This window comes from Microcaecilia unicolor, chromosome 14, assembly GCF_901765095.1.
Source record: "Microcaecilia unicolor chromosome 14, aMicUni1.1, whole genome shotgun sequence".
Classification (NCBI taxonomy): Eukaryota; Metazoa; Chordata; class Amphibia; order Gymnophiona; family Siphonopidae; genus Microcaecilia; species Microcaecilia unicolor.
This window is the reverse complement of record NC_044044.1, coordinates 28745394-28817482: the sequence shown is the minus strand read 5'-3', so window position 1 is coordinate 28817482 and position 72089 is coordinate 28745394. Positions and strand designations below refer to the sequence as shown.

At 43.5% G+C, this 72089-nt stretch overlaps 4 protein-coding genes and 1 gene segment (V, D, J or C); 1 reads left to right on the top strand and 4 right to left on the bottom strand.

Moving 5' to 3' along the window:
• Positions 1-28479: 28479 nt before the first annotated feature.
• On the bottom strand, positions 28480-29418 carry LOC115457307 (olfactory receptor 10G4-like). The gene has a single exon (XM_030186729.1). It carries the CDS (start codon positions 29416-29418, stop codon positions 28480-28482), a length of 939 nt encoding a protein of 312 aa, XP_030042589.1.
• A 9905-nt stretch (positions 29419-39323) lies between these two features.
• LOC115457305 (olfactory receptor 10G4-like) lies at positions 39324-40250 on the top strand. The gene has a single exon (XM_030186728.1). It carries the CDS (start codon positions 39324-39326, stop codon positions 40248-40250), a length of 927 nt encoding a protein of 308 aa, XP_030042588.1.
• Positions 40251-43532: 3282 nt separating this feature from the next.
• LOC115457786 (olfactory receptor 10G4-like) lies at positions 43533-46801 on the bottom strand (the record flags this gene model as incomplete). Its single annotated transcript, XM_030187380.1, has 2 exons — positions 45886-46801; positions 43533-43546 (listed from the first exon to the last, which is right to left on the bottom strand). Coding segments are annotated over exons 1-2 (930 nt in total), but the record flags the coding sequence as incomplete, so codon positions are not given.
• Positions 46802-54012: 7211 nt separating this feature from the next.
• LOC115457304 (olfactory receptor 10G4-like) lies at positions 54013-54948 on the bottom strand. The gene has a single exon (XM_030186727.1). It carries the CDS (start codon positions 54946-54948, stop codon positions 54013-54015), a length of 936 nt encoding a protein of 311 aa, XP_030042587.1.
• An 11804-nt stretch (positions 54949-66752) lies between these two features.
• Positions 66753-67469, bottom strand: LOC115458402. The segment is given in 2 exon segments: positions 66753-67302; positions 67394-67469. Coding segments are annotated over 2 exon segments (462 nt in total).
• Between the last annotated feature and the right edge of the window lie 4620 nt (positions 67470-72089).

The following is a 72089-nucleotide window of genomic DNA, read 5'->3' as shown; positions in this document are numbered from 1 at the left end:
ATTTATTAACAAGACAAGGTATATTTTTCCTACTTACTCACACGCTACTGGTTTCAGACCTTCCACTTTTGTGAAAAGTGATTGTTTTTTTAATGTCTTTATTTATTTTATCATATCCTGATGCAGGACAAAAAGTGAGATTAAAAAGAAATGGTTTATTATTAAAAAGTGCATAATGGAAAATATATTGTTTATGTAGAATCTCTTTAAACAAACTTTTCCCACGTTGATAACTCACACTCTACTGATTTCAGATCTTCCACTTTTGTGAAAAGTGACAAGTGCATAATGGAAAATATTTTTGTACGTAGAATCTCTTTAAACAGACATTATTTGCTGAGGAAAAATCAAGCATCCTCTTGGTTTCTGTATTTTTAATTCTAGCAAATCAGACCCTTAGTGATGGAGACTGCAGAAGCCCTGCGAGAAGGTTTTGGGACTAAAATAAAATGTCTGTTTTACAGTATATGCTCTGAAATGTCAAGGTCTGGGGTTGAAGGCAGATGGAAGATTTTCTGACACCTTTTTGTGCCATCTGGTCTCTCAGTTCAGTCACTGTGTCACTCAAGGCACAGAAATACGAGGCAGCATCCTTAACCTCTGTGCTGTTTTTTCTCAAATGAAAGGATTTGTGGCTTTTCTCGTGATTAGCAGAAAACCCATCTTTTTCTTTCACTCCCAGGTCACTGAGGAAAAGGCGAGGTGCTTCATTTGGATACTGGACGTACCAGAATAGATAGGGGGTCACAGGGGATGTATAAGTGCAATTCACAAATAGAGAATGTCCCTCTGTGACAGGCAGGACGTCTGGAATCTGAGTTATTGTTTGTCCGTGGCATTCCTCTGAAAAATAAAAGTTAAAACTATCAAAACTAGACATGCAGGCTACCCCACCTTTTGACACCCCCAAAAGCCCACTATCCTTGAATATGCATGCACCAAACACAAGAATTAGAAAGGGGAAAACCACACAAACACAGCTATCTGGAAAAGTCGTCTTTTCTTTGGAAACGTAGCCTACCAAAAACTAAAGATTGACATATTGTACAAGAAATGCAACCCACCTAGAAGGAGAACTGAAAAGAATAAGGCAATTATTGCAGAAGTCATCTTCAGGCAGAATCCCACCATCTGTAAGTACAGCTAGAATAAGCCTCTGCCTGGATCTCAAACACGTGAAAGCAGGTGGAACAGAGAACACTGACTCCTTGGTAATGCCTCAAAGTGACTAAAATTTAAGACTAGGTTGAGTAAGACTTAGCAAGTCATCTTCTATGGACTGTCACGCCCCCTCTGATGTCATTATGGACTGCTGATCTGTTCTATTGGGGGTGAGACTTTCCCACCATCCTATTTAAAATGTACTACTCAGGGGCGTATCTGTAATGGGGTCACGGGGGACAGGGCCCCTGTAGATTTGGCCCTGGACCCCCCTCCTGCCGCCCCTCGCAACCCCCCCTCCTGCCGCCTACCTTTGCTGGCGGGGGACCCCAACCCCTGCCAGCCGAAGCCATCGTCCTTCATTCGTTTGTTTTCTTCTTTCTGAGTCTGACTCGTCTCTGACGTCCTGCACGCGTCCTGCACGTTGTGTACGTGGAGGACGTCAGAGACGAGTCAGACTCAGAAAGAAGAAAACAAACGAATGAAGGACGATGGCTTCGGCTGGCAGGGGTTGGGGGTCCCTCGCCATCACAGGTAAGCGACAGCGGGCAGGGGGGGTCTAGAGGGTCCTCGGGCGGGCGGGCGACAGTTGTTGGAGCCTTGGAGGTGGTTCTGGTTCTGGCGGTGCCGGGGGGGGGGGGTGGTTTAAAATGTACCCTCTCACCTCGGCTCTGGACCCCCCTACCGGCGAAGTCCAGATACACCCCTGGTACTACTGTCATTTTCAAAAAACAAAAAGCATTGAACACATTAGACTAGGCTACCACAATCAGATCAAAGCAGAATTCCTCTAAAATAAGAAAGCCGACAATATAAATGATACTAGATAATTGATGTATATTTTACCGGACATGATTTAACTGTGTCTTTACTCTTAATCACTGTATACATATTTTGACATTTGTGAAATAAGAAAAAAAGATGTTGGTTGCTGTAAAATATTGCCCATTCATTGATCTGCAAAGGACTTAACCCCCTCCCCCATCTCTTCTTTTTTAAATTGTTTTCGGATAATGAATTTGTGCCTGATTCTTATCCTAGAAATTATTACATTTATTGTTGCGTTATGACTGTTTTGTCCAACAGCTGAAAGGCATGGTGATATCTAGGTTATTATGAATGAATACATAAATACAAACAGTTCTCATTTCTGAATTATGGACGATGTGATTCCCTTAATCCGACGGTTTTCAGCCCTGGCCTCTGGATACATTCAGCCAGCCAGGTTTCAGGATATGCGTGAGATATGTCTGCGAGTACTGCTTACATTGTATGCAAATCTAGCTCGTGAATATTCATCCAGGATATCCTGAAAACCAAATTATATGGGTGGTTCCTGAGGACTGGATTGCGAGCCCCTTTCTTAGGGTATGTTTCTAGTACACAGCTGCATGGGAACAGAAATTTCACCCATCCCCAATGGAATCTCATCCATACCCACCTGTACCTGCTAAGATCCATTCCATACCCACCCATCCCAGCAATTAATCATCTCCTCCCTACCTAAACCCACCGGAGAAGATGCTATTAATGGCTTGCAGTCCTCCGTTTCCTCCCAACCCCCAACATCCTCCAGTGTTTTGGGGGGCATTATTCACTACTCAACCAATGAGTGTTCCAAGCCTCAGTCTGGTGTTTCTGCTGCCTCTCTGGGTATTCCAAGCCCAATTCTGGTATCAGAGATTTTGATTATACTCCTGCACGGGGACGGGCTGACTATGATCTTGGCCCTGAAGGGTGAAAAGGGTCATGGGTCCCCAACTACCTATCAAAAGTGGGTAAATTAGATGGAAGCAAGGGCACAGTTGGACGTCTTACTGTTGTAGGTCCTCTGGCATTGCCCTCAGGACCGTGCCTAGGGTCTCCGGCGCCCCCCTGCAGTTGGCCCCGCCCCCGAAAACGATCGCTACACTACCCGCCCTCTTCTCCCCAGATCCTTTTTTTTTTGTTTAAATTTATCTCTGTCCGGCGGGCGGCGGCAGCGTAGCGTTAGTGAGAAGGAGGTGGCGCTCCCCCGCCCCGAAGTGTCAGTCTTCCCTTCGCTCAGTGTCCCGCCTTTTTCTGATGTCAGAAGAAGGCGGAACTCAGCGAATGGAAGACTGACACGTCGGGGCGGGGGAGCGTCGCCTCCTTCTCACTAACGCTACGCTGCCGCCGGACAGAGGTAAATTTAAACAAAAAAAAAAAAAAAGGAAAAGGATCTGAGGAGAAGAGGGCGAGGTAAGCATGGTGCAGCGGGGCGCCCCCCAGAGGATGGTGCCCTCCTGCCATGCTTACCTCGCTTTCCGTGTTGACACAGCCCTGATTGCCCTATTGTCCTAATGGTCAGTCCATTGCTGCTCCAGCATGAATCCTGTGACAGCTTCTTTCATCCCTGTGGGACTCTCACGGCAACTTCTTCAATCCCCATGGGAATCTTATGGGTTCCATGGGATTCCCACAATTCCCACTCCCATTGCAACTCTTTGGTTATTTTGTTGAACAATCAACTCTAGACTTTTTCAATTTGTCCTTGGGCATATGGAAGAAGGTAAACTTTGTAAAACAAAGTGAATCCAGGCCAGTTAGAAGGGTCAAACAAATTAACCTCTGCCCCTGCCCCTCCTCCCTCCCCAAATCACTCCATTTTGCTAATACCAAGCGGGAGGAAAAGTTGGTAGGGCCATTGGGCTGCATCTTAATCTCCTGCCTATGAAGGCAAATATTTAGGGCCAAAAGTCCCATTTTGTGGCTACGAAATAGTGCTTAGTATAGATCTTGACCCTAAGCGAAACCCAACCACTGACCACCAATAACAGATCTTTGCAAATATGTTGGAAAATCTGGTACGAAGCAATTTGTTTTAGTACAATTATCACACATTCATTCTTTTCTTGGAAAGAGTTTGCAACACAAGTATAGGATTATTCTTCAAATGTTGCCAGAGAATGTGGTAAAGGTGGCTAGCTTAGCATGATTTTAAAAAAAAGGTTTAGACGGCTTCCTAAAGGAAAAGTCTATAGACCATTATTAAAATGACTTGGGGGAAATCCACTGCTTATTTCTGGGATAAGCAGCATAAAACCTATTGAACTTTTTGGGGATCTAGCCAGGTACCTCTCCACTCTCGTCTCTCCCTACGCCCCCCCCCCCCCCTTGAGTACTCCGTTCTGTTGATAAATCTCTCTTGTCAGTCCCCTTCTCCTCTACTGCTAATTCTAGACTCCGTTCCTTTTGTCTTGCTGCTCCTCACGCCTGGAATAGACTTCCCGAGCCTGTGCGTCCAGCCCCCTCTTTGGCCGTTTTCAAGTCCAAACTTAAAGCCCACCTCTTTACCACTGCTTTTGACTCCTAACCACTGCTCACTTGCCCTGTCCTTTTATCCTCACCTCTTTATTCCCTTACCCTTAATTGTTCTGTCTGTTTACCTGTCTTATCTAGATTGTAAGCTCTTTGAGCAGGGACTGTCTTTTTGTGTATGGTGTACGGCGCTGCGTATGCCTTGTAGCGCTGTAGAAATGATAAATAGTAGTAATAGTATTTGTGACCTGGATTGGCCACTGTAGGAAACAGGACGCTGGGCTTGATGGACCTTCGGTCTGTCCCAGTGTGGCAATACTTATGCTGACTCATGGACAGGTTTCTTACAGTTTACCTCTAGTCACTGGAAGTTTTTACACCACACTTCTCGAAACTGTTGCACTGTGGGACTCAGAGCACAGTAGTACACCCCTGAGTCAGACATCTGAGCACTTGTGATTTCTAGCGGGTACGACTTTTCACCTTTATGGTGCACTGCAGAGAAACGACCTCGGAACTCTTGGTCCAGGGCACTGCTGGTGGAAAAGTCGTGAAGAACCATCCTAGGAGGCTCCTGAAGTTTCTGGACGTACCAGAACATGGCATAGGCTGCTCCCTCATAACTGCAAGAGATATTCAAAGACATTCCTTCCCAGAGAGAGATCTCAGGCGTAGGCTGAGTTACCGGATTCCCAACCGCGACTTCTGCAAATCCAAAGAGGGGACAATGTAGTTGAGGGAATGAGACAGAGAAGAAACCAAGAATATAGCAGAGTAGAAAGAAAGCAAAATAAACGTACTTATAATTGCTAATGACAATACAAAGCTGTGATATGTGGAGCTCATTTTCACCATTAAACGTGTGAGGGGGAATCCACCTGGTTAGGTAGCTTTAAATGCTTTTTCACGCTCCTCCTTCCCCATCTCTACGTATAGAAGGAATGATAGACGCATTGGTGGTTTGTACAAGGTCATTGCTTTTCGTGACGTTCACAGCTGCTGTGAGGTGCAGTTTCTCCAAGGACCTAAAAATAAATGGTCTTTTATTTCTATTTACGGAAAGGAGCAGTAAAGTTCTCCAATATTGCCTTAAAATACAGTGTGGGGATAACTTGCTCATTTAAAAAAAACAACAACTTTTTTTTAACTTAAAAAGGTTTTTTTTTTAAAATTCCTTTTCCATCTGCAATTTGAGGGGGAATTAGAGGGTTTTTATCAGAACAGAGCATCGTTTGGAAACCAGCTTTGCTAAATATAGATTTTGCAACCAGATAGTGGCACTTCTGAAAAGCTAACTTTGGCATATTTTGCTTTATATTCTTGCTAAAATATTAGAGTCTGTAGCTTAAACCTTTATTATCTGAACCCCTTAGTGGAATGACAAACATATTTAGGACCTTTGAAAGAAGAGAATGGCTTGAATCAGTGTCGCCAGCCTGCCTCATTTCTTGGAAAGGGAAAATGAAATTTGACTATGGATTTCTCTGCATTGTGATCACTTTTGGACTTATAGAACTCCAGGACTCCCTTCCCCAAGAAATGAGCTTGGATGTGGGCAATCACAGTTAAGTTTTCATATCGTCTTTCCAAATCCAATTGCATTCTCTGGCCCAATATTGTTCTTTCTCATTTCCGTGGTGGTGGGCATTTAGGGTGGATTTTTTTTTCTTCATGCAATGAATATCTCGGTTCATTGCTAATTTTATTCCAGGCTAAAGTCTTTAGACGATTTGACATTCATTTTCCCATCGTGGGAGCTGTCGCGGATGGCCTCAGACTGCCATCTAGTGGCTGCTTTGCGCAGGTGTCTCAATTAAAAATGATTGCTCAGGTACCAAGTAAAGATCATTTAACAGTGGGATGCAACAATAATTATTTTATTACGTAGCCCACCAGAAGCAGTTAATTGATTTAATGCGACTGCATCTATGACTCATTTTATGCTTCAGTAAAATCTGTATTTTTTTTCTGTGAATGATAAAGTGGATGGGACAACTTCCCTATGAGGAAAGGCTAAAGCAGCTAGGGCTCTTCAGTTTTGAGAACAGCAGTGCCGTAGCAAGGGCGGCTGACACCCGAGTTGGGTCGCCGCTGTGCACCCCCCCAGGTGCAGCACGGCGCACCCCCCCCCCCGGAGTGCATTCTTACCACTGACATAGGAAAGAGGAAGGGTGGGAGGGCCGCTCCGCCCCAAGTGCACATCGCTGGGAGCTGCGTCGGCTCCGCTGGTTCCCTGCTCTCTCTGCCCTGGAACAGGAAGTAACCTGTTCCGGGGCAGAGAGAGCAGGGAACCAGCAGAGCCGACACCCCCCCCCCCCCAGCGGCGTGCACCCGGGGTGGACCACCCCACCGCCCCCCTTCCTACGCCACTGGAGAAGAGATGGCTGAGAGGAGATATGATGGAATGGAATGGATAGACGAGTGAATCACTTGTTTACTCTTTCCAAAAATACTAGGACTAGGGGGCACGCAATGAAGCTACTAAGTAGTAAATTTAAAATAGATCTTAGAAAATATCTCTTCACTCAACATGTAATTAAACTCTGGAATTTTTTGCCAGATAATGTGGTAAAAGCAGTTAGCTTAGCAGGGTTTTACAAAAGTTTACATAATTTCCTAGAAGTCCATAATCAATTATTAAGATGGACTTGGGGAAAATCCACTGCTTATTTATAGTATAACAGCATAAAACCTGTTTTACTCCTTTGGGATCTTGCCAGGTACTTAGCTACAAGTGGTATGCAAGTTTTAATAAATAAAATACTTGTGACCTGGATTGGCCACTGTTGGAAACAGGATGCTGGGCTTGATGGACCTTCGGTCTGTCCCAGAATAGTTAACATAGTAGATGACGGCAGAAAAAGACCTGCACGGTCCATCCAGTCTGCCCAACAAGATAAACTCATATGTGCTACTTTTGTGTATACCCTACCTTGATTTGTATCTGTCATTTTCAGGGCACAAACCGTAGAAGTCTACCCAGCACTAGCCCCGCCTCCCAAGCACCAGCCCCGCCTCCCACCACCGGCTCCACCACCCAATCTCGGCTTAGCTTCTGAGGATCCTTTCCTTCTGAACAGGATTCCTTTATGTTTATCCCACGCATGTTTGAATTCCGTTACTGTTTTCATCTCCACCACCTCCCGCGGGAGGGCATTCCAAGCATCCACCACTCTCTCTGTGAAAAAATATGGCAATACTTACATACTTATGTACTTGGGATTCTGGATGGAACCTTGCTACTCTTTGGAATGTTGCTACACTTTGAAATTCTGCATGGAATCTTGTTATTCTTTAGAATTCTAGAACTCTTTGGGGTTCTACATGGAATGTTGCTACACTTTGAAATTCTGCATGGAATCTTGTTATTCTTTAGAATTCTAGAATCTTGCTACTCTTTGGGTTTCTGCCAGGTACTTGTGACCTGGATTGGCCACTGTTGGAAACAAGATACTGGGCTTGATGGACCTTTGGTCTGTCCCAGTATGGCAATGCTTATTTTCTTATTTAGGGTGATGGCTTGTTTGGAACCTAACAAGATGGGGGGGAGGGGGATGAGCAGGGCCGGCAAAAGGGACGGTGGTGCCTTGAGACAACATTTTACTTTTGTGCCTGCCCACTCTCTCAAGTCCCCCCTCCTGCTGAATCAGGTTACACTGGCTCAGGGCACCGATGATAAATGGTGCCAAAATCCAAGTCCAGTATCTATTTCAGTAGAAGTCTGAAGGTAGACCAGTCTGGGATTTTGGTGCCCTTTGTCACCAGCATCCTGAGCAAAGTGCCTCACCCTAGGTTGAGCAGGTCCTGGGGATGAGCCTAGCTGCATGAGGAAGGGAGGATTGTTAGGGGAGCAGTTCAGACCTCTTTTAAAAAATGGTTCGGAGGTAAGTGCTTTCACTCATGGCTGTGATTCCATGGTTTTGGTGTGCATGGAGAGAAAGGGAATATGAGAAGACAGAGCAGAGATGCTGGACATGGAGGGGAACAGAGATACGTGGAAAGGAAATGAACAGGAGATGCTGGACATTGGGGAGAAATAGGGAAGCGATACTGGACATGGCAATGGGACTTGAGAGACAGGAGGTGCTGGACAGGGGGAGGGCAAGGAAGATGGAAAGCAGTGCTGCCCTAAGTTGGAGCAGAGGGGTGTACCAAAGCAACGGTTGGCTCTGGGTGCCATAATCCCTTGAACTGGCATTCAATGAAGAGAATGAGCTGGACTGGTGTTGACCAGATTGGGAAGGAAGTTCCAGTGACATTCAAGAATGCATCAAGGTCCTGTTTTACTAAGCTTACTTTTCCCCTTAGACAAGGAAGACAAAAACCAGCCAAACTAAATCGGGCCCTGAAGGAGCTCATAAGGATCCTTTCACAATGGCACACACTAAAGCCTGCACTAAACATATCTTCCTATGGGGGTCTCTAGCATTTAGCATGCACTAAAAATGCTACCCCACCTTTGTAAAACACCCCCATAGAACTTAGAATCCCCCCACTCCTTATTTCAATGGAGACAGAGGTGATAGGAGAAGGGGGGGGGTGGTTTGAGAGAGGTCTCAGCTGCTGGCTCCTAAATCCCAAGAAAATTTGTCAACTTCTGGACTAAAGGACAAATGATATTTGTCTGACAAAAAAAAAACTCCATTTCTGAAAACAATGCCCATTTAATAACTGTGCAAAAAATGGACAAGATTCCCAGCTTTCTGAATATTGGGAGAGAACCTTTCCCGTGCCTCTCATGAATTTTTGTGCCAGAAGAGGTTATTATTACTAGCATTTGTATAGCGCTACCAGACGCACGCAGCGCTGAACACCTGACACAGAGAGACAGTCCCTGCTCGATAGAGCTTACAATCTAAAAATACAGACAGACAAGACAATTAAGGGCGAGGGAAGTACTGGGTGAGAAGGAACAAGGGGAGGGCAATTGAGTAGTGGTTAGGAGCCAAAACATTCCATCTAGAATCTCCAATAGTAGCAACATTCCGTGTAGAATCTCCAATAGTAGCAACATTCCGTGTTCCACTGCACTAACCACTAGGCTACTCCTCCACTAGCAACATTCCATGTAGAAGCCTGCCCTTGCAGATCACCAATGCGGCCGCGCAGGCTTCTGTTTCTGTGAGTCTGACGTCCTGCACGTACGTACGTCAGACTCACAGAAACAGAAGCCTGTGCGACCGCGTTGCTGATCTGCAAGGGCAGGCTTCTACATGGAATGTTATTATTATTAACATTTGTATAGCGCTACCAGACGCACGCAGCGCTGAACACCTGACACAGAGAGACAGTCCCTGCTCGATAGAGCTTACAATCTAAAAATACAGACAGACAAGACAATTAAGGGCGAGGGAAGTACTGGGTGAGAAGGAACAAGGGGAGGGCAATTGAGTAGTGGTTAGGAGCCAAAAGCAACAGTGAAAAGGTGGGTTTTCAGCACAGATTTGAAAACAGGTAGAGATGGAGCTAGACGTACAGGCTCAGGAAATTTATTCTAGCTTGTTTTAACTTGATTATACCTACTAGATTGCTCAAAGTGTGATGCAAGAAAAATGATAAAAATGGCTGCTTAGACCCATGTTAAAATGTTCTTTGCTCTTGATTTGACAGCTTATAATACCATTTATTGCATATATGAAACGTTCACAGGTCAGGATAATTGAGGGACAATATCGTATTTGCAGGGGTAATGGCGGATAACAAGATTTTGTATCCTTGCTTTTATTAATAACGCATTTATGCGCCCATACCACAGTACATTGCAACATAAAATGAATTCCAGGGCTCCAAAATTATTCAGTATTTATTATTCAGACAGAACGGTCCATGCATAGAAATGTGTCTGTTCAGAAGCTTAAATTCACAGTGATTCAAAAGGTTAAATCTACCATACAAGAAAAATCAAGAGACAGGTTTGCACTCAGTGAAGGGAATGCAAGCTAATTTGCCATTGGCAGAATATCAAGCCATGTAAATAACTGAATCCATAAATATATCTCATGCATATGCATTGTGGATATCCTGAAAACCTGTCTGGCTGTGGTGCCCCCAGGAGCTAGATAGCAGCTGAGGGATATGAGGCTTTTTGTATGAGCTCCCTCCGCTTTCCTGCCACTGTGGCTAGTCATGACACAGAAATAAGTTGCAGAGTCAGTTAGCCTCGCTTTGGTAATGGTGAGAGAGAAGAACATCTCCTTGTTATCATGCATCCAGACGAGGCGCCCCCTGAATTCCTCTTGCAGGTCTTCACTCTTGGAATTATCCCGGAGAAGAAATTGTGGGGCCCGTGGGGATTTTTGGACGTACCAGAAGAGGTAGTAAGCTGCTTGCCCATAGCTGCAATTCAGAGTGACCTCCCCTCCTTCTAGGACTGTTTGCTCGGACGCAGTTTGATTCACCAAATCTCCAGTGACCTTTTCTGAAAAGAAAATGAAGAAACGCTCTTTAAAACAGACAACCCCGACTGAAGGTGGATAAATGAGTAGCACTCCAGCCGAAGGGGGAATCATTTTAAAAGTAATCGCAACGCAATGGGGTCACCAACATAACACGAAAAAAGAACAAAGAAAAATCCTACCCATGAGCAGAGCTGTTATTAAACCCTTTCTACATTAAAATGCTAACTCTGCTTGCTACACCTGTCACAGATAAAACTTCAGCCTAAGGAAGTGATGATGCGGGGGGGGGGGGGGGGGGGGGGTGTAACTGCCTGCTGCGAAGTAGGAGGCAGGGATGTGTTCACCGTAGGGTAATACACACCCTAGCAGAGATGCCCAGTTACCCAGTTCCAGGCTGGAGGTTTTGGGACAGTCCTGGTTTTCTGACCACCTCATCCTTGCAGCATGATCAGGCATTACAAATCCCACACTGCTTTGGGAGGTGTATGGTGAAAACCAGGACTGTCTCAAAATTTCCAGCCCGGAACTGGGTAGCTTGGCACCTTTGCCCTGGGCACTGTTTCTTAGAGCACCTGCTTTGGGGACCCTTCAGCCAGTCAGGTTTTCAGGATGCCCACAGCTAATATGAACAAGGTCAATTTGCATGCACTGGAGACTCCATATATGCAAATTATCTCATGCATATTCATTGTCGATATCCTGACAATAGTCTGGAGGAATTCCTGTTTAGAGTGTCTTCAAAGAAACTGGGTGAATGCTGTGATTAGCGACTGGAGGACCTGATAAAGGCTGTCCAGTATTTATCTGTCAGATGAGGTGGTTAGCTCCATGTAAAAGTGCCCTTGTTGTGTTGCATTAATCTAGATTTCCTATGGAGATATTTGAAGCACATGTGGTCAACCCTGACTATTGGCCACAGCCTCTGAATACTCAGCAGTATAACATCAGAGCTGGGGGATCCCTCTTTCCTTGTGTTCTTGATATCTCATACATCTTCCCATACCCTTCACTCAGATACCATCACATCCCTAACCCAACCTCTCCCTTTCCCCCCCCCCCCCCCCCATTACCCAATAATACACAAATACGACAGTGTTGAGTGAATGCAGCTTCTTTATTAAAAACAACATAGCTTGGAAAACAAAACAAAACACAAACATCGGTAAACCTTAGCCTGAGCTACGTCAAAGCCACCCAGCTTCAACAGTACCCCCATGGCAAAGTGGTGTAATTGTCTTTGGCCTCACCTCAGCCAAGCAAGGGCCAGTGTAGCAGGCATGCCCCCCCCCCCCATACCTGATTAATCACCCAGGTCACCAAACTTTCGATTATGCTCTGGCTCCGCCCCATGAGCCGGATGCGACAACTACCCTGCCCGACACCCCTCGAACCCTCTACACTGCCTTCACCACTGGGAGGGTGGGCGGGAAAGCTTCCCACAAGACTTTTCCGCTGACCCCATTGACCTTCCCTGCCTACCAATCTGCTTCCTTTCTGACCCCGCTTACTTTTAAACCTAACCTATGGCCCATTGTCTGACCTCTTTAACTCCTCCCACGCTGGAAAGGAGGACCTCCGACCTTTAGTTGCGGGCCACCTCCAGACCAGCTCTCGGGCTTATTAAATATATAGCCATGCAACTGTGCAAAATCAGCATAATGCACACTTTAGATTGTAAAGACAGGGGTCTGCTGAATTATTCTAGATGGAAAATTAAAAATATTGGAGAGAGGGTGATGCACGAACACTATAAGGGAAATATTGTATGGAGAAGGGCTTAGTTTGCACCACTGTGTTTATTCATCACTATGCAGTAATACACCGCACTGTCTTTAACTTGAACCTCCTGGATGCTGAGGCGGGAGAATTTTCTGTCTTCACTGATGTATAAGCGTGCGATGGTGTCACTCACTGGCTTGTTGTATCCATACAGGATTGGCACGGGATATTGGTTAGGAAATTGCCTGTACCAATGGATATTTCCAGTGGTAACTGAGGTGTGGTTACAGGGGAGACTGACTTCTTGACCAATAAAAGTTTCCAGAGTTGAAGGCTGAACTACAGCAGATTTGTAGAGGTTGCCTGTGGGGGGGGGAAATCAGTAGAGAATTTACATATTTTGCTCAGAAAGGAAAAAAATATATATTTGCTGGGTTTCATAAGTACATAAGTAATGCCACACTGGGAAAAGACCAAGGGTCCATCGAGGCCAGCGTCCTGTCCACGACAGCGGCCAATCCAGGCCAAGGGCACCTGGCAAGCTTCCCAACGTACAAACATTCTATACATGTTATTCCTGGAATTTTGGATTTTTCCAAGTCCGTTTAGTAGCGGTTTATGGACTTGTCCTTTAGGAAACCGTCCAACCCCTTTTTAAATCCTGCCAAGCTAACCGCCTTCACCACGTTCTCCGGCAATGAATTCCAGAGTTTAACTATGCGTTGGGTGAAGAAACTTTTTCTCTGATTTGTTTTAAATTTACTACACTGTAGTTTCATCACATGCCCCCTAGTCCTAGTATTTTTGGAAAGCGTGAACAGATGCTTCACATCCACCTGTTCCACTCCACTCATTATTTTATATACCTCTATCATGTCTCCCCTCAGCCGTCTCTTCTCCAAGCTGAATAGCCCTAGCCTCCTTAGTCTTTCTTCAAGTCACAGTGCTCTGAAGAACACAGTCAAACAACTGATCCTTTGTTTTAGGATTCCCCAATGGGAAAGTCATTATTTGGAACATACTTTCCCATGTGATTCTAAGGCCACTAATCAGGGTAATAAGCTTCAGAAATACATTAGTTTAGTAGAGCTGATTATTTAAACAGTATTATTGGCCCAGGGGGGGGAATTCTGACCTGCCACATTCGCCCTTTAGGTTAAATTTTGTTAAATCAAAGCACTTTGGGGGGGGGGGGGGGGTCCTTTTACTAAGGTGCGCTGAAAATGGCCCACAGTAGCGTAGACATTTGTTTTGGCCGTGCGCAGAATCATTTTTCAGTGCACCTGCAAAAAAGAAAAATGCCTTTTTAAAATTTTTGCTGAAAATGGACGTGTGGCAAAATGAAAATTGCCGCACGTCCATTTTGGGTCCGAGACCTATCATAAGTACATAAGCACCGCCATACTGGGAAAAGACCAAGGGTCCATCAAGCCCAGCATCCTGTCTCCGACAGCGGCCAATCCAGTCTTCAAGAACCTGGCAACCCCCCCCCCCAAAAAAAAAAAAATTAATAATGTTCAATGGACTTTTCCCTCAGGAATCTGTCCAAACCCCCTTTAAATTCCGTAAGGCGGGCTTCTGTCACTACATTCTCTGGCAACGAGTTCCAGAGTCCAACTACACGCTGAGTAAAGAAAAACTTTCTCCTATTTGTCATTAGCGCCAGCCATTGACCTAGTGGTAAAGTCTCACGCGGTAATGACCTACGCGCGTCAAATGCCCCCCCAATACGCGCATCTGAAAATTATTTTTCAGACGAACGTATCGGACATGCACCAAAAATGAAATTAGCGCAAGAGCCTTGCAGTAGCCGGGCGGTATCTCTATTTTGGAATGTCTTGGGCACGCCTAGATGGTTACGCGGCTTAGTAAAAAAGTGCCCCTAAAAATGCTTGGTCATATCGGGCTACATTTTGCTTTTAAATCATTTGCTGATTTTTAGGCTATAAAATCCGGTGACACAGTGTATTCTGTCACACCCACAGAAAAGCAGAAGCAAGGGAACTTGGGGATCTGGCATTCTCAATGGGGAAATCATCACACTGCATTCCAGAACCTTCTATTTTATTCACTCTGGATCGATTTTCACAATCTTTATAATAGAGCAGGAATCCACTTTATCCATCCCCATGCTTGTGGCACAGAGCAAGCATTCAAACATGCGTTCATTCCTCAACCCCCACCCCCCTAAATGTCACTTTAATAGAGGTATCTGTTTCCCTGCACTAGCTGCACCAGTGACATTTTGTACAAACACAGCTGCACCTCGTGTCACTGTGTCTGTCAACACGCAGTAAAACACGGCCGCCCGCTCCAGCGTAATGCGTGGAATGTTTAAGACGCTGGACTTCCTGTCCCGACTGATGTACAGATTGGCCTTCTCGTTACTCTCATCCTTGTTGTAACCACTAATAATAAATTTCAGTCCTTCCTGAGCAGACTGGCTGTACCAGTGGATATATTCCGTGGTGACTGAGGAATGGTTACAGCTGATATTAACTTCTCTTCCTTCAGTGCCCACTAGAGCAGCTGACTGGATAATGTTACCGTGGCACAGGGCACCTGAAAAAAGATGCAAAATGTCAGAGGGTGACCTAGAATCTGGGCTCCTTGGGGGGTCCCATCACTAGGTCCCCATTGATGGAATGGGCAGGACAAGGACATTGATTCCTGAGGGTGCTGTATTCAAATCCTGCCCCCTGACTCAGTTTTGTCCCTGTTGATACTGTTATAAGAATTTGTTACTAATAAAACAACCTAAAACAGTTGAGACATATCGGGACAAAGACTTATATAAAACTAAATTATTTTATTGTTTTCTTTTCCAGAATTAGGAGGGGGAAAAACCCACATTAACTGATGTGCTGGATGAAAAGTGATTAAAATTAGATGATCAAATTTCTAATATTCTCTTGCGTGCCACCAGCAAGTTCTGTTAGCTCTGCCTCTGCAAACCCAGTTGTCTTTCTTTCATCTGGCGTGCACAGATAATAAATAGATTATACTCACAAAAAAACAGGAGCAGAACAAGTCCAATTACAGACATGGCAGGCAAGTTGGTTCAGAAATGTGTCGGTGACCTGACTCTGCCCTGAGACAGAGGTATAACAAAATCTGGTACCGATTCAGCAGATAATTCTATAGATGTAGGTTTTCAACCAATGAATTTCCTGCAGCTGATCACAGACAAACCTCCCCCTTCCTAAAGCTAAAAGGTTTGATCAGGGGTCTTGAGATATTTCTTAGGAATCGCGTTAGGGTGATGCAAAAGCGCCCTCTAGCGAAACAGAGTTAAATCACCTTTATTTTATAAAAATCATTCTATTTACCTGAGTTTTCTCAAGCTTTATTTTCTATTAACAATAAACTCGATTTAAGACAGATCTGTTATAAAATCGTACATTTCCTAAGCATCACTGTTGAGAAATTTCAGCCCATGCACCTGGTTCTGATTTTAGGTATATATCATTATATCTTACATAGATAACATATTATTGGAATATTTAATATATTGCAATACGTTTTTATTAATAATTAACACAAATAATGCAGCACTTCTTCAGTTATAGAGAACCCTTAGGTTCCTTCTTCAGATGTGTGGTGTCCAAAGCTCATATATTACATGTTTGTTTTAGTTTTATCCTTGAGAAAAGCGCCAGAACCTCATAAAGGGATTACTTGAAATAAACGTCTTCATCTGAGCTGTGTTTATGGATTTATTTTTATTTTTTATTTTTTAATAAGACCCTGAGTGGGGCTCATTTTCAAAGCACTTAGACTTACTAAGTTCCATCGGTTACTATGCAACTTTGTAAGTCTAACTGCTTTGAAAATATGCCTACAGCTTTCTTGGACGTGCAGTTGTCTTCTGTGATTCCAAGGTTCCCAATTTTTTTTTACAAAATAGGGTAAGTTAACATCTTGAGTCACACGTCAGGAGTCTCAGATTTCTTAGAATATATTCAAGGGTCAGATAGCTTTAAAACCTCTTTGATTTTTTTGGACTCGTGTAAAGAGGTCAGCTGATGAGTCTAAACCCAGTCACACCAGGGGAAGGTGCAATCCTGTTTCACTGCCGTGTGTTAGTGACTCGGTTGTTGTACGGTGACACTCGTTGGTTTTGTCACTGTGTCACTCACAGCACAGTAATACACCGCAGCGTCGGATACCTTCACCCTGCTGATAATGAGGGTCGTAGACAGGCTGGTTTGGTGAAAAGTCATTGCAAACTGGCCCTGGCTTTTAGCAGAATTGTACCCAGAAATGATGTCTCGAGGAGCGGCTCCCGGAAGAGCCTGGTACCAAAACAAAAACTGGAAGGTGCTTATGCTGTGATTACATGGGATTTCCACCTTCCCTCCTTCTGGGACTTCAAGCATGGGTGGCTGGGAAACTTGGCTGTTGCTTTCTGCATCTGTAGGAAGACAATATTTTGAAAAGGCAATGGTTACATTTCAAGAGGCGCATCGCATTGTTTCAGCGTCAAAATTATACGAACTAATCGACGTTCTAAACGGATTTCGTTAATCTAAGCGCGCATTTAGCAAATTTGGAGTTTCAAGCTTGGCAGAAGTTTCTTCTCGGGCTGAGAAATCAGCGGGGGGTGAGCGAGCTTGAAAATTCATGCGTAACCTCCTTTTTCGAAAATATACTTGGGGCTCCCATAAATTTCCTGAAATGTGTCCTTACGTGAACAAACAGAGAAAAAGAAGGGGATCCAGAAAAGTAACAGGTCCATATGCATGTCTGAATCAAGAGATGCTCTAGTCTGATTTTGCAAGACAAGGGAGCACTGATGACACGAGGGGGAACAAAAGATCTTAACCTCCCCTTCAGGAATTGTCGCCCACTAGATCTGGAGAGATATAACAGGAGGAGGCGTGGCCTAAAGCAATGGGTTAAGTAGGAGGGAACCCAGGGTACCAACCTCACTTCCATCACTAGTAGCTTTAAAGTCAGTCACTTTGGTGCCCTTTTACTAAATATAAGTAATGCCACACTGGGAAAAGACCAAGGGTCCATCGAGCCCAGCATCCTGTCCATGACAGCGGCCAATCCAGGCCAAGGGCACCTGGCGAGCTTCCCAAACGTACAAACATTCTATAGATGTTATTCCTGGAATTGTGGATTTTTCCCCATTTAGTAGCGGTTTATGGACTTGTCCTTTAGGAAACCGTCCAACCCCTTTTTAAACTCTGCCAAGCTAACTGCCTTCACCACGCTCTCCGGCAACAAATTCCAGAGTTTAATTATAAGTACATAAGTAATGCCACACTGGGAAAAGACCAAAGGTCCACCGAGCCCAGCATCCTGTCCACGACAGCGGCCAATCCAGGCCAAGGGCACCTGGCGAGCTTCCCAAAGGTACAAACATTCTATGCATTTTATTCCTGGAATTGTGGATTTTTCCCAAGTCAAAGAACCATAATTAAAAATGTAAGAAACAAGAACAAACATTGATACTAGATTCGTACACCACAAGATCTGAGACCTTCTGATTTATTGTATCAGTGGAGGTCACCGATTTCACAGTTATGGGCTCCAGCCAGCAGTGGACAATGGCAATTCTTGCAAGTCCCCACCCCCCACCCCCACAAAACGTGCCAGAAGTGATTTATTATACAGGAAGAGATGTCAGCTGTAGCACCGTGTCCATCAACGCGCAGTAATACACTGCTGAAGCCTCCACCTGGACGTTCTTCGGCTGAATAGCGCTGGATTTTCTGTCTTTCGCCACGAACAGAGTGGCCATCTGGTTTGCGCTCACCGGCTGATTGTAAGCGCTAATTATGAACTGTGGAGCCTGGCTGGAGAACTGTCTGTACCAGTAAATGTATTCATTGGGACTAGAAGGATGTTCACAGCTGATGTTTAATTCTTCATTGAGAGAGTGCAGGGCTGTGGGAGGCTGCTGGATTTTCCCATGGCAAACGCTGTCTGGAAAGAAGCAACACGGATTAATAATTAGCGTTAATGATTTATAGAGAAGTATTTAAGAACAATGCAAGCAAAAATTCCAGCATGCACAGTGTGGGTAACACAAAAACAAGGGGAGGTACTTTAATGGCAAAATATTAAAAGATACATTTTTAAAAAAATCACAGAGCAATGATTTGCAAATCTCCATCACAGCCAAAACAATAGCCTGCTTTTACTCACACAAGAAAAACAGCAAAACACGTGCAAACATTTCTGTCCGGCGCTGAAATTTCCAGCTGAAATGGAAGACAAACTGGTGTCATTCAGACTGAAGAGATGTGACTTCAAAAAAATACAGCACAAATCCCATATGCAAATGTCGGCATCCCAAGTCAGCTATAGAGAACACTGAGCAAACACTGTTTTGATAAAATCTTTTCCACTGCTAGAAACCTGAGGACTGGCATAGTGTTGCAAGTAAGTTTTCTCACCAAGGTTTGTAAAAGTGCAATGCAAAAGGGAAAGTTACTGTTTACTTCTTCCGCGTGTAGGAAACCCTTTGAGCAAGCGATATGCGTCTAGCAGATTTTGAAACACAAGAATATCTACGTTTATGCTTGCCAAGATCCCAGGGCGTTAAAATGTAATGCCCTAGGGAAATTCTTATAAACTCAATCTCAGACCAGTGAGCTTCATGGCAAAACACTTATCAAAGCATCACAGGGCAAGATTAGCAATGCAGAATTTGTCACGTGACTGTAATCCGTATATCCACTGTCACGAGCAACTAGGACATATTTTTACTGACATTTCAGGTGGAGGCAGGTTTGTGATTCGTATATATATACACTTTGAGAGCATTATGCTTATGTACAGAAATACATTTCGGGCAGAAAATAGGTAAAAGAAACGTTTGCCATTATTTGTACAAAAAACCCCCCCATTTTGTTCTGCTTTGGTCCGACAGGAAAGATCTGTATAAACACACAAGGTAAATGTAAACCTTGCTACAGTATCACAAATAGCCCTCAGAATTCAAAATATAGGTCCTAGAAATTTTGAAGCCCCAGGCTTCCTAATAATAATTAATAAAACTGTACTGAAATTATCTGGGTGGTTTTTTTGTCAACTGTGTGCTATAAACCCTGCTTTCTGCAGAATTTATTTACTGCATTTCAGTTCATCCCTTCCGCGTTTCCTTTTTTAACAAGTAGAGGAGTGTGGTAGCCGTGTTAGTCCACTCTTAAGGTTATCAATAGAAGTCAAACAAAATAAAACATGGAAAAGAAAATAAGATGATACCTTTTTTATTGGACATAACTTAATACATTTCTTGATTAGCTTTCGAAGGTTGCCCTTCTTCCTCAGATCGGAAATAAGCAAATGTGCTAGCTGACAGTGTATATAAGTGAAAACATTCAAGCATTACTATGACAGTAAAATAGATACCATTGGAGATTCTACATGGAATGTTGCTACTATTGGAGATTCTACATGGAATGTTGCTATTCCACTAGCAACATTCCATGTAGAAGGCTGCGCAGGCTTCTGCTTCTGTGAGTCTGACGTCCTGCACGTACGTGCAGGACGTCAGACTCACAGAAGCAGAAGCCTGAGCGGCCACATTGGTGATCTACAAGGGCCGACTTCTACATGGAATGTTGCTAGTGGAATAGCAACATTCCATGTAGAATCTATAGAAATCAAACAAAATAAAACATGGAAAAGAAAATAAGATGATACCTTTTTTATTGGACATAACTTAATACATTTCTTGATTAGCTTTCGAAGGTTGCCCTTCTTCCTCAGATCGGAAATAAGCAAATGTGGTAGCTGACAGTGTATATAAGTGAAAACATTCAAGCATTACTATGACAGTCTGACAGGGTGGGAGGATGGGGGTGGGTCGGAGGTATGCATGGGGACATCAAAGCATATCATTGATATTCTAACAGGATGGGTGTGGATAGGTGAGGGGTGGGGTGATCAACAGAGAAATACAGCTTTATGGTTTATAATGGGCTAGGAACTTGCTCATCTTCCAATGTGGTATATATCATTCAGTGTAAAAAATGTAACGAAGGATGCTATATTGGAGAAACAGGCCAGATGCTTAAGACAAGATTCAATTTACATAGACATAATATGAACAATACTGGTGCCAGCAGGGTTCCCACGCCTGTTGGTCAACATTTTACAGGACCAGGACACTGTACCAGTGATTTCACAGTGAGAATCCTCAAAAGGTAACTTTAAAACCATACAAGAACGTAAGACCTTTGAAGTCAGAATGATTGAATATTTTAAATAACCAACAGAAAGGACTTAACAAGGATCTGGGGTTCCTAGCCCATTATAAACCATAAAGCTGTATGTCTATGTTGATCACCCCACCCCTCACCTATCCACATCCATCCTGTTAGAATATCAATGATATGCTTTGATGTCCCCATGCGTACCTCCGACCCACCCCCCTCCTCCCACCCTGTCAGACTGTCATAGTAATGCTTGAATGTTTTCACTTATATCTGGGGTTCCTAGCCCATTATAAACCATAAAGCTGTATGTCTATGTTGATCACCCCACCCCTCACCTATCCACACCCATCCTGTTAGAATATCAATGATATGCTTTGATGTCCCCATGCGTACCTCCGACCCACCCCCCTCCTCCCACCCTGTCAGACTGTCATAGTAATGCTTGAATGTTTTCACTTATATCTGGGGTTCCTAGCCCATTATAAACCATAAAGCTGTATGTCTATGTTGATCACCCCACCCCTCACCTATCCACACCCATCCTGTTAGAATATCAATGATACGCTTTGATGTCCCCATGCATACCTCCTACCCACCCCCATCCTCCCACCCTGTCAGACTGTCATAGTAATGCTTGAAGGTTTTCACTTATATACACTTGTCAGCTAGCACATTTGCTTATTTCCGATCTGAGGAAGAAGGGCAACCTTCGAAAGCTAATCAAAAAGTGTATTAAGTTAATTCCAATAAAAAAAGGTATCATCTTATTTTCTTTTCCATCTTTTATTTTGTTTGATTTCTATTGATAACCTTAATTAACAATAATGCAACAGCGCCATCTAGTGCAAGATAAGAGAATCCCAGTAGCGTTCAATTCCAAATTCTTGCTTCTCCTCATTTGTTAAATGTAAATGTTACAAAGAAAGAAGTACAATGATGAAAAAAGTGGCCAGACAAATAAATGTATCCGCATCATCCATGTGTGGAAAATACAACCATCACTGCTGGAATGAAAGATGAATATAGGGTCTGTGCCAGAGCCGGTGGTTGGGAGGCAGGGTTAGTGCTGGGCAGACTTATACGGTCTGTGCCCTGAAAATGACAGATACAAATCAAGGTAAGGTATACACAAAAAGTAGCACATATGAGTTTATCTTGTTGGGTAGACTGGATGGACCGTGCAGGTCTTTTTCTGCCGTCATCTACTATGTTACTATGTTACATTAACCCCCAGATTCTGGAAAGGTTGCTCAAATTTGGGCACAGATCCAGGTCAATACACAAAGTACAGTAATACCTCGGTTTTCGTTGACTTCGGTTATCGCCGGTTTCGGTTTTCGTCGATTTTTTTCCGCGAAAAAATTTCTCTGGGTTTTCGTTTGGTTGCCTCGGATTTCGTCGGTGTGCCCACGTGACCTCGCTGCTAATTTTTGCGAAAACAAAGGGCGACCCATGCGTTCTCCTGCTCAGTGCTAATACTACAATTACAGTATCCGGTGTAATGTGTTTATTTTGCGTTTTTCAGTTTCAAATCTCATTGCCTCGGTTTTCGTCGGTTTCGGATTTCGCCAATTGTTTTTGGATGGATTATCGACGAAAACCGAGGTATCCCTCTAGTTTGTATTTCCTGTGGATTCTACTTACACACTATTCTATAACACTGCATTCCCAAAGTGTCTGCTGCACAGCCCCAAGAGGGACATAGCTGCGGGAGAGTCAGTGATGTTCCAAAAATTTCAGCGCACTGTTATAGAGTACTGAGGTTACACACAGAACTTGCATGTTAGGATTTATATCAGGTGTCAGCAGGGGTAAAGTCCTTGCATCCTAAGTTAGCATTGGGGGGAAAATCCATGCTAAGTGTTATGCTATTATGGACACACAGCCCAGAACACTTTTGATAGCATGGATTTTTCCTGGTGTATAACTCTGGGCAAATTGACTGAATCTGGCCCTAATAGTCTCCCAGTCATGTTAAATGTGTTTCTTATGGTAAATGCAAAGGGGAAATTCTGTACATAAGGGAATAAAAGATGTAAGTAACCACCTATCCATAAAACGGTAGAAAAGATTCTACAAATAAATGCAAATTATGAACAATTCATGATCTGCTTTTTTTTTTTTTTTACTGTAATCATTTTGACAAATCTTCAGCTTCTGATCAGATTGATTTCCAGTAAAATATAAGGTACTACTTACTACTACTACTACTTAACATTTCTATAGCGCTACTAGGGTTACGCAGCGCTGTACAATTTAACAAAGAGAGACAGTCCCTGCTCAAAGAGCTTACAATCTAATAGATAAGAGTGAGACAAATATAGGACAATCAAGCCATTGTGACATCACTGATGAGGTTGGCTCTTAGGCATTGGTGGAATGAGGCATTATGACATCACAATCTCAGCTCTGGATACCAGAGACTGAAACTCTTCACACTAAGGGGGGAAGTGGGCCAAGTATAGGACAGTCGAGCCATTGTGACATCACTGATGAGGTTGGCTCTTAGGCATTGGTGGAATGAGGCATTATGACATCACAATCTCAGCTCTGGTTAAATCACTGCTATATGTAATACTACTACTACTACTACTACTACTACTTAACATTTCTAGAGCGCTACTAGGGTTACGCAGCGCTGTACAAATTAACAATTAAGGACGGTCCCTGCTCGGAAGAGCTTACAATCTAAAGGACGAAATGTCAAGTTGGGGTAGATAAGTTTTCTGAGAAGAGGTGTAGTGATTAGGAGCCGAAGGCGACATTGAAGAGGTGGGCTTTGAGCATTGATCTGAAGATGGGCAGGGAGGGGGCACGGCGCATGGGCTCAGGGAGTTCGTTCCAGGCATGGGGTGAGGCGAGATAGAAGGGACGGAGCCTGGAGTTGGAGGTGGTGGAGAAGGGTACTGAAAGGAGGGATTTGTCTTGAGAGCGGAGGTTACGTGAAAAGGTAGGGTGAAAAGACAGATTGCTCAGATATCTGTTTCTCTCTATCCTAGGCTTGTGTTAAGTTATAAAGGAGAAACAGTTTTTTTTTTAAAGTCACGAGATCATCCCTCCCATAACAGCGCTTTCAAATAAAGCACATAAGCACTGCCACGCTGGGAAAAGGCCAAACGTCCATCAAGCCCAGCACTCTGTCTCCGACAGTGATCAATCTAGGCCCCAAGAACCTGGCAAAAAACCCCCAAATTTAATAACGATCAATGGACTTTTCCTTCAGGAATCTGTTCAGACCCCCTTTAAACTCAGCAAGGCCAACTGCCGTCATTACCTTCTCAGGCAATGAGTTCCAGAGTCTAACCACGCGCTGAGTAAAGAAAAACTTTCTCCGATTTGTTTTAAACGTACCACATTCTAATTTCATCTTGTGTCCCCTGATTCTATTATTGTTAGAAAGTGTAAACAAACGCTTCACATCTGTCCGCTCTACCCCACTCATTATTTTGTAGACCTCTATCATATCACCCCTCAGCCACCTTTTCTCCAGGCTAAAGAGTCCTAGCTTTCTTAACCTCTCCTCATAAGGTAGTCGTCTCATCCCTTTTATCATTTTTGTCGCCCTTCTCTGCACCTTCTCCAATTCCTTTATATCTTTTTTGAGATGAGGCGTCCAGAACTGAACACAATACTCCAGGTGCGGTCGCACCATGGAGCGATATAACGGCATTATAACATCCTCATGCTTGTTTTCCATCTCTTATCTAATAATACTCAACATTCTGTTCACCTTCTTAGCCGCTGCAGCACATTGAGCGGAAGATTTCAACGTCCTATCCACGATGACTCCCAGATCCCTTTCTCGGTCCGTAACTCCTAAAGCGGAACCTTGCATGACATTGCCATAATTCGGGTTCCTCCTTCCCACGTGCATCACTTTGCACTTGTCAACGTTGAACTTCATCTGCCATTTGGACGCCCAATCCCCCAGTCTCTCGAGGTCCTCTTGTAATCTTTCACACTCTTCCCGCGACGAGACGACCCTGGATAACTTTGTGTCATCTGCGAATTTAATTACCTCACTAGTTACTCCCATCTCAAGGTCATTTATAAATATGTTAAAAAGCAGCGGTCCCAGCACAGACCCCTGAGGGACCCCACTAACTATCCTTCTCCATCGAGAATACCGACCATTTAACCCTACTCTCCGTTTTCTATCTTTTAACCAGCTCTTAATCTGTACTATCTTTCAAATAGCTGTAATAACAAATAAAACCACGAAATGAAGTTTGAAACAATGATTTGAGGTTTGCCTATGTGTTGTTCTGAGGGCAAATGGAGGGTCCGGAGCTGAAGGTTAAAGTGGGGGAGGGGTTTTCACTCTGATGTTGGCCTGGGTGATCATGGCAGACTTCAGGGAGGAGCCTTGCTTGCTCAGGACATGGGGGACTGAGAGGCAAACATTGATGGGGCCTGGGCCAGAATGACAGAGGGAGATTGGGAGGCTTTAAAAGGGAAAATGAAGTTATGCAGGGTGCCAGCACTCACATAGCTAAGCAGGACGAGTTAGGACCAGTTTTGAGCTGTCCTAAATTCACTCTTCTAGGTATGCCAGCACTTACATAACCCTGGACTCCTCCTTAACATCTCCTCCTCTACTGCTCCTGACCTGCCTATTTTTAAAAAATGGGCAGTCAGAGGCGATATCCAGAGGCACTGCCCAGTTTAGTGCCTCTGAATATTTGGGGGTGGGTGGATAAAAAGTTGATTTAAGTGGGCAGGTGCCTCTTCTTCCCTGTTAAATTGCTTTGAATATCGCCTGGATGGTTATTTATTTTACACATATATAATGACTTTATCATTATTTTTCGCTTCAGTATGGTTTAGCTGTTTTATTTGATGATCAATGTATGATGCTGCTGATTTTTTCTCTTCTTTAAATTTTTATAATTATTGTATATCTACATTTTATTTTTTGTTTTTTTGTTATAAAAGTAGTTTTGTATGTTTTATTGTTTATAAGATGTATTTTTATTGTTTTTTTTCTCTGCTTTGGACTTGTTTGCTGGCCCTGCAATATGTACGTTTATAAATGTACTTAAGAAAAAGACATCTTTCATCTCTCCGTAAGTTTTTGCTCAAGGTGAAGGCATATGTGAGCCACTGTGCCTCCACTGCACAGAGGTAGGTGGCAGAGTCTGTCATCTTGGAATCCTTGATATGTAAGAAGCTGAGCTGATCTTTCTCCTGGAGCTCAGCTCTAAACTGCTCCTTGGTGGTATTGCCTGTCGTTCTCACAGCGATCAGGAAGACCGGCCCTTGCCCAGGAGATTGGCTGTACCATTGCACACTGGTGAAAGCGTTAGTACCATATGAACAAGTCAACGTTGAAAAGTCCCCTTCGGCAACGTAAACTGGTTGATCGCTCTGTCGTATCTGGCAACGTACAACTATTCACAAAAGAACAACATCAATAAATATTTGCATAGATAATTAGAACTACAATTGCAAAGAAGACCCTACGATCTATTCAGCTTGCTTTCCCCATCTTCACGTTCTCATAACCGTGGACTCCCTGCGCTTATGAATTCTATTACTTTCCCACCAGCACCACCGTTTCTTCTGGAAAGCTTTTCACCGCATCCACCACCGTTCTGTGAAAAAGAAGTGTTTTCTCGGCACTTAATGGATCTTTCTTACTCACTTTAAGTTTCCAAATTGCGAACTCGACTTCTTGAACTTCTCTTACACTTAAAAGACGTCTGCTTCCTGCGCATTATTTGTATCTTTCGGGTATTTGAATTTTACTGTCGTCCAAGGACATTGTCTGACCAGTTTATACTGCAAATCTATTTTAAATAATTCAGTGAACAGACTAATTCATCAAAAGCACTGCATGCTGCACCTTTTTGCAGTTATCAAGAATTCTGCCTGCCAATATACGCCAAGGGTTGTGAAATAAAACTTACAAATAAAATTGAGCAATGTCTTCACTAGAAGGAAGAGCCTTCCTTGCCCCATCGCTGCCACTGAACTAGTAAACCTGTTAAGAGTAAGTCTGAAGATTTAGGAGCTGGAGAAGGTCATGTAGGGTGTTCTGAGAAATAAAGAATCACAGGCGCCACCTACTGGCTGAAGCTCTGCTTTTCCAAGTGTGATACTACTACTACTACTACTACTACTTAGCATTTCTATAGCGCTGCCAGGGTTACGCAGCGCTGTACAAGTTTAAACATGGGGAAGGACAGTCCCTGCTCAAGAGAGCTTACAATCTAAAGGTAAAAACTATGTAGTCAGTGTAGGTATCATGAATGGGGAAGGTGGTTAGGCACCAAAAGCAAGGGAGAAGAGATGGGCCTTGAGTAAGGACTTGAAAAAGGGCAGCGAGGGCGCAAGTTACCAAATTAAAAACTTGTATGATACGTTTCCTCAACTGCTTTTTTTTTCCTCAGGTTTTTAAAATTTTGTTTTCACAATTCCTCTACAATGTACCTGTCAGGTGCAGTTGTATATGTTTAAAACTCTACTAATGCTAGAATTGACGAGTGTATGGAAATAATTTTTAAATAAATCTGCTTATTTCAAGATATTGCACCTATCTCCTAGATTAAAGAACCCCTATAACCATCTTTGTTGGTTGATTAAAGATATTGCTTACTGATATATGTGTGTGTGTGTGTGTGTCACTTGTGAGAAAGAGTGCAATTAATTACCTTTCTAAAATCACCAATAGCCCTACTCCACAAAAGGGAAACACCCTAAGCATCTCCTAAGTCCCCCCCAAATCACAAGAATTAATATTCAAGTATTTTTTTTAAAGTGGTAGAAGTGAGGCTCATAGCCACCCATAATGCATTGCTTCATTCCAAATGTAGCAGCTAGAAAGGGAGAGAGACGTATGAGTCCTGCACATTCTAGATAGCACTTTGGAATTAAACTCTGGAATTCGTTACCAGAGAATGTGTTAAAGGTGGTTAGCTTAGCAGAGTTTTAAAAAAAGGTTTGGACGGCTTCCTAAAGGAAAAGTCCACAGACCATTATTAAAATGGACTTAGGGAAAAATCCACTGCTTACTTCTGGGATAAGCAGTATAGAATGTTTTGTACTTTTTGGAGATCTTGCCAGGTATTTGTGACCTGGATTGGCCCCTGTTGGAAACAGGTCTTTCCCAGTATGGCAATACTTATATGTACTTATGGAAATGTACTTCTTTAAGCAAAATTTGATCTTAGCAGAAAAAATAAATAAAGGTAAGGCATGGCACATTATTTTATTTTGTTTATTTATGTATATAGATTTTGCTCACACCTTTTTCAGTAGTAGCTCAAGGTGAGTTACATTCAGGTACTCTGGATATTTCTCTGTCCCTGAGGCAATGAAGGGTTAAGTGACTTGTCCAAGATCACAAGGATGACTGTTATGGTTCACCCTCCATCTCAAACCTAACTTTTCCCAACCTATCCATCGATAGGACCGTCTTCATGGGATTGGGATTTATAGTGAATCTATCAATGGAGAGGTGGAGAGAAGTTAGACTTGAGATGGATAGATATTTTGGACAAAGACAGACATGTGATTATGATCTTTTTTGCACTGAACTGCGATATTTTAGGGAAGGACTTTGATGTGCGATGATAGATACCAAAATAATATTAAATATGTTGAAGACTAAACATTAATCTAAAGACATATTATATGATGTGGTTCCAGATTGTAAATAAACAATAACAAAAAAAAAAAACCATGTTTTGAAAGAATTGTGGTAGAGTTAAACAGTTCATTAGAGCGAAGATGTCTCCCACATTTTAGGTATTTATTGAGGCCACATGTCTCTCTCTCAGTTTCTTAATGGCTGATTTTACTTCCTTGTTTCTCAACGTATAGACGATAGGGTTTAACATGGGGGCAACCATGGTATTGAAGACACCAAAAGCTCCATCCATTGAACGGATAGATTGAGGTCTTGCATAGATAACTGAAACAGGTCCAAGCAAAAACATGACCACAGTAATGTGGGAGACACAAGTAGAGAAGGTCCTTCGCCTCCCTTCTGCAGTGCTGATCTTCAGAATGGCCAAAACAATGTGTCCGTAAGAGATCAAGATCATAACAAAGCAACTTAAGGTTACAATTCCAATGTCGACCATTATCACAACTTCATTGAGGTAGGTACTGGAGCAAGCCAGCTTCAAGATCGGTGGGATATCACAGAAGAAGTATTGAATTAGGTTGGACCTACAATAGGGCAACCTGAAAGTTAGCACGGTGTGTATCATGGAATGGGTGAAGCCAGTCAACCATGTTCCTGAGGCCATCTTGAGACAGACTGTCTTACTCATGATTTTAGTGTAATGCAGGGGGTGACATATTGCAGCGTAACGATCGTACGCCATGACCGTGTAAAGAAAGCACTCAGTACTTGCCAAGAAATGATAGAAGTACAGTTGGATGACACACCCTGGGAAGGAAATAACTTTTCTCTCTTCCAGTAGATTAGCAATCATCTTGGGTCCAGTGACAGAAGACAGCAAAATATCTAATGAAGCTAAGTTGAAGAGGAAAAAGTACATGGGTGTATGAAGCTGGGGATCCCTCATAATTATTATCAAGATCAGGAGATTCCATACTAGGGTGCATACATAGATAAACAGAAATAATACAAACAGAGGGATTGTTAGCTCTTCCGCATGCGGCAGTCCCAAAAGAATGAATTCCTTAACCGATGTATAATTCCCCTTCTCCATGGCTTGATAACCTAGAAGGTAACAATGGCCAAAGTTATTATTGTTAAAGATTTTATCAGTTCTGAGATACAGCTATGTGGTTGTGAGGTGTCCACCCTAAACTTCTGGGCACAGAGAGATTAAATTCTGAAATATTTCACAGATAATCACACATTTCTGAACATTTCATTCACTTATGTATCACGTCTTTCTCCTTATCTGTGCCGTTTCAACTGACTTCCCCGCATAAACTAGAGTTTTAGAAATGCACTTCTTTCAAAATTGGAAAAATAGTAAACTTAGAATGAATGTTTCAGCTCTATTTCAAAATGCAATGATCTTATGTTCACAGAAAAGCCACTTTAAAACAGTTGAAACTGAATTTCAATATTAACATTTATTTGCTCTTACGAGATTATTCCTTTTTATCGCATTGGTCTATATTCAAAAATCCTATAACTTCCAGAGTTACGTAGGTAAGCCCATTGAATTCAAATTCCTGGCCATCTGAATGAATACATGTACAGCCAAAAGTTACTGGTATGAATATTAAACCAGGCAGGCCCAAATGTTATCCAAAAATCGAACGTTTTCAGCCACGATTGAGTTATCTTATCTATGTCACTGTCCCACCGAATACTGTTTTATTTTAATAACTCCCTAAAGAGTATGTGCACTGCTGTACAAACCCGTTTAAGAAAGAGAGTCCCTGCTCCACAGAGCTTACAATCTAGTCAAGACAAACATACATTATTTTTTTGTAGTTAGATTCTAAGAGAATCACTATACAAGATACAAATCAGGCTCAGAAAGGAGAATTATTAGTCTGGACTTGAATCAGGCCAGAGACAGAAAGAGCATCGTCGCATCAACTCAGGAAGTCATTCCAGGTACCTATTTAGATAACCTTCAAAGCATGACAGAGAAAAAGACACACACACACAAAAAAACCCTGGTTACCATGGGAGCCTCAGTGGGTGACGACAAGGGCTCCCTACCCCATGACTACCCCACGTAACCCTCTTCACCTAGCAACACAGCATGACTATAATCGTACTGGACAACACGCAATCTTCATCCCTTCCGACCCTCCACTTATACCTTATACGATCACCATACAACCTTGTATTTGTTATCAACTGACTGGGCAAACGCCTTTGACGGTACTATGTAAGCCACATTGAGCCTGCAAATAGGTGGGAAAATGTGGGGTACAAATGCAACTAATAAATGACCACTCGGTAAGAGTTTTCTTACTGCGTGGCCATTTTGTTTTTGGGGCTTTTTACCCACTGTGGTAAAAAGAGCCCCGGCACTTGGCAAAAAAACAGCCCCCGCCTCTTCCACAGGGCCCTTTATCCCAGTTTGGTAAAAGGACCCCATAAAGTTTTGAAAGGAGAGTCCCGATAATCAATCCCTTTCTAAATTAATTCTACCTAACACAGGGGCCCTTTTACTAAGGCCCGTAGAACTACCGGCCGGCTCCCACGTGTCCTGGTCAGGAATTCTAATTTTTACAAGCGTCTGATATGCACAGCAGAAAATATTTTTGATTCTCTACCACGTGGCGCCAACCGAGTAGTAACCGGCAGCGTACATGCACTGACGATTACTGCTCGGTTACCGTGCGAGACCTTACCGCTAAGTCAATGGGTGGTGGTAAAGTCTCAGGCCCAAAATGGACACGCATCAATTTTTATTTTACCGCAAAAAGAATTGAATCGGTGTAAAGAAAAGCTACGAGAATGGTATGGGATTTGCGTTACAAGACGTATGAGGAGAGACTTGTTGACCTGAACATGTATACCCTGGAGGAAAGGAGAAACAGAGGTGATATGATACAGACATTCAAATTTTTGAAAGGTATTAATCCGCAAAACAAACCTTTTCTGGAGATGGGAAGGCGGTAGAACTAGAGGACATGAAATGAGATTGAAGGGGGGCAGACTCAAGAAAAATGTCAGGAAGTATTTTTTCACGGAGGGAGTGGTGGATGCTTGGAATGCCCTCCCGTGGGAGGTGGTGGAGATGAAAACAGTAACAGAATTCAAAAATGCGTGGGAGAAACATAAAGGAATCCTGTTCAGAAGGAAGGGATCCTCAGAAGCTTAGCAGAGATTGGGTGGCGGAGCTGCTGGTTGGGAGGCAGGGCTAGTGCTGGGCAGACTTCTACGGTCTGTGCCCTGAAAATAGCAGAAACAAATCAAGGTCAGGTATACACATAAAGTAGCACGTATGAGTGAAAATTGTTGGGCAGACTAGATGAACCGTGTGGGTCTTTTTCTGCCGTCATCTACTATGTTACCATGTTACATCCATTTTCGACCAAAAAAAAAAGGCCTTTTTTTGCAGGCACACTGAAAAATGGACCTGCGCACATCCAATGTATGCGAGTTCCCCAGTGCAGGCCATTTTTCGGCACACCTTAGCGAAAGGACCCCACGCTTTGCTCATAGTACGGACCCTTGTAAATTTTAGGGCAAAACCCCTCTTTTATTTTTTTTTCATTGCCTCTTCTCTATGTATCTTGACAAAAAAAGGATCAGTAAACTGTCTCTTATGCCTGTTTAGTCCATGGCTACATCTGATGGTGTTGCATGGTAGAAACACTATAACTGATGAAAGTGAGGCCTCTACCAAAACATGCTCGGAAGAAAGTAATAAAGGGGAAAGAGAATAAAGAGAATGGAAAGGAAAACTTGGGAGCTATAAACAAAAACTTAAATTCAAAAGCAATGATGAATCGCAAGGAGAAGAACAGACGATCAAAAAACTCCAGACTGCCGCCAGACTCATATTTGAAAAAACCAAATATGAAAGTGCAAAACCCTTAAGAGAGAAACTTCACTGGCTCCCACTTCAGGAACGAATTGCATTCAAGATCTGCACGATAGTACACAAAATCATTCACGCAGATGCCCCAATATACACGCTAAACCTCGTGGACCTACCTCCCACCCTACAAGATCATCCCGCAAATTCCTCAACCTGCACTTCCCCAGCTGTAAAGGACTAAACTACAAGCTGATGCATGCCACCACCTTCTCCTACATGAGCACGCAGTTATGGAATGCATTACCTACAGACCTGAAAACAATCAACGAAATTACCATCTTTCGCAAAGCCCTGAAGACATACGTCTTCAACAAAGCCTACAACGAGAACCTTTAACCAATAACCTCTGTAATCTACCTCACCAACGTATTCAGTTATGAAGACCTACCCTCTATAACTTGCCTTGCCTCTATGCCTTGCCTCACCCTATGCTTGGAACAATCTTCCTCAACCCCTACGCCAAGCCCCCTCCCTACCCATCTTCAAATCTCTGCTTAAAACTCACCTCTTCAATGCTGCTTTCGGCACCTAACCTTTCGTGAAATATAGTATGCCCTATCAGACAGACTCTACACTTGTCTTTAGATTGTACACCTGTCTTTTAGATTGTAAGCTCCTTGAGCAGGGACTGTCCTTCCATGTTAAATTGTACAGCGCTGCGTAACTCTAGTAGCGTTTTAGAAATGTTAAGTAGTAGTAGTATAACTACCCTAATCACTCCCTTCCTTTTCTCTCTTCCCTACTTAATCTCGGCACAAGACTAACTGTATCTGATACCCTGAAATGACAATGTTAATAAAACCATGTAAGCCACATTGAGCCCTCAAATAGGTGGGAAAATGTGGGATACAAATGCAATAAATAAATAAATAAGAAATCATTTTAAAAATGAAGAAAAGACCTTACATTTTTCTGCATGGATTATGGAGACTTGTTGAAAGTGATTTTTCTATTCACTTTCAGTTCTAAACGGTTCAGATAATTGGGTTTCTCACATAGTGATAGGTTAAGTATTGCACTGGACTTTACATGTTATGTTCCTAACATTGAGAAATCCATTATTTATGCTGTAGCTGCTGATTCAGCTCCCCTTGCACAGAGCGTGAAACAAACAGGAGATTCCAAAAGGGACTGAGACGACTTTAGGGAATAACAACAAAGAAACCCATAATAATTTTTTTAGGTGAAGAAGGCGCCATCCAGAAATTGCAACAAGCTAGAGCCTAATGACTCTAAAATCACTAATGAGAATATTAAGCTTAATAGATTAGCATTCTGTTTTTAATATTGAGGGGAGAATATATCAAGCTACTTTAGGGCCTTAAGTTTTATCATTTGCATCTTATTACTATGCAAATTCCCTAAAGCGACTTGCAGTGATGCATCATAAGTTGTGTTAGGGAATGCAAAAGGAGCCAGCAGTAGACTGCCACACAGATATCCACGCAGAGCAATGAGGCACCCTAGGGGTCCTAGATACACATCTCGTCATAACTCCCTTAAATTGTATGATGAGCTCTCCAGGAATAGCAAAAAATGTACTGTACCCAAATATACAATAGCCCTTATACCAGGGACGTAGCCAGACTTCGGCGGGAGGGGGGGTCCAGAGCCCGAGGTGAGGCCGCTGACCCCCCCGCCATTGCCACCACCGCCGCCAACACCACCAACCTTGACACCCCCTGCCGATGACCCTCTCGACCTCCCCCTCTCTCCGCCAACCCTCCCCCGCCGCCTACCTTTACTGGTGGGGGACCCCAACCCCCACCAGCTGAGGTCCTCTTCTTCCTTCGTTCTGTTTCTGTGTCTGGCGCCCTGCACATTGTACGTGCAGGACGTCAGACTCAGAAACAGAACGAAGGAAGAAGAGGACCTCGGCTGGCGGGGGGTTGGGGTCCCCCGCCGGCAAAGGTAGGCGACGGCGGGTTGGTGGCGGGAGGGGGGGTCGAGAGGGTCGTCGGCAGGGGGGTCCAGGGCCAAATCTACGGGGGCCCAGGCCCCCGTGGCCCCATGGATCTACGCCCCCGCCCTATACCTGCAGGTGTCACCTATTTGTGGATACAGTAAGTTTTTGGTGGGTTTTGGAAGGCTCATACTTTCCACCACAAGTGTAAGAGTTAGAGAGTGGGATATGGGTTTGGGTCCCCTTCTCTATAGTCCACTCCACTGACCACTAGGCTACTCCAGAGACCTGTTCACTGCTCTAATAGGACTGGCCATAACATCTGAAACAGTCATAGAGCCTGGTATGTACTGTCACTTTCACCTCTTAGAAAAGCATGGGGGATTAAGGGTTGGTCATGCCTTTATCCCTCATCTGGTCAGTTTGGGCACCTTGTTGAAACACGTCTAGCCAAAAACATCCTATTTTTTTGCCCTGGATGTTTTTTACAATGTTCCATTATTGCGGAAAAATGTCCGAATCCTAATCTCACCCCCTCAAGATTTAGACGAGCTTCCTAGAAAATCATCTTTAAAATGAGTTTACAAAAATAACGATTTGGACGTCTTTATGAAAAAATAAAAAAAAACATCCATCAGCTGCTTTGTGTATTTTTTTGGGACACGTTTTTTTTGTTTCGAAAATGATCCCCATAGGCTGGTGTTTTCCATCTTCCAAACTAAGCAGGCTCACTCTAATTTTCCAGGGCATTGCCCTGATTGATCATTTCCCAAAGGTCTTTGGTTGGTGTCAAATAGAAAGACTTTGAAAGCTGGGGGATTCCCATGGTGCTTGGTTATATGGGATTGTTGAGTCTGGATCATGTTTACGTACCACATAGCAAACATAATCAAATTGAGATGAATTTCTCTTTTGGTGGTTTGAGGGAATTCACCAAGCGCATGAATAAAACTGAGAGTTCTGTCACAGGAGAGAGAGAGATAGGGACGGGAATATTAATGTTTCTCTATTATGTAGATAATAACTTGCAATGGTTAGGAGGAAATTATCAGTCCCTGAGCTTTTAAAAGAGAAGAATAAACATCTTTGATTAATCCCAGAGGATACCGCGTGATCAGAAAATCACCTGGAAGAGAAAGGAGTAGGTCTTCTGGACCCCCCTTCAGAAATCAATAATTTATTTCAAATAACCTTCTACCTGTAGTTGCAAACATTAACTTCTGTTGTCAAGGGTCATTATTTGATGTTTTCAGAAAGATTTAAGAAAAATGTCAATACACTGTAGATTGTATTATGTTCGAAGTGTATTCAAATTATTCAGAGAATGAAAGGATCTTTCCGAAATAGATTTACTCTTCCCTAAGCAGCTTTTGCGCTGAGGTGTCTGGAAGTCTCTCACCCTTTTCCCATTCTTGGGGAGGGGGGGCAGTGTGGAATTTGTCACAGTTTTGGCAGTGTAAGTCAGAGGAGTTTAAGTTCACCTTTAAGGTAAACACACACTGCCTCCCCGTGATTGCAAAATGAGTTGTTGAGAGCATTCTTAAAACGTGCAAGAGCGTAATATTTATTGAGGGACATTTTCGATATGACGTCTAAGTTGGATTTTGAACATTTTGCACTAAACCTTCCAAATAGCAAATATAACCATTTAAAAAAAAAGAAAAAAAAACATCTATCTTTTTTTTTTTTTCAAAAATACCATTTCGAACAAGGTTTGGTGTTTTGTGCATTTATCTTTTTAAGGCCATTTTTGAAAACAAAAATGCACAAGTTAAAAATGCACGAAATCACAGAAACAGAATGTGCAGGATGTCAGAAGCGCTGGCTGATCTGCAAGGCTTCGTTCTGTTTCTGTGAGTCTGACGTCCTGCACGTACAACGTGCAGGACGTCAGAAACAGAACGAAGCCTTCGGAGGAAGAAGAGGACCTCCTGGGCTGGCGGGGATTGGGGTCCCCCGCCAGCAAAGGTAGCCCACGGCGACGTCGGAGGAGGGTTGGCGGCAGGAGGGGGGTCAAGAGGGTCAGTGGCGGGGAGGTCCAGGGCCAAATGTATGGGGGCCTTGGCCCCACATAGCTACGCCACTGACATGCACTATCTGCTGGATTCTATAAACCGCACCTAGATATCTGCGCCAAAATCCAGGTGTATTCTGTAACAATGTGCGTAACTTAATAGGCTGATAACAGCACTTAACCAGCAACAATGAGCACTAATTGGCAATAATTAGAATTTACACACGCAACTTAGTAAGCTTATTCTGTAATGAACTGCACCTAAATCCTAATAAGCGCAGTTCAAAATGGGCAGGAAAATGGGCATTCCATGGACGTTCCCAAATTTATGTGCGTATTTATAGAATATGGCCCAGAACACGTAAATCTACGCTCAAGGATTTACGCCGTGTTTTCATTGGAATAAATGGAGGTGCGTAGTTTCAGGCGCTGGGATATCAACTAAGCATATTCTATATACCGTCCCTAAATCTAGGTGCTGCTTATAGAGTACGCGTAGGCGGAAATGTTTACCGGGTGGAGTTTTTTTTAAGGACCTTATATAGAATCTGCCCCATATGCACATAATGTACACTATGTTCAAACACATTTATTCATGAGATCCTATCCTTCTTGAAAATGAAAATGAGGCAAGTCCACAGCCTGCATATACTTATTCAGTGGCATAAGTTCAAAGCTTCTCCAATTTATCCTATAACCTGACAAAGTATCAAACTGATTAATTAATTGTAGCACCTAAGGGAGGGAAGTGCTTTGACTAGGGGGCACGCAATGAAGCTACAAAGCAGTAAATTTAAAATGAACCAGAGAAAATATGTATTGACTAAATGTTTAATCAAACTCTGAAATTCATTGCCAGAGAATGTAGTAAAAGCAGTTAGCTTAGCGGGGTTTAAAAATGTTTGGATAGCTTCCTAAAAGAAAAGCCCATAAGCCATTATTAAAATGCATTTGGGGAAAATCCACTGCTTATTTCTAGGATAAGCAGCATAAAATGTATTGTACTGTTTCGGGATCTTGCCAGGTACTTGTGACCTGGATTGGTCACTGTTGGAAACAGGATGCTGGGCTTGATGGGCCTTCGGTCTGTCCCAGTACGGCAACACTTATGTACTTATATGTTATTCCTCTGGGCCCTGTTGCACATAATACGCACTAATCCTTAGTAAAAACAAACAAAACAAGCCTCTAAGGTTCGCGTCTGGAGCTGATTTCTGGATGGTACCTTCTCCACACAGGAATTGCTAGTGGTCTCTTTGGAGTTATTTCCTTGAAGCCACCTCATTCCCTTTCAATTCTACTGATGGTTTCAGGCTGTTGTGCATTGGGGAACTGAATCAATGTATAAATATTCGATTTCTCAGTGTTAGAGACAAATCTGATTTAGCCTATCCCTGTTTAAGAAATGTGATTAACTGAAGCTTTCAGAACTGAAAATGAAAAGAAAATCACTTCGGTGAGACTCAAGAATCCCTGAAGAAATACGTAAGATCGTTCTCCTTAATTTAATTAGTTTTTCACCTTGCCGTTCCTCTTTGCTACTTTTTTTCTGTTGTTTTTTGTTAAGTAGGAAAAGTCTCTCTTTCACTACTGATATGATGTGGTGCTTCTGCTTCACCCTCAGGACTAATGAAATGTAAGGAAATACACATGTATTTGTGTATGGCTTATGGTAGATGTATATCTTTCCATAACTTTTTGAAGTGTAATTTCCCTTCATGTTAACAAATTTGGGGCACCCTTTCGCTAAGCCGCGGCAAGTCCAATGCGGGCTTACCACTCGCAAATCCGGTGCTATGAAAATATATTTATTTTTGTAGCGTAGGAGTGCACCTGGTGCAGAGAAGGGCGACAAAGATGATACAGGGGATGGGACGTCTTCCCTATCAAGATAGGCTGAAGAGGCTGGGGCTCTTCAGCTTGGAGAAAAGGCGGGAGATATGACAGAGGTCTATAAGATAATGAGTGGAATGGAACGGGTCGATCTGGAGCGTCTGTTTACGCTTCCCAAAAATACTAGGAGCTGCAATGTGGTAAATTTAAAACGAATCGGAGGAAATGTTTCTTCACTCAACGCGTAGCTAAACTCTGGAATTCGCTGCTGGTTAAGGCGGTTAACTTAGCAGAGTTCAAAAAAGGGTTGGGCAGCTTCCTGGAGGAAAAAGCCATAGAATGTTATTGAGTGGACGAGGGAATAATACAGTATTTCTAGGATGGGCGGGACAAATTGCTTGTTCTTTTGGCCGCTGTTGGTGACAGGGTGCTGGGCTCGATGGACCCTTGGTCTGTCCCAGCATGGCGATGCTTATGTACTTATGTACCTGGTGGTAATCGGGCAGTGTGAGAGCCCTTACCTCCACCTCAATGGGTGCTGGTAAGGGCTCCCTCCCCCCTAATTGAAATTAAATGCACCCAGAATTTTAACATAAAATGCCCAATATGGCCATGTTTCACCAGTATAAATGGTTGCGTCAAAAAAATAAGGCCCCTAACGCTGCCATTTGTACTGGCGAAACATGGCTACGTTGGGCATTTTATGTTAAAATTCTGGGAGTTTTTGATTTATCAATAAAGAGTGTTTCCTACAAGGTCAGTCTTGTTGTTTTATCTTCCATATTGGATTTAGTGGACCTGTCTTCCTGTTTTTTGGCATTTTGAGATATAACCATCACTACAATGACAGTCATAAAAGACACTCCTGACCCATTTGTCTAGCAAATTTTAATAAACATAGACATACAGACAAAAGACAAAGGGAAAAGATAATTTTGTGGTTAAAGGAGAGGAGGGTGTGTTAGTATTAATTAAGGAAAGAGACTAGGAAAGGAGCTTAGCCGAGATTGGACGGCAGAGCCAGCCGGTGGTGGGAGGCGAGGATAGTGCTGGACAGACTTATACGGTCTGTGCCCTGAAGAGAACAGGCACAAATCAAAGTAGGGTATACACAAAAAGTAGCACATATGAGTTTGTCTTGTTGGGCAGACTGGATGGACCATGCAGGTCTTTTTCTGCCGTCATTTACTATGTTACTATGTTACTATTCCATTTGTAAGAAAAAATGGAAGCTTCCTCAGGTTAGACTTCTCACAATCATCAATAGTTTTTATTTCTCAGGACTGATACAACGTTATCAATAATACCTATTACTACAGTTAACTTTTAGGTTATCCAGCCATGGAGAAGGGGAATTATACATTGGTGAAAGAATTCATTGTTTTGGGACTGCCACATGCAAAAGAGCTGACGATCCCCCTGTTCGTATTATTTCTATTCATCTATGTCTGCACCCTGCTATGGAACCTCATGATCCTGGTATTAATTGGACGCGATTCCAGGCTTCATACCCCTATGTACTTTTTCCTCTTTAATTTAGCTTTATTAGATATCGGGCTGTCTTCTGTCACTGGCCCCAAATTGATTGCTAATTTCCTGGAAAAAGGAAAAGTCATCTCGTTCTCAGGATGCTTCACCCAACTGTATTTCTATCATTTCTTTGGCAGTGCAGAGTGTTTCCTTTGTACCGTCATGGCATACGACCGTTACACTGCAATATGTCATCCTTTGCATTACACTAAGATCATGAATAAAATATTTTGTCTCCAGATGGCTGCAGGGACGTGGTTGACTGGCACCATCCATTCCATGATACACACTGTCCTAACGTTGAGGTTGCCCCTGTGTAAGTCCAACATCATTGAGTATTTCTTCTGTGACATCCCTCCAATCTTGAAGTTGGCTTGCTCCAACACCTCTGTCAACGAAGCTATGATCATGATTGACATTGGAATTGCAGTCTCAGGATGTTTCCTTCTTATCTTGATTTCGTATGGGTACATCATCTTGGCCATCCTGAAGATCAGCAGTGCAGAAGGAAGACGGAGGACCTTCTCCACTTGTGCCTCCCACCTCATTGTGGTCGTTTTTTTATTTGGACCCATTTCAATTATCTATGTGAGACCTCACTCTGTCCATTCAGTGGATGGCGCTGTTGCTGTGTTTAATACTATGGTTAGCCCCATGTTAAATCCAATCATTTATTCTTTGAGAAATAAGGAAGTAAAATCAGCCCTTCAGAAACTGAGAGGGAGACATATTAGTTGAAGAAATACCTAAACTATGGGAGACCTCTTACTTCAAAAGTACTCTTTAACTCTAATAAACGGAATTCTCTGATTAACGATCCCATCTGTGTGCTTTTCTGTGATTTATTTTACTGCATTTATGTAAAGAATTTGTAGCCCGAGTTTTTCCACATTAAATAATGCATTTTATAATCTTTAAGTGGAATAGAACCAGTTGGTAAATGAGGAAGGCAGAATGACATAAGGAAATTAGAAATCTGGAGAACCTATTTTAAGTAAGCCTAATGGTTAACACAGCGGGTTGAGAATGGGAGGGGGGAGGGGAACCAGGTTTAATTCCCACTGCAGCTCGTTGTGACCCTAGGCAAATCCTTTAACTCTCCATTGCCCTAGGTACAAAATCTTTTTAGATTTTCAGCCCCATAGGGACAGTAAAAGTACCTGCATATCTATCTTTCTATCTACTTATCATTTCTATAGCACTACAAGCATAGGCGCCCCGTATAAGAGGCTTGGGGAGGCTAAGCCTCCCCAGCCCAATCGTCGACTTCCGCTTGTGGTGCAGCCCACCCTCCCGCCCCGCGCATTTTCATCTTTTATTTCCGTGGCAGCGACGTCAATGAAGAAAAAGACTACAGGCTCGCCGCCAGCTTCTCCCTTCTCTCTGCTCTCGCGGAAACAGGAAATGCATCACGGGACACTGTGTGCAGAGAGAAGGGAGAAGCTGGCGGCGAGCCTGTAGTCTTTTTCTTCATTGACGTCGCTGCCACGGAGCGTATGGAGGTAAGCTCCGCCCCCTTTAGCCTCCCCAAACAGTTGGGCTACCGACCGTCTATAGCTACAAGGCATACGCACAGTGCACTTTTTCTAGTGAAAAAGGTGCCGGTATTCAAATGCTAGGCTACCCTTCAGGGGTGGGGCTGAGGGATGCTCCGCACAATAGCCAGGCCCCCTGCAACCAGTCAGAGAACCTATGACAAGGCAGAATTGGTGTGTAGAGCCTGAGCTCTTTCATTAAAACTTGGGGACCATGGGTCAATTTTAGCAGCCAATGGAAAAGATGCCGGTACTCAGTACCCCCAAGTACCCCCTCACAAAAAGCCCTGGCTATGCCTCTGGTGCATGTTCTTTCCTGATAGGGTGGGCACGCATACACATGCGATGGTTTATTTATGTATATTGGTTCACACATGGATGCCTATTGGGAAACAGTATGCACTATGTCGCATACGGGTCCTTTTACCAAGCTGCTGTAAAAAAAAGGCTTTGCACTAGTGGTGGGGGTCATTTTTGCCCCACGCTGAGGCACTTTTTACCGCAGCGGGTAAAAAAGGCCGAAAAATAGCCATGGCTATGCTGTAAGATTGTGAGGGAGAGCAGTTTCCGCCGCCTATTGAGGGTGCGGAAAGGGCTTCCCGTGCGAACCCGGCGGTAACTAGTGTTAATAATGGGCTCCCCTTATCACTCTAGGATTATCACTGTCTTTTCACTCTCACTCCAGTGTCCCAAATATCCACTACTTAGTATTGTGGAGTGCTGAAAGACCAGTTGGTGTTTAGTATTTTTACCACCTCTCCAAACTATCATATATAATATAACGGCTTTAGAGAGAGAAAATACAAGGCCACACATATGAGAAAGTGAAGTTAGAGATTTTATTACTCACCAAGAGAAAGTTACAATTACAAATTTTAACTTCTCATGAGCAGGGGGGGGGGGGGGGTGTCACAGAGCCACAACACAACCGTGGTGCTTGCATCCGAGACTCCAAAGAATATATAAACAATCAAATACTTTTATTATTCTCCGAGTATATGTACAATTAATTGCTTATGAGAGTACAGCTACACATAGGTGTTTTTCTGGGTCTGAGTCTCTAAAGAAGTAGGAAGTACATACATTTTTATAGGTCTTTTCAGGCTACGGGTAACACAACAACAATCATGCCCTGCTGGACACACGACAACACGGTGGCTAACACTGGTTGGCTATGGTAATGAGTTGGTTAGTTTTTCTTGGACATGCTAATAATATAATGGACTAGCTCTTCTTAGAAAGCTAGGCCATTTTCCTGAGGAGTTATCTTGTTCTGTCAGCTGCAGATCATCTGTGACCACCGTGTTGCTGTTTTTCCACCTACGCCCGTTCCTCATTCCGCTGCATGAGAGTGTCACAACAGATCCTGAGCTCGGCAGTCACACTGGAGTTCAGGTTAGAGTCATGGGCCCCAACCCCCGCCAGCCGAAGTCTTCTTCCTGCGTTTGGTTTCTTCTGAGCCTGATGTCCTGCTGCACGTACAACGTGCAAGACATCAGACTCAGAGAAACAGAACGAAGCCCTGCAGATCGCAAGGCTTCGTTCTGTTTCTGTGAGTCTGACGTCCTGCATGTTGTACGTGCAGCAGGACGTCAGACTCAGAAGAAACCAAACGCAGAAAGAAGACTTCGGCTGGTTGGGGGTTGGGTCCCACGCCAGCAAAGGTACAGACGGCGATGGATGGCGGGCAGGTCGAGAGGGGGGGGTCAAACTTGTTGGAGGTGGTGCTGGCGGCAGGGGGTGTAACCGATGGCAGCGGGGGGGTCGGCGGCGCCGGGGGGGGGGCTAAAATGTGCCCCCTCACCTCGACTCTGGCCCCCCCCCTACCGCAGAAGTCCAGGTACGCCCCTGATGACAATATACACCAGGTAAGTGCACGGTGCTACCCAATTACAGCCGGGTTTGCGCCAATGCTAAGAAATATCAGCCACTTTTCCCCGGCACAAGAAATGGTGCGCACCGGATCTATTTGCTGGCGCCTGCGTTGGGTTGACGATAGCTCCAGATTAGCATGCAGGAAGCCCACGTTGGTCTTACTGCTGCTTTGCAAAAGAGCCCCATAGAGTCCGCTGTTTAAGAAAAGAACTCATTAGCCCCTAAATTCTATAAATGGCACCCAAGTTAGCTGTGCAGTTGGGTACAGTTATAGAATAGAGCCAGTTGTAATTAATACCAGTAATTGGCACTAATTTGCTGTTGCACATCTAACAGACCTACAGCCCTATTCTATAAAGAGTGGACCTAATGCAAAGGAGGTGTTAATGTGGGAGGGGCAGTTGCATCCTAGCTGTTCTTGTGTGCACAATAGAAGAGTTGCATTTATGCACTCTCGTGCCACATTTAGGTGCCACCATTTACCCCAGCCATAGAGGTGGCATCAGGGCTGCCAAGAGACTGGGCCAGGCCCCGGGCACCGCCCCTGCCGCTCTCACCGCCCCACCCCCCCTGAGGTCGCCACTGCTCCCCACCAAGGTCGCCACCGCTCCCCCCCAAGGTCGCCACCGCTCCCCCCTCCACCCCCCTGAGGTCGCCGCCGCCGCTCCCCCCCTCCGTCCACCACTGGGCCGGGCCCCCTGCATTGAAATCGCAGTCTCACCTCCGTGAAAGCAGCGCTGCAGGCAGCAGAACGCCTCCCTTCGGCCCTCCATCCCTCCTTGTGTCCCGCCCTCACGGAAGTTACGTCAGATGAGAGCGGGACACATGGAGAGAAGGAGGCCCGAAGGGAGGCGTTCTGCTGCCTGCAGCGCTGCTTTCACAGAGGTGAGACTGCGATTTCAATGCAGGGGGCAGACGGTCGACGACGGAGGGCGGGTGGGACTGTGGCGCCGGGCCCGGGGAATTTTGTCCCCCCCTGACCCCCCCCCTCGGTGGCTATGGATGGCATGAGTGGTCGCACCTAAAGTTTGCTGTGTAACTGTGGATTTACGCTGGTGTTCTAGAACAGATTTGGCTCACAGGCTGCCCCTCACTGAAAACTAGCTTAGTGCCCAGTTTTTCGGCACCTGACTTTTAACAACTTATATTGAATTTAACCCTATGTGCCCATAATGCAATTATTTATTTATTTATTTATTATTTCATTTGTACCTCGCGCTTTCCCACTCAAAGCAGGTTCAATGCGGCTTACATAGTAACAGGGATTACAGAGTACTGATGAAGAAAAAATAAATTAAGTATATCAGAATAAAAAGAAATGAGTAGGTAGAGATGGGCAAGAGTGAAGGGAGTAGGAGAGGTATGAACAAGGGTAGGCGAGCATTGGAGGAGGGATAGAGGAGGCGGAAGGGGGATGGGACATGGGATAAGCATAGAGAAATTAGGTGGGAGAAGTGGGTCTAGGTCATTATCGTTGTCTCCTGGATATGTGATGAGTAGATGGGTTCATAGGATTAATCTTGGTCATTTGGGTAGGCTTGCTTGAACAGATGGGTTTTTAGTGATTTCTGGAAGGGTAGTCACTAATTGATCGGATAGGTCTGGGGAGGGCATTCCAGAGTTGGCTGCCTAAGAAGGAGAAGTTGGATCCATAATAGGTTTTGTACTTGAGTCCTTTGCAATTGGGGTAATGTAGGTTGAGGTAAGTTCGTGAAGTTGCAGACATGTTTCTGGTGGGAAGGTCAATCAGATTGAGCATATAGTCCGGAGATTCACCGCGGATAATCTTGTGGATTAATGTACGGACCTTGAAGTTGATTCGTTCTCTGATAGGGAGCCAGTGACGTTTTTCACGAAGAGGTGTTGCACTTTCAAATTGTGATTTGCCAAAAATGAGCCCGAATTACATGCATTTAAAATAAACAGCAACAAAACAAACACACATGAAAAGGAAAGTGCTCTGGGTGCTTGAGGATGAAAGTATCCCCAGCGCTGGAAGATATTATTGTTAAGAATGGGGAATATATACAGGCAGTTCTCTCAACTACCACTGAAGGGTGGTGAGACCCAGTGGCGTAGCAGGGGGGGCTGCCATCCGGGGCGGGGCGGTTCCCCGTTGCACCCCCCCCCCCGGGTGCAGCACGATGACACCCCCCTTCCCCCCCCTGACGACCAGCTCCCGCACCCTACCTTTAAAAAGAATATCGGGAGGTGCAGCGCCTCACGCCTGCCCGTAAAAGAAATGTGGACCGTCAAGCCTTCTCTCGCTGTCTGTCCCGCCCTTGCGGAAATAGGAAGTTGCGTCAGCGGAGGGCGGGACAGATAGAGCGAGGGAAGGCCCGACGGTCCACATTTCTTTTACGGGCAGGCGTGAGGCGCTGCGCCTCCCGATATTCTTTTTAAAGGTAGGGTGCGGGAGCTGGTCGTCGGGGGGGGGGGGGTCGATTCGCCGAGGGGGGGGAGCTGGCAGGGAGCACCCCCCCGAGCTGACACCTGGGGAGGACCGCCCCTCCCGCCCTCCCCCTTGCTTCGCCACTATTGAGACCTCCCTTGGGAGAACAGAAATAATTACATGGGGGAGGATAGAATGAGAAAGGAGGGTGCCAGAAACTTAGCATCAGCTTTGCCTTTCCAGTAGAAAACTATATTTCATGACATTTGAGCAACAAACTTGAGGCAAACCTCTGATCTACACCCAAAATACAAAGTAGTTTCTTCAAATGTCTAATTCATTTCATTCATTCTGCCTTCCTCATTCATCAGCTGACTCTGAATCACATAAAGCTCATGTTATTGTTTGTTTAATGTGAGGCAGTCATGAACATAAATACAATTAATATATCAAGAAAAACAGACAGTTGGGAGTATTTTACAAAACAGAGAAAATCCAGTGTGACCGAGTTAAAGAGTATTTTTAAAAACTACAACGAGTCTCATATTTCAGGTATTTATTGAAGCCATGTGTCTCCCTCTCAGTTTCCTAATGGATGATTTTACTTCCTTGTTTCTCAACGTGTAGATGATAGGGTTTAACATGGGGGTAACCATGGTGTAGAACACAGCAAAAGCTCCATCTGCTGAGTGAACAGAGTGGGGTCTCCAGTAGATAACCACAGGTGGTCCAAAGAACAAAATGACCACAGTGATGTGAGATGCACAAGTGGAGAAGGTCCTTCGCCTCCCTTCTGCAGTGCTGATCTTCAGAATGGCCAAAACGATGTGTCCGTAGGAGACCAAGATCAGAAGAAAACAGGTTGAAGCTACGATTCCATTGTTGACCAATATCACAAATTCATTGATAGAAGTACTGGAGCAAGCCAGCTTCAAAACTGGAGGGATGTCACAGAAGAAATGTTCAATCAGGTTGGACTTACAAAAGGGTAACCTGAACGTTAGGGTAGTGTGTATCGTGCCATGAATGGATCCAGTTAGCCAGGTTGCTGCAGCCATCTGGAGACAGACTCTCTTACTCATGATTTTAGTGTAACGCAAGGGGTGACATATTGCAGCGTAGCGGTCATATGCCATAACCGTGTAAAGGAAACACTCGGTGCCACCAAAGAAATGAAAGAAATATAGTTGCATGATGCACCCAGGGATTGATATGGCTTTTCTGACTGCCAGAAGATTCGCAAGCGTTTTGGGGACAGTGACAGAAGAAAACCAAATGTCTAAGAAAGATAAATTAAAGAGGAAAAAGTACATAGGGGAATGAAGTCGGGTATCCATCTTAATTGTTACCAAGATTAGGAGATTCCCCAGTATGGTGCAGACATAGATGAGCAGAATCAATATGAACAGCGGGATTGTCATCTCTTCTGCATGTGGCAATCCTAAAAGAATAAATTCCTTCACTGATGTATAATTCCCCTTCTCCATGAATAGATAACCTAGAAGTTAGAGTGGTAATAATTATTATTGATAAAGTTGTGTTCCTAATCAGATATACAAACCATGTGGTCATGAGGTCTCCATCTTAAGGACATAAAAATATCAGGCTTATTTTCGAAAGAGAAGGGGGTTAATCTTTTGACACAAATCGCAAGATGGGCATCCTCTCAGGGTCACCCAAATCGGCATATTCGAAAGTCGATTTTGGGTGTCCTCAACTGCTTTCCATCGCAGGGACGACCAAAGTTCACGAGGGCGTGTCGGAAGCATAGCAAAGGCAGGACTTGGGCGTGCCTAACACATGGGCGTCCTCGACCGATAATGGAAAAAAAGAAGGGCGTCCCTGACGAGCACTTGGGCGACTTTACTTGGTGCATTTTTTTCTTATGACCAAGCCTCAAAAAGGTGCCCAAACTGACCAGATGACCACCAGAGGGAATTGGGGATGACCTCCCCTTACTCCCCCAGTGGTCACTAACCTCCTCCCACCCTAAAAAAAACTTTAAAAATATTTTTCCAGCCTCTATGCCAGCCTCAAATATCATACCCAGCTCCATGACAGCAGTCTGCAGGTCCCTGGAGCAGTTTTAGTGGGTACTGCAGTGCACTTCAGGCAGGCGGACCCAGGCCCACCCCTCCTACCTGTTACACTTGTGGTGGTAAATGTGAGCCCTCCAAAACCCACCACAAACCCACTGTACCCACATGTAGGTGCCCCCCTTCATCTCTAAGGGCTATGGCAGTGGTGTACAGTTGTGGGGAGTGGGTTTGGGGGGGTGGGGGGCTCAGCAAACACGGTAAGGGAGCTATGCACCTGGGAGCTTTTTCTGAAGTCCACTGCAGTGCCCCCTAGGGTGCCCGGTTGGTGTCCTGGCATTTGAGGGGGATCAGTGCACTACGAATGCTGGCTCCTCCCATGACCAAATGGCTTTGATTTGGTCATTTCAGAGATGGGCGTCCTTGGTTTCCATTATTGCTGAAAATCGGGGAAGACCATCTCTAAGGACGACCATCTCTAAGGTTTACCTAAATGTTGAGATTTGGGCGTCCCTGACCGTATTATCGAAACGAAAGATGGCCACCCATCTTGTTTCGATAATACAGGTTTCCCCGCCCATTCACGGGGATGTCCTGCAAGGACGTCCTTAGGAAAACTTGGGCGCCCCATTCGATTATGCCCCTCTAAATATATATATATTTTGAAATTCAAAAGAGTACATTTAGAATGTATTTATCACCTCTGTTGAAAAATATTACAATCCTATATTTATGAAAACCAGTTTGAAACAGTTAAGAATAAACACCAACTTGAACATTCCTTGGCATTTGCAGGATATTTCTTTTTCAAACTGGTCTAGATTGAAAAGGACTTACTGTGTAACTTCCAAAATCATGAGGAAAAGTACTTTGCTTTCAGATTCCTGTCCTTCCAAACGTATCTGAAGGGGCAGGTCCAATGAGCGCAGCTGACTTTTTGGAGGTGAACAGTTTTTCGAGAAATATCGGGTGTTATCATAGTGAGTTTACTTCTTTGATATCTGTTCCTGTTGATGTTTTGGTGAGCTGTGATGGGGAAGGAAGCAAAACAGACAGCAAAGGTGATCCAAGGACAGAAGAACAGGCAGGAGTTCACTATGGGCTTCTTTTACAAAGCCGCGATACCGATTCTCTATGCGGCAAATGACAGAAAACCCATTCAATTCCTATGGGCTTCTTCTCATTTGCTGCATGGGAATCACTAGCCCGGCTTTGTAAAACAAGTCCTAAATCAATTTTATTGAAGAGGGACCCAACTTGGCCAAGTTTCGGCTTTGCCTTCATCAGAGGTCACCAGATTCTTCAAAATCAAACACAGAAGGTTCACTTCAACAAACAAACTCGTCATCCATCATAGGACAAATGCAAAAGCTTACGGTCAAGTGTGGAAGCATCTCTCCGCATTGCGTCATCTAAGTTAGCTGATGCAACATGGAGAGATCCTTCTACGCTTTACTGTTTTGCTTCTTCTGCTACAGCATAGGTTTTCCTCCTGTTCTTTTGCCTGAGCTGCGATGGGGGACAGAAGATGAAGAATAAGGAACAGAGTGTTTTTTATGATTCTGCTAACATTGGCTGTACGGTCAGTGCAGCCGAGGGTTTGTTAGTATTGCTTTTCCGGTTTTAAATGACTCCCTTGAGGAAGGAACACTCTCTGAGCCCTGACCCTCATTCACCTCTTCTGCCACTGGTTTGTTGATAGCTCTTAATTTGGACGGGAAGGTGGAAGACTGAATTGGGTCAACAGAACAGGACGTAAGCATCACTGATGTTGGTGGGGAATCGGGAATCTTGGTGTTTTCAGATAGATGTGAGCGTTTATTAAGTCACTCCGAAATGCCAAATAACGTTCCATAAAATCATAAGAAAATGAAAAATAGTGAATAAACTAACAGAGAACACAATTACTCAGTGAAAATGATCAGCATCACTTCATAATCTCTGAAGATCTGATTTTTTTAACAAGGTCCCATCTTTCGTATTCCATTTTCTCCCAGACCACTTCCAGTTTATTTAGATGAGGAAAAGCCTGATTGCCTCCATTTTTATTAGCTAGATAAAGTAGTCCCTTTTATAAATTAATTTCACCTAGGAGACCTGTGTCCCAGTCAGACTTTTGTGATAAGTTGAAGACGAAGGATCTCGTTTGTTCTTTCATTGTCTCTTATCTGTGTGGATGGATCAGACTGTCTCTCCTATCATTGCAATGATGTGCACTTCTGATAACGCTACACGGTTTAAGGACTGAAAATGAGACAGTCCTGGCTAAAAAGAAAAAAAATGAAAGAAGAAAGAAATAAGGAAAAGAGAACAAGAATTTTTTTTTTAAATGAAAGGGGGTGTGTATTCTTTTGAAAGAGCATATACTACTAAAAATATTGCTCCTTGTTATTAAAAAAAATGTCAACCTTGCCCCCCCAAACCCCTCAAAATTCCTGTAGATAACACGGAAAATGACATGACATGAGCATTTCGGGCTGCACACCCTTACAAAATATAGAAACAATAAAGAAAGACTTAGATTTAAAAAGCAACTACAAGGAGCCAAAAAAAGAGTTAAAATATAAGAACAAAATAATTTACCTTTTTCTTAATTCATTATGGAAACGTAATAAAATCCGTTTTACTTCCAGTCCTGAAAGGGTCAACTATCGGGTTTCTCATATAAAGACAGGGTGAATTCACTGACTAGGTTTTTTACATGTGATATTCCTAACAGTGAGAAATCTGTTATTTATACCACAGTTGCTGATTCTGTGCCCTGTGCACAGAGCACATAATAAACAGGAGAATCCAACAGGATTGAAATAACTTCAGGGAATAGCTCCAAGGAGACCCAGAACAATTACTGTGTGAAGAAATCACCGCCCAGCAATTTCATTTCAAAGCAGAATTCAAAAGCCTGTGAGAGGGGCTTTTATGCCAGCGTTTTTAGCTCATGCTAAAAATCGGCTGGTGCTAAACGCTGAGGCACCTTTTACGGACCAGATTCTACATATATTGCCTAGAAAATCCATGCGGAAAACATTTCCGACTAAGCAGATTTTACAAGTAACATAGTAGATGACAGCAGAAAAAGACCTACATGGTCCATCCAGTCTGCCCAACAAGATAAACTCATATGTGCTACTTTCTGTGTACACCTTACCTTGTTTTGTATCTGCCTTTTTCAGGGCTTAGACCGTAGAAGTCTGCCCAGCACTAGCCCCGCCTCCCACCACCAACTCTGCCACCCAATCTCCGCTAAGCTTCCGAGGATTCCTTCCTTCTGAGCAGGATTCCTTTATGTTTATCCCACGCATGTTTGAACTCCGTTACCGTTTTCATCTCCACCACCTCCCGCGGGAGGACATTCCAAGCATCCACCACTCTCTCTGTGAAACAATACTTCCTGACATTTTTCTTGAGTCTGCCCCCCCTTCAATCTCATTTCATGCCCTCTAGTTCTACCGCCTTCCCTTCTCCGGAAAAGGTTCGTTTCCGGATTAATACTTTTCAAATATTTGAACATCTGTATCATATCACCCCTGTTTCTCCTTTCCTCCAGGGTATACATGTTCAGGTCAGCACGTCTCTCCTCATATGTCTTGTAACGCAAAGTGGCACCTATATTTAGGCATGGTAAATAGAATACGCTTGGTTGATATCCTACTGGCCAAAACGCGTCTCCATTTACGCCAATGAAAACGTGATGTAAATCCTGGCACAAAGATTTAAGCGCAGGAGGCCATATTCTATAATAACTCACATAAATTTTGGGATGTCCATGAAACGCCCATTTCCATGCCCATAATCACATCTCCTTTTGCCGGCACACATTAAAATTAAGGCACAGTTCATTACAGAATACGCTAAGGGAGTTGTGTGCGTAAATTCTAATTTTTTACAATTAATGCTCATTATTGCTTGTTAAGTGCTGTTGACAATGCTGATTGGTTTGTTAAGACAATTAAGTGACACTCCTTTTTATAGAATATGGCATAGGGGCTGGCATTAATGAGTTGGGATTAAGAGATCAAATATACATGGAGTGGAGGAGTGGCCTAGTGGTTAGAGCACCGGTCTTGCAATCCAGAGGTGGCCTGTTCAAATCCCACTGCTGCTCCTTGTAATCTTGGGCAACTCACTTAACCCTCCATTGCCTCAGGTAGAAACTTAGATTGTGAGCCCTTCTGGGATAGAGAAATATCCAGAGTACCTGAATGTAACTCACCTTGAGCAAAGGTGTGAGCAAAATCTAAATAAATTATGTAGGATCTCCTTCACTTAGAGGCCCTTTTACCTTTTACCATGCCTGATTACCGCTGGGTTATCCCAGTGCAAGCCATTTCCGTAGGTTTCTTTTTCCCCAGGAAATGGCGTGCACTCAGGGCGGGACTACCGCCGGCGGCCGCATTGGGCAGGCAGTAGTCTCCAAAGAGCCAGCGGTAAGGCCATGTTGGGCTTACTGCCACTCTGCAAAAGAGCCCCTTACTTGGCCCTACAGTCACATGGTAGAGCCACATGGAACGGGAGCATGAAATTACAAGATGTGAAAGTTGACCTCTGATTGGTTGAATGCCTTATGATAGCCCAAAAACTGCCACAGCATTTGGACAGGCGTAACAATTCCAACTAATTAGAGATGTTGCCCCACAGTTCTCATGTTCATGTGTTTGACTGACCCAGTCATGCCATAGGTGCAGACGAAGACGACAAGAGATGCATGCAGATGTTACAGCTGCTTGCCCTGAACTATAATATAACACAACATAACATAACAACTGGTATTTATATAACACCACAACCTATAGTTTGGTGTGGTTTATAGTAAACAAATCCCCCGATATAATAAATAATAGAATTAAAAACAAGTAGAAAAATATAGTTACAATGGACGTCTACAATAGAACCCAATTAAAAATCATTAAAATGTTGTCCAAAGTGAGGTGAGAGACACAAGTGGAGAAATTCCTTTGTGCCTCACCTCACTTTGGGGACCACCATCAAGATTGGTAGGATGTCAGAGAACCATGACCCCCCTAATCTCTCACTGTTGTCTCTTATAATCCCTATGATAACTCCTGAGCCAACGCCAAAGAGGAGGAGATTCCAGCAGTGTGTTGGGTCATGTATACACGTAACAGATGTTTAGTTCCTTCAGACTTATGCCAGATTCCTCTTCTCCTTTTTAGTTTTTTATTAGAAATGGGATTGCTTCATCTGTTTTATCTTTAAGGGTGCTCCTTAAACTACAGGGTCATTGTTTTATTTTGATTGCTGTTACTCTCATTCTTCCTGCTTTGTCCACATGGCTTCTCTTCTGCTATTGTTTGTTAAAAATTCAGCCAGCTCTGTGAGAAACCTCTGATCTAAACATATAGAGGGGCATAATCGAAAGGGACGCCCAAGTTTTGTTGAGTATGTCTTCGCAAAACGTCCCGATGGAGGGGCGGGGAAACCCATATTATCGAAACAAGATGGATGTCCATCTTTCGTTTTGATAATACGGTTGGGGACGCCCAAATCTTGAAATTTTGGTCGTCCTTAGAGATGGTTGTCCCTAGATCTGGTCATCTCTGATTTTTGGCGATAATGGAAACAAGGACGCCCATCTCAGAAATGACCAAATGCAAGCCCTTTGGTTGTGGGAGGAGCCAGCATTTGTAGTGCCCTGGTCCCCCTGACATGCCACCGGACACCAACTGGGCACCCTAGGGGGCACTGTAGTGGACTTCATAAAATGCTCCCAGAAACATAGCTCCCTTACTTTGCTGAGCCCCCTAACCCCCCCTAAAACCCACTACCCACAACTGTACACCACTACCATAGCCCTTATGGGTGAAGGGGGGCACTTAGATGTGGGTACAGTGGGTTTGTGGTGGGTTTTGGAGGGCTCGCTGTTTCCTTCACAAACATAATTGGTAGGGAGGGGGTGGGCCTGGGTCCGCCTGTCTGAAGTGCACTGCACCCACTAAAACTGCTCCAGGTACCTGCATACTGCTGTGATGTACCTGAGTATGACATCTGAGGCTGGCATAGAGGCTGGCACAAAATATTTTTAAGATGTTTTTTGAGGGTGGGAGGGGGTAGTGACCAGTGGGGGAGTAAGGGGAGGTCATCCCCAATTCTCTCTGATGGTCATTTTGGCCACCTTTTTGTGCCTTGGTCAAAAGAAAAACAGGACCAGGTAAAGTCGTCCAAGTGCTCACCAGGGACGCCCTTTTTTTCCATTATGGGTCGAGGACGTCCATGTGTTAGGCACACCCAAGTCCCGCCTTCACTATGCCTCCGATACGCCCCCTTGAACTTTGGCCATCGCTGCGACGGAAAGCAATTGGAAACGTCCAAAATCGGCTTTCGATTATACTGATTTGGACGACCCTGGGAAAAGGACGCCCATCTTCCGATTTGTGTCAAAAGATGGGCGTCCTTCTCTTTCAAAAATTAGCCTGATAATGTGACTCGTCAAAGAAGCTTTTCCAAATGTTTAATTTCTCTGTTCCATTTTTCCTTTCTCATACATCAGCTAACACTGAACCACTAAAATTTCATCTTATATTTTATTTTATTTAATATGAGGTGCTCTGGACATATAAATTCTATAGATAAGAACAATTAATTAATTAGAGTACTTACAATTAATTAGTTAAAGAGTACTTTTGAGTTAATGTCCCTGTATTTTAAATATTTATTGATGTATGTCTCCCGTTCAGTTTCTTAATGGCTGATTTTACTTCCTTGTTTCTCAAAGTGTAGATGATAGGGTTTAACATGGGGGTAACCATGGTATAGAACACAGCGAAGGCTCCATCCACTGAGTACAAAGAGTGAGGTCTCAAATATATAACCACAGGGGGTCCAAAGAAACAAATGACCACAGTGAGGTGAGAGGCACACGTGGAGAAGGTCCTTCGCCTCCCTTCGGCAGTGCTGATCTTCAGGATGGCCAAAATAATGTGTCCATAAGAAACCAAGATCAGAACAAAACAGCCTAAACCTACCATTCCAATGTTGGCCAATATCACGGTTTCATTGATATAGGTGCTGGAGCAAGCCAGCTTCAAGATCGGTGGGATGTCACAAAAGAAATATTGAATTAGGTTGGACCTGCAAAACGGCAACGTGAAAGTCAGGACAGTGTGTATCATGGAATGGATGGAGCCAGTCAGCCATGTTCCTGCAGCCATCTTGAGACAGACAGTCTTACTCATGATTTTAGTGTAATACAAGGGGTGACATATTGCAACGTAACGATCATATGCCATGACTGTGTAGAGAAAGCACTCTGTACTTGCACAGAAATGAAAGAAATACAGTTGCATGGCGCACCCAGAGAATGAAATGGATTTTTTTACATCAAGGAAGTTCACAAGCATGTTGGGAAGAGTGACAGAAGATAGCCAGATATCTAAAATCGACAAATTAAAGAGAAAGAAGTACATTGGAGTATGAAGCTGGGGATCTACTCTAACTGTTACCAAGATTAGGAGGTTCCCCAGTAGGGTACAGACATAGATGGACAGAAATAATATAAACAGGGGGATTGTCAGCTCATCCGCATGTGGCAGTCCTAAAAGAACGAATTCCTTCACCGAGGTATAATTCCTGTTCTCCATTGGTAGCTCATCTAGAAATGAATAAAGAAAGTAGTTATTATTGATAACGTTTTATCAGTCTAGACTATGTGATTGTAAAGTCTCTGTCCTAATGAACCCTACAACACAGCAGTGCCAACACAGCCCATTCAAAGTGAACGAGCTGTGCCGGCATTAAGACATGGTAGCCACTAGTGTGACTTAGTAAAGGGGGGGGGGGGGGGGGGTTAGTTCTTAAACAAAAGAAATCCTGAAATATTTCAGAAATAATAACAAATCTCTACGTTTTGCATTCACTCATGTATCACACCTAAATGCCTAAATTCATAATCGATCCTTAACATAAAAATTATTTTAAGTATGGTTGTACGATTGTGTAGGAGAAGCCGGATGCGTGAGTTGTTTTGTATTTCAGTCCTTTGCAATTTGAGTAGTGAAGGTTTAGGTATGATCTTGACGATCCGACTCTGTTTCTTACTGGCAGATCTATAAGTTCTATCATGTATCCTGGGGCTACGCCGTATATAATTTTGTGGACTAGAGTGCAGATTTTGAAGGTGATCCGTTCTTTGATTGGGAGCCAATGCAGCTTTTCTCGAAAAAAAGGACAAACATCAGGGGCTGCAGCGAACATATGAAATCACTAAGGGGTCCTTTTTACCAAGCTGTGGGTAAAAGGTGTCCTGCACTAGTGGCAGGGGTGCGTTACCATTTTTTAAGCATATGGTTAGTGCAGTCACATTCCATAATAACCGTGGGACAGTTCGCGGCATCCTGCGGTAAGCCATTTTTTGCTGCGGTAAGCATGCGTTAGTGTTTTTTGCAGCTTTGAAAAATATCCCCAAAGAGAATTTTAAGAAAATAGAAGAGATATAAAGACAAAAAAAAAAGAGATTTCAAAAAGGCAAAGATAAACTGCAAGGAGAATGAAGAATAAAAACAGAGAAAGGAAAGAAAAAGCTTACGTTTTTTTTTTTCATGGATTATGGAGACTCGTGGAAAGGCATTTTTCTTTTCATTTTCAGTTTTGAAAGATAATCCGGTTTCTCGCAGAGTGATCGATTAAACCACTCACTGGGTTTTACATGTTATGTCCTAACACTAGGAAGTCCATTATTTATACAGTAGCTGCTGATTCAGTTCTCCACACACAAAGCATGAAATAAACAGGAGAACCGAAGGGACAGAGACGATTTTAGGGAATAACTCCAAAGAGACCTGCAAAATTCCTTTGTGAAATAGACAACATCCAGCAATTAATTTCAAATGAGAAGTAATGTGCCTGGTATTATTAATCAGAAGATTCAGATCCATATTCCTTAACTTCTTTTTAAAAATTCTAACACTCTTCTATATATGGGCAGGTTTATTTGTGCAGAGCAAGTTACGGACGTAAGAGTCCCTGATGTTTATAAATATATCAGAATGATTCAGTCATTTCTGCTGAAATTTATAATTATCCATTTTTCTATCCATCATGGTGGCATCTCATTTTTTTTGACTCGTTGCATCTGCTGACTTTTTCTCACGTCCATCTCTCAGCTGGTGTAAAATCCAAAGTCTCTGAAAGCTGGGGGTCTTCGTAACGGATTGGATTTTTGTTTCTGTGTCATGGTTACCTAGTACATAACAGACAAAATCAGAAAGTGAAGGTTTCTCCTCTAGGATGCTTGAAGAAAATCATCATGGGGGGTCTTTTTACTAAGCTGCATTAAAAGGGGGGCTGCGCTAGCATCCCCATGAGTTTTTGATGAGAACTGAGGCCCCCTTTTACCTCAGGGGGTGAAAGGCTGTCTTTTCTGAGGATAAGAAATGGGCATGGGGTGAGTGAACCACTTGCCATGAGGCCATTTCAGGGGGGGAGGGAGAGAAGGGCGCATTTGTTGTGGAGATGAAAAGGGTAATGGAATTCAAACATGCGTGGGATAAACACAAAGGAATCCTGTTTAGAAGGAATGGTTCCGCGGAATCTTAGCGGAGATTGGGTGGTGACGCCGGAAATTGGGAAACAAATGGGAGCTGGGCAGACTTCTACAGTCTACGCCCTGATTGTGACTGAATAGATAGGGATGGGCTGGACTATAAGTTTTAAGGGGCTTCGAAGTTAGCATCAGAACGTTTAGTACAAGAAAAGTAGACTGGGCAGACTTCTACGATCTGTGCCCTGAGAAAGGCAAGGACAAATCAAACTCGGGTATAAAGTATCACATACCATGTAGAATCTTGTTGGGCAGACTTGATGGACCATACAGGTCTTTATCTGCCTTCATTTACTATGTTACTCTGGGGTTCTACATGGAATGTTGCTACTAATTGGGATTCCGGAATCTTGTAACTCTTTAGGATTCCAGAATCTTCAGAACTTTTAGTACAAGAACAGAGCTGGGCAGACTTCTATGGTCTACGCCCTGATCGTGACTGAATAGATAGGGATGGGCTGGAGTGTAAATTTTAAGGGGCTTCGACGTTAGCATCAGAACGTTTAGTACAAGAAAAGTAGACTGGGCAGACTTCTACAGTATGTGCCCCGAGAATGGCAAGGACAAATCAAACTCGGGTATAAAGTATCACATACCATGTAGAATGAGTTTATCTTGTTGGGCAGACTGGATGGACCGTTCAGGTCTTTATCTGCCGTCATTTACTATGTTACTCTTTGGGGTTCTACATGGAATGTTGCTACTAATTGGGATTCCGGAATCTTGTAACTCTTTAGGATTCCAGAATCTTCAGAACGTTTAGTACAAGAACAGAGCTGGGCAGACTTCTATGGTCTACGCCCTGATCGTGACTGAATAGATAGGGATGGGCTGGAGTGTACATTTTAAGGGGCTTCAACGTTAGCTCCAGAACTTAGTACAAGAACAGTACTGGGCAGGCTTGTACGGTCTGTGCCCTGAGATAGGCAAGGACAAATCAAACTCAGGTATACATATAAAGTATCACGTACCATGTAAAATGAGTTTATCTTGTTGGGCAGACTGGATGGACCGGACAGGTCTTTATCTGCCGTCATTTACTATGTTACTAAATGTTATAGATTGTAAGCTCTTTGAGCAGGGACTATGTCTCTCTATGTCAAGTGTTCAGCGCTGCGTGCATCTGGTAGCGCTATATAAATGCTAATAGTAGTAGTAGTAGTTATTGCCATTGATTGAGGTGGTGGTAAGGGATCCCGCACTAACCCGGCGGTAACTGGGCAGCGATTACTGCTGGGTAAGCACCAGAACTAGAAAAATAGAAAGTATTTTTGTAGCATTAGAAATGATGCATGCTGGGGGTGGGAAATACCACTTGGCTCTTGCAGTAGCCCGGCGATAGTACCGGATTGGCGTGCAGCAAGCCTGTTGACGTGCGCCAACCCTTTAGTAAAAAGAGCCGCCAAATGCATAAATAAAATTGAGAATACGCTCACAGGACAAATAAGGAGGGGGGGGGATTACACATTCCTCTATTTTGCAGAGAATAATATGCGAGAGTTAGCAAGAAAGGATACGCATCCGAGCACTCAAAAGACTAACAATCTTTGATTAATCGCAGAGGGTGCCGTATTGTCAAAAAAAAAATCAACTAGAAGAAAGAGGACTAAGGACGTCCGGTCTAGCTCTCGGAAAGATCAGTCATTTATTTTACGCTTCATCAGTTTTGCTAAGGGTCATTACTACCTAAATTCAGAAAGACTGTTAGTAAAATGACAAATACTCTACGCATGGCGTTATCTAGTAATAATACCAAACGTAATTCTGGGTATTCTTAAAGAAACGGTTTCAAATTATAAAATTAATAAATGTAACAGAAACCTTCAAAACTAATTTAAACAAAACTTGTCACTCTCATTATTCATATATGTATAAGGCATGAGTTAAACCCAAATCCCCCTTAATAACAACAACGGCACACAATTACAGAGAAGCAAGGGAGTGGCTGCCCTCTGCCTGCTTGTATGGGTATAGCAGGAACTAAGTACCTTATTGTTTCTATAGTTTTTGAACACCTGAAGTCTTAGTTTCCTCCACCGTGTCTCTCACTGCACAGAAATAGATGCCGGCATCGCTTTCTTCCACTCGCTTCTTTCTCAGAGTAGTGGATCTCTGGGACTCGTCGATGTCCATAATAAATGTCCCAGCGTCTTTGGAGTCGCTATATCCGCTGCCTAAAAACTGTGGGGACATCCCCGAGGGTTGCTTGTACCAGAACATAACATCGTGGCCGGTAACGTTTTGCTTGCACGTTAGCTGGACTCCTTCTCCTTCCAGCTGGGACACACGAAGTGTTTGAAAAACTTGGCCCACCCCTCCCTGTTCAACTGGAAAAAGAAATGAATTAGCCAAGTATGGTCAAACACGTTACAAGAAAGTAAACATTGAGAACTGAAAGGGAAAGATTTGCAGTTTGTTTTCAATAGCAGACATAAGGAGACTGTTTATAGAGATTTCTGTTAGTTGAACCAAGGGCGACTGAGATCTGTATTAACTGCACAAGCTGGTTTAAAACTTGCTTTTCGATTGTCCTTGATCTCTGTAAAGCAGAAACAGCAAGATTTTCAACCAGAATATCTCAAGTTGCTCAAAATGCCCCAGGTTGTCAGAAAGTTTTAGGTAGGCTTCAACAGCTTGTTTGAAGATAATCCTTTAATTAAAATTAAAAATACACGAGCTAAGGTGATCTGGGAGGTGAAATGGATCTATCAAGCACTTTTTCACAATGTTAACTCCATCTACGACAAACTTACCCAAGAAAAGCAGAAAAAGGCCCAAAGCCCTCATCATCAGGCTGCAAAATGTAGCAAATATTCCTTCAGACAGCTCAGTAACAGAGTTATATATAAGGGCACGTGACCGACACACAGACAAGCATCTCCACAAAGAGGAAACCTCCCGTAATGTTTCAGTGTTCCAGTGCAAACGTCTTCCTGTCATGAGAACGTTTTATGACTGGGGTGTATGATTCAGGGATTCACACCTGAAGAATGGAAAGGTTGACTAGATACAACCAACCAAACTAACCGAAAGGAAAGAAACGAAAGGGCTGTTTTACTAAGCTGTGGTAAATTTTGCACTTACGACATGGCTAATACTAAAATTACCATGCGTAAGTGAAAAGACTGTGGGGTGAATGCAAGGGGCATGCCCTACATATATCCCCCGATTCTATATAGCATGCCTAGAATCAGGGCCGCTGAGAGGGGGGAGGGCAGGGGGACAAAATTCCCCGGGCCTCCAAGGGGGGCCCGTCGCCACAGTCCCCTCCACCCGCCCCCTCCTCCGTCCACCACCGGGCCGGGCCCCCCTGAATTCAAATCATAGCACCTCACCTCGACCTCGCTCCGTGTGAAAGAAACGCATCAGCGGCAGTCTGCAGCTCGCCTCCCTTCGGGCCTTCCCTCCCTGTGTCCCGCCCTCGTCTGGTGTAACTTGCGCGAGGGCGTGACACAGGGAGGGAAGGCCCGAAGGGAGGCGATCTGCAGACTGCCGCTGATACGCTTCTTTCACACGGAGCGAGGTCGAGGTGAAGCGCTATGATTTGAATTCAGGGGGCCCGGCCCTGGGGCGGGTGGAGGGGGGACAACGATGACCTCAGGGGGGGTGGTGGCAGCGGGGGCGGCCTTGCCCTGGCCCAGTCTCTCGGCAGCCCTGTCTACAATTATGCACTAAAATCCAAGTGGTCTCTGTAACAACATGCATAACTTAATTGGCTTCACACGCCAATCGGCATTGTTAACAGCACTTAACAAGCAATAATGAGAACTAATTGGTGATAATTAGAATTTACGCACATAACTTGGTAAGCATATTCTGTAACCCACCGTGCCTACATTTGAATGCGTGTAGGCAAAAAGAGGCATGGTTATGGCTGGGAAATGGGTGATTTGTGTGCATTCCAAAATTTACATGCTTGTACTTATATAATATGACCCAATATGCCTAAATCTACGCACCAGGATTACACCATGTCTTCACTGGTGTAATTGGAGGGGCATAGTTTTAGGCGCTAGGATATCAATTAAGCGTAGTCTATATAGTGTCTCCACTGTTAGAAGCACATTGATCTAGAGACATTTTGGACACAATCCCCTTCCCTCTTCCTTCCAGGATTCCCTAATCCTTCCGTCCATTCCTACTCTTCCCCAATATCTCTTGTAGGTTTTTCTGCTGTATTAGCTTCATTTTACTGCATTGGCGTCTGCCTCTGTTGTCCGTGGTAAGCCACGTTGAGCCTGACACTGTTGGGAAACTGTGGGGTACAAATGAGATAAATAAATATACTGCACCTAAATATAGGTGCCCCTTATAAAATACGCTTAGGTGGAAATGTTTTCAACATGGATTTTCTGTGCACCATATATAGAATCTGGTCCCATTATGCAGCCCCAGTGCAAACCATGACACCGACAGCTGGCTAGGGCATTGCAACAGGTTAATGGTCAAACCCCACACAAATACTGCTCCATCCAATCCCCCCTGCAGCCATCCCCCCAAATCAAAGCTCCACACCTATGAAAAGGCTCACCCCCGACAGCAAACGCACCCCCCCCCCCCGAAACCCCCACCATCCTCCACCCCTGCAGATTTTTTGATGTGACGGGGCTGAGCAGCAGTGATCCTCCTCCATTGCCATTGAGGTCATGGCATCAGTGACCTCAAGGCTAGCCTTACACTACTGCCAGACAGCGATCTGAAAGGAAGGGAGATAGAGGGGATTGCAACCAGAGCAACTGCCCTGGGCTCCCATGCCATAGGGGGCGCCAAGCCCGCCAGGTAGGGAAGAAAAGACAACTCGCTGGTTGGCTTTGGTGCCCTCTGCCAACATTTGCCCTGGACTCAGCATGTTTAACAGGGGCCCTGAAGCCAGATCAAGATTCTGATCTGATCGATGAATAATCCCGTGACTAGTAAAACTAGATCATAACGAACAGTGCGGCTTAGATCACAGAGCAGATGTTAAGGACAGCATGTCAGATTTTTCTTCTGCTATCTGAAACTTTTTACTTTTTTTTTTAGAATAAACCTATATTCATGCCCTGAAATGCCTAATTACTGGTCTCCTTTATCTAATTTCCTGGTATCAATTCATATACCACTCTGACCACAAGGCTTGGGTAGTGCTAAATGTGTTAAGCATTTTCCTGAATATTATGTCTGTGAGAAACATGGTGGTTAGCACACCTGCCATTAAATTATTCTTCTCATCGTAGCAGACCTATTTTTTTTTTTTTTTGCAAATGATTTAAACAGTAAGAATCACTAGAGTCGCACTGTATAACCAGTCATGTCTTTGTGACATGGTTTTGGTGCTCTGTGTAGGTTTGCCTCATGGCCCTGTGCCTCCACTGCACAGAAATAGACTGCAGAATCTTCAAGCCTGGTGCTCTGGATATGAAGAAAAGATTTTTTTTTTCTGGTCCCTCTGGTGCTCTACAGTAAATTGAGTTTTTGTGCTGTTCCCGCTGCTCACGACTGTTGCAAGGTGGACAGGTTTGTCACCGGAGGACTGACTGTACCACTGCAATGCAGGAAGCGCAGCTATATCATGGGTGCAGGTTAAAACAGACCTCTTTCCTTCCAAAGTATTCAGCAAGGCAGGGTTCTGGTCTACCTGAACTTGACAGCATACCACTGGAGAAAAGATTAAAAAAAAAAAAACCACAACAGTCTCCCCAGATCTATCCGATCAATCTGCGACTACCTACCCTTCTGGAAAGCACTAAAAACCCATTTATTCAAGCAAGCCTATCCAAATGATCCTGATTAATCTAATGAACCATCTACCTACACTTACCCCATGATAACGACATTAACCCTAACTATAATCTCCCCACCTCACTCCCCTCTCCATTGCCTATTTCTACCTATTCATCTGGCCTTTTTTTTTTGTTACATTTGTACCCCGCGCTTTCCCACTCATAGCAGGTTCAATGCGGCTTACATATTATTATACAGGTACTTATTTTGTACTAGGGGCAATAGAGGGTTAAGTGACTTGCCCAGAGTCACAAGGAGCTGCAGTGGGAATCGAATCCAGTTCCACTGCACTAACCACTAGGCTACTCCTCCACTGGAGCTGATACTGTGATGTCATAATGCCTCATTCCACCAATGCCTGAGCCAACCTCATCAGTGATGTCACAATGGCTTGATTGCCCGATACTTGGCTCACTTCTGATATTGTGATGTCATAAGGGAAAGGGAAATGGGACTTGATATACTGCCTTTCTGAGGTTTTTGCAACTACATTCAAAGCAGTTTACATATATTCAGGTACTTATTTTGTACCAGGGGCAATGGAGGGTTAAGTGACTTGCCCAGAGTCACAAGGAGCTGCAGTGGGAATCGAACTCAGTTCCCCAGGATCAAAGTCCACTGCACTAACCACTAGGCTACTCCTCCACTCATTCCACCAATAAGAGCCAACCTCATCAGTGATGTCACAATGGCTTAAAGTCCATTGCACTAACCACTAGGCTACTCCTCCACTCATTCCACCAATAAGAGCCAACCTCATCAGTGATGTCACAATGGCTTAAAGTCCACTGCACTAACCACTAGGCTACTCCTCCACTGGAGCTGATACTGTGATGTCATAATGCCTCATTCCATCAATGCCTGAGCCAACCTCATCAGTGATGTCACAATGGCTTGATTGCCCGATACTTGGCTCACTTCTGATATTGTGATGTCATAAGGGAAAGGGAAATGGGACTTGATATATCGCCTTTCTGAGGTTTTTGCAACTACATTCAAAGCAGTTTACATATATTCAGGTACTTATTTTGTACCAGGGGCAATGGAGGGTTAAGTGACTTGCCCAGAGTCACAAAGAGCTGCAGTGGGAATTGAACCCAGTTCCCCAGGACCAAAGTCCACCGCACTAACCACTAGGCCACTCCTCCACTTCTGATATATTTTACTTTTACCCTCTAATAATATTCTGTATTCCTTTTAGTATGAAAGCCGCATTGAACCTGCTTTGAGTGGGAAAGTGCGGGGTACAAATGTAATAATAATAATAATTATAATACTGTCTTTTGCAAATTCCTGGTACTTAACATTTGCACTCTACTAACCTTTTAAACTTTTCAATAGCTGTATTTTTCTCTATCATTCTGTATTTTTTCTTTTTTAACAAATCTGAGTAGCACCACTGAAATGATATCTATTGCCTGAGGTATGTCAGGCGAGCAATAGTGGGCAAACAGCTATGGAAAAAGCGCAACACTGGCATCTGGTGGTTACTTAAGATAATGCGGGTTTGATCGTGAGAATGATTTTTTTTTCCCATGGGTTGTGCCTTATCAAATGTGACCATCTTGAAGACAGGATGCTTGGTGAATAAAAAATACAATTATTCTATCAAAAGAAATAGGCCTTCAATCTCCTCTTAAACTGTGGAAATTATTTCTCCTGCCTTAACTCCAGAGGGAGTTGATTCCACAATACCGATGCTTTCCAATAAAAGGCATTTTCGCATCGTTGGGGTGTGTAAACTCCATTGGAAAGATCATGTGTGGCCAAAGCCAAGGTATTAAACTCCTTGATGTATTTTCTTTCTTTCTTTTAGCTGGGACATCTATCTCTCAAGTTCTAAATTACTACTTTGCATGTTTTATAATTTATTTATTTATTAGGATTTATTTACCGCCTTTTTGAAGGAATTCACTCAAGGCGGTGTACAGTAAGAATAGATTGAACATGAGCAATAGACAATTACAACAGTAAAAATATTCCAATAACAATACAAAGTATGGCATGGTATACTACTTGCAATGACAACACAATATGTACTAGAACATTATAATTGGTAGTGAAGGGTAAGGCAAAGTTGTAACATATAGATGAGTAAGAAAGTAGGAACAGTTAGAAAGTAAGGTGACTGATTTGAAGAAAGTTGCACGTGAGGTCAGAGAGATGGTTAAATATTATCTCAGCTAGGGTAGGAGTGGATAAACATGTCCGAGTCAATCCTTGTGTGAGTGAGACTAACAGTTAGTTAATTCTTCCAGTAAAGGCCTGGTTAAGCAGCCAAGCTTTCACCTGCTTCCTGAAGTAGAGATAGTCTTATGTTAAGCGGAACCTTTCAGGCAATGCATTACAGAGTGTGGGGGTTACTCCAGAGAAGGCTCGCTTGCGGGTATCACATCGTGTAATTTATTTATTCATGTCACTTGCAGACTGGAACAGAAAAGGTTGCACATTTCTGACTACTACAGTGGGTGGTGAAACATGTTTTTAACACTTAATTTCATTTTAATATAAAAATGTACACACCCTCTTTGAACCTGACAAAATGGAATCCAGTGTTCAACTCGCTAATGAAGCAAACAAATCAATTTTAAGCATTCTCAGAAATGCATATTATGGTAGACATAAATGAGTTAACATGAAAATACAAAGTCTGCAAACAAACCCACAGACTATTAATAGACACTCTTCAACCCAGCCATCAGTGGGCTTATCAAGAATTATGATCAACAGTCTGACAATTAGGGTAATGCAATAAAAAAAACATTTAAAAAGTACACATTCCCGAGTTATAGTGTTTTGTTTCATATAATATTAATTTAATATTTGGTATAAATAAAAAGTGCAGAGTTTCGAGGTGATACATTATTTACATATTAACATTTAGCAGTCCCTAGCTTTCATTTTAAAAAATGTTTTTCCGTGGAGAGCAGTCATATGACATCACTTAAAATTTGCTTGGAAAGTACATACATTGTGGCATGTTTTAAGTCACAGACGACACATTCCAGATGCTTTAATTTAATTTAAATCATTTATTTATAATTTTGCATTTTACAAGGGTCACTTGCAAACGGTAATACAGAGATTATTGCACATCAAACATACAAATGGCAAGAGGCGTACTCACTCGCAAATGCGCAGTAGAGACCCTCTCTGTCCCGCCCCTGCGTCAATACGTGATGACGGGGGCGTGACAGAGAGGGAACCTGCGCACCTGCGAGTGAGGGAACCGCCGTCACCACCGCCCCCCCCCCCCCAGGGTTGCCGCTACCGCTCCCCCCACCCACCTGGAGCCGCCGACGCCGCCACCCACCCTCCACCCGGCCCGGGTACCCGGCTTCACTATTCAAACCGCCAGAACGCAGCACACAGCTCATCTGAGCTGCCGTTGGCCTTCCTTACCTGCCTGTGTCCCGCCCTCGCCGACGTTACGTCACACGAGGGTGGAACACACGCAGAGAAGAAGGAAGGCCGACGGCAGCTCAGATGAGCTGTGTGCTGCGTTCCGGCGTTTTGAATAGTGAAGCCACGTACCCAGCCCGGGTGGAGGGGACTCTGGGGGGGGGGCTAGCCCGTTTTTACGGACTCAACGGCTAGTTAATACAATATAAGAAGAAAACAATCCCAACTAGATATATGGATTATATACAATCTTTCTCTTTCTTAGACCACAAAGTGAAGAAAAGTAGGGAGAGTGAAATAAGACAAGGAGATCAATTAAACAGTAAACAGAAAAAAGAAAACATGGTATTAACCTGATTATTCCCAGATATTACTCATCTAATTCATTATTCCACATTGATCATCTGGTTGGCTTCCTCAAGACCAAATACGGCGTATAGTCAATTCATTTCATTGAGAACATACTTATTGTCCATGTTTTAATTAGAAATAATACATCTGATTACATTCTCTCTCTTTTAAAAACCAGAAATTATTTAACGATGCATATACTCAAGTCTCTATTTCAAATCCCACTGATTAAAGCAATCCCAGTTTTCACAGGCTTCACTCCTTTCGAAGTAATAATTAAGGAAATATTTCTGAGGAAAACTTTAGGAGTCATACCTGGAACTCTGGGAAAAACAATAATCTCGACATTAATCGTCCACAATTCCAGATGCTTTAAAATGGTGACTTTTGAATGATTAATTCAACTCTCTTAAATATAAATATGTGATTCCCTTTTACCCCCTACATATGACCCTATGCTTTATTCAATAATATTGAATAGAAATTCGCACTGTGTACCTCCTGAGAACGCACAAACTGGAGGTGTATTTTAGAGGTTTATGTACAGAGCTCGTCCTTGATTCAATCACTGTGGCAAGCTGAAATGCACAGAAGTAGTTCGCAGTGTCTCTCACGCTCAGCTTGGAGATGGTTAGACTGGTAGAATCCGAAACCACCTCAGAAGAAAACCTCTCTCTGGCAAATGAAGCAACATTGCTAAAGCTTCCTCTATTATCTTTTTGCAGGATGTATTCCAGTCCTTGGTTGGGATACTGTCGGTACCAGTGAAGATACACCGTCCCGGTGTAAGTGGTAGAATAGGAGCAGTTCAGAATTACCGTCTCTCTTTCTCTGCCAGAAGCCCGAGGTTCTTGCTGGATTGAATCACTCAGGACCTCACCTGCATGAAATACCAGAACAGAAATATTACTGCCTCGGCTACTTATTCTAAGCAGCTCCGTAGTTTCAACATTGTTCAATGACGTTGTTACCTGAAATAACAAGTAGCAAGAAAAACCTGAAAACAAAATATGCCATGATGTAGGGAGGAAAACACACGAGCAGAAATGATACCCTAAATATTGCTCCTGTTGCTTTAATCTAATATAATGCACAGTCTTTGCCTCATTTCATCTAAGGAAATAATAGTACACAGCACGCTATGATAGCATCGGAGGGTGGAGTTTAACCAAGAGCTTCTTTCACAGGAAACCTCGCTTGCAGCTGTGGTGAACAGTTTCGCTTCTAGGGATTTCTTTTCTCGGAGTAATTTTTCTTGGACTATTTCGTCGTGGTTTTAGATTGGCTGTAGCTTTTTTGTTGAGGGAGAAGGGTTGTCAAGATGTTCTCACTGCAATACAATATTTCCCCCTGCCGTGTAATAGATTTATCTTGTCCTACATTCAAGGATGTTTCCAACATCAGATAGCGATACGAAGGTCAGCAAATATCGAATAGATGAAGGGAACATAACTCTGAGGACATGTTGAAAAATGCATTACTGGTCCAAGAAAATGATACTTATCTATAACACGTGTGTTGCAGTGGCGTAGCTACAGGTGGGCTGGCTCTCTTGATGGGAATCCTCAAACCCCACCAGCTAAAGATTTCCTCCTTGTTAGGCAGCCAGTGCTCTGCCACACACCAGCCCCTCTGCACGTGCTCAGTTTTCACCAGGCGGAAGCACTGAGCATGTACGGAGTACTGCTGTTTGGAAGAGCACCGGCTGCCCGAGGAGGAGGAAATCTTCAGCTGGTGCAGTTTGAGAATCCGCACCAGCTCGGGTATTTAATATTTTGTGTTTGAGGGTAGGGGGAGAGCAGAGTTGAGGGGGGCCAGAAGGGGCTGAATTCTGTGCCCATCCATTTTCGGCTCAGGCCCACCCAAGAATGACTGTTTGGCTACGCCCCTGACGTGTTGAGATTTAAAAATTCCAAGTTGCCGAATAAGACACACTGCTATAGACTAAAAAAACCTATTATGAAGGAGGTGTAATGTGAAAAAATTAGTCATCCAGTTCAAGAATGAACTAAATTCACTGGCAAGAGCTATCAGCTAGAGTGCAAGAGTTTCTGAGGTCCACCATCCCATATATATATTTTTGAAATTCTTGACTGAACTAATAGGATGCAGATGAAGTCAAGCAAATCATTTATTTCCATTTTGTTCTGAAGAGTTTTATAAAATGCCATCCATATCCCTGTTTATAACATTGTCTTTTCTTACTTAAGCCTTCAGAATCGGGACACAATATCTTTAATCGTATAGCTTGAATGTCAATTCTTCCCTTAATGACCCGACAAGGGGCAATGTTTCAGCACAAAGCACCTGCATCAGGGGTCCCATTAGATGCCAATGAGATATACTTTGTTGGTAAAACTGGAGTAGGGATGATCCTTCTTGCTTGAGCTGAAAAGTCAAACAGTGCTAACGACGCTTGACGTAATATGTAGTGTGAATTCTGATGACGTGAATAGTGACGTCTACCCGTTAGATGCCAATGAGATATACTTTGTTGGTAAAACTGGAGTAGGGATGATCCTTCTTGCTTGAGCTGAAAAGTCAAACAGTGCTAACGACGCTTGACGTAATATGTAGTGTGAATTCTGATGACGTGAATAGTGACGTCTACCCATTAGATGCCAATGAGATATACTTTGTTGGTAAAACTGGAGTAGGGATGATCCTTCTTGCTTGAGCTGAAAAGTCAAACAGTGCTAACGACACTTGACGTAATATGTAGTGTGAATTCTGATGACGTGAATAGTGACGTCTACCCGTTAGATGCCAATGAGATATACTTTGTTGGTAAAACTTGAGTAGGGATGATCCTTCTTGCTTGAGCTGAAAAGTCAAACAGTGCTAACGACACTTGACGTAATATATAGAGTGAATTATTATTATTATTAACATTTGTATAGCACTACCAGATGCACGCAGCGCTGAACACCTGACATAGAGAGACAGCCCCTGCTCAATAGAGCTTACAATCTAAAATCTGATGACATGAGTAGTGACATCTACCCGTTAGATGCCAATGAAATATACTTTGTCATTCTGTAAAATTGGAGCAAGGACGATCCTTCTTACTTGAGCTCAATAGGAATTGCCAAGTGCTCCCATATTAACAGTGCATTATCCAGTTAGAGGAAAATTCGTCAGGTTTCTGCATGTTTCAAAGCTCATTATTTGGGTTACCCCCATATCTCTCTAACCTCACAATTCCTTATTCCCCTGCACATCTCCTTCGCTCAATAAGTGAGCACCGATTATACCCTACCTAATCCCCGCTCTGCTCATCTGGAATGTACCCAACATCGGGCTTTCTTTTTTGCTGCACCTTTCCTCTGGAACCCTACGCCCCTTTCAGTTCATACAGAATTGTCATTTAAAAGATTCCTGCTGACTTCAGCATTTCAAGATCTGCACAATGGTTCACAAGATTATCTACGGTGAAGCCCCGGGATACACGACAGACTTGATCGACCTATCTAAGAGAAACACATCCGAATCATCACGAACGTACCTAAACCTGCACTACCCAAGCTGCCTTTTTAACATTTTTGACGAAAATGGACGTGCAGCAAAATCAAAATCGTCATGCGTCCATTTTGGGTCGGCGACCTTACTGCCAGCCATTGACCTAGTAGCGGTAAAGATTTACATGGTAACCAGGAAGTAATGACCTAAGCGCGTCAAATGCCATTTGGGGCGTGTCCAATATGCATGTCTGAAAATAAAAATAATTTTTCAGATGCGCGAATTGGACACACACCAAAAATGAAATTACCACAAGAACCATGCGGTTGCCAGGCGGTAACTCCATTTTGGCGCATGTTGGGTAGGCATGGAGGGCCATAATCAAATGGGGCCAGCCATCTATAAGGGTGGCCATCTCAAATGATGGCCCCATAAAGCAGCTTACCCGACCGTATAATCGAAACAAGATGGCCGGCCATCTTTCGTTTCGATAATACGTTCGGGGCTGGCCAAATCTCAACATTTGGGCTGCCCTTAGAGATCGCCAGCATTAGATATGGCCGCCATTGATTTTTGCCGATAATGGAAATCTCCCCCAAACCCACTACCCACAATACACCACTACCATAGCTCTTAGGGATGAAGGGGGGCACCTACATGTGGGTACAGTGGATTTTGGGGGAGGGGTTGGAGGGCTCTCTTTTACCACCACAAGTGTAACAGGTGGGGGGGATGGGCCTGGGTCCACCTGCCTAAAGTGCACTGCACCCACTAAAAACTGCTCCAGGGATTTGCATACTGCTGTCATGGAGCTGGGTATGTCATTTGAGGCTGGCATAGAGGCTGGCAAAAAATATTTTTTATATTTTTTTGGGTGGGAGGGGGTTGGTGACCACTGGGGAGAGTAAGGGGAGGTGAGCCCTGATTCCCTCCTGTGGTCTTCTGGTCAGTTGGGGTTCCTTTTCAAGGCTTGGTCGTGAACAAAAAGGGACCAAGTAAAGCCGGCCAAGTGCTCGTCAGAGCCGGCCTACTTTTTTCCATTATCGGCCGAGGCTGGCCATCTCTTAACCACGGCCCCCGTCCCGCCTTCAGTACGCTGCCGACACGCCCCCTTGAACTTTCATCAGCTCCGCGACGGAAAGCAGTTGAAGCCAGCCAAAATCGGCTTTCGATTATACCGATTTGGCCAGCTTTAGGAGAAGGGCGCCCATCTCCCGATTTGTATCGGAAGATGGCCGGCCTTCTCATTCGAAAATAAGCAGGATAGATGCTTACCCAGCTTCGTAAAAGGGCGCTGCGATTCCTTGATAGTGCATATATGTCTGAATAAAGCATTTATGTATGTACATTGAGATATAGGTTCACATTCTTTATAAGGTGCCTAAAAGAAATCCACATGGTAAACATTTCTACCTAAGTGCCTAGATTTAGGCACGTTATATAGAATACGCTTAGTTGATATCCCAGCGCCTAAAATTACACACCTCCATTTACACAAATGAAAATGTGGTGCAATTCCCTGCATGTAGATTTATGCGCACCGGGCCATATTTTAAAACTGTAACAATGCGCGTAACTTAATTGGCTTGGTCTTCAAAAATGGAAATCTTTAGACCTTTTTCTTTCAACTATGGCATGCAATTAGGTCTTGGACTCAGCTTTGAGGCATATTTTCAAAGCACTTAGCCTTCCAAAGTTCCATAAATGTTTGTGTACTTAATTCTATTCTACTATTTTTCTGTTTTTTCTGTATTTTTAAAATCTAATAAAAAATAAAAAATAAATAAATAAATTTTGGAATGCCCATAGCCATCATGCCACTGAGCTGTGTGCATTAGAATTTAGGCGCATTTCATTACAGAATACGTTTAGCGAGTTGTGCATGTAAATTCTAATTATTACCAATTAGCGCTTATTGCTTGTTATGTGCTGTTACCAAACGCTAATTAGCTCGTTAAGCCAATTAAGTTATGTGCGCTATTATAGAATACACCTGGATTTCAGCGTAGATCCTCTAGGTGCGTTACATAGAATCGGGGGGGGGGGGGGAATTGCGCTTATTTGTGAGTAGCATGCAGTATTTGTGACAAAGAAAAAAGAAACTGAAAATCCCTATCATTTTCGATTAAACCTTACATGACGTGACATGAGAAATGTCAAATGAAATGCAAATGTCCCTAGTGGCTTGAATTGGAATTGCAAGACGTT

Bases quoted from the DNA above. Each gene is read 5' to 3' on its own strand.
- LOC115457304 (XM_030186727.1), bottom strand. From the start codon at position 54,948: ATGGAGAACAGGAATTATACCTCGGTGAAGGAATTCGTTCTTTTAGGA.
- LOC115457307 (XM_030186729.1), bottom strand. From the start codon at position 29,418: ATGGAGAAGGGGAATTATACATCGGTTAAGGAATTCATTCTTTTGGGA.
- LOC115457305 (XM_030186728.1), top strand. From the start codon at position 39,324: ATGGAGAAGGGGAATTATACATTGGTGAAAGAATTCATTGTTTTGGGA.